Source organism: Crinia signifera, chromosome 1 (assembly GCF_055691185.1).
Source record: "Crinia signifera chromosome 1, ASM5569118v1, whole genome shotgun sequence".
NCBI classification, from domain to species: domain Eukaryota; kingdom Metazoa; phylum Chordata; class Amphibia; order Anura; family Myobatrachidae; genus Crinia; species Crinia signifera.
The window spans coordinates 18,787,554-18,859,642 of NC_139217.1; the positions used below are offsets into that span (position 1 = coordinate 18,787,554).

General features: G+C 44.5%; 1 protein-coding gene across 1 annotated transcript; it reads right to left on the reverse strand.

Annotated features, from left to right (window-relative positions):
- Window positions 1-13,731: 13,731 nt before the first annotated feature.
- Window positions 13,732-57,277, reverse strand: LOC146014438 (vomeronasal type-2 receptor 26-like). Its single transcript, XM_083151625.1, has 4 exons — window positions 57,263-57,277; window positions 53,170-53,433; window positions 32,671-32,794; window positions 13,732-14,690 (listed from the first exon to the last, which is right to left on the reverse strand). The coding sequence occupies exons 1-4, from the start codon at window positions 57,275-57,277 to the stop codon at window positions 13,936-13,938; spliced, it is 1,158 nt and encodes a 385-aa protein (XP_083007751.1). The 3' UTR covers window positions 13,732-13,935.
- Between the last annotated feature and the right edge of the window lie 14,812 nt (window positions 57,278-72,089).

A 72,089-nucleotide genomic window follows, 5' to 3' on the forward strand; every position in this document is an offset into this window, starting at 1 on the left:
TAATGGGGCGTTCCCTCATCCCCCGCTCAGTCTCCTGTGGTTACACTCCTGCATCTATCCATATCCATGTCTCACCTGGCTGCTCTGTGCCAGGTACATAATTACAGTGTTGGGACTGTAATGGGGCATTCCCTCATCCCCCGCTCAGTCCTCTGTGGTTAAACTCCTGCATCTATCCATATCCATGTCTCACCTGGCTGCTCTGTGCCAGGTACATAATTACAGTGGTGGGACTGTGATGTAATGGGGCGTTCCCTCATCCTCCGCTCAGTCTCCTGTGGTTACACTCCTGCATCTATCTATATCCATGTCTCACCTGGCTGCTCTGTGCCAGGTACATAATTACAGTGGTGGGAATGTGATGTAATGGGGCGTTCCCTCATCCCCCGCTCAGTCTCCTGTGGTTACACTCCTGCATCTATCTATTTCCATGTCTCACCTGGGTGCTCTGTGCCAGGTACATAATTACAGTGGTGGGAATGTGATGTAATGGGGCGTTCCCTCATCCCCCGCTCAGTCCCCGGTGGTTACACTCCTGCATCTATCTATACCCATGTCTCACCTGGCTGCTCTGTGCCAGGTACATAATTACAGTGGTGGGAATGTGATGTAATGGGGCGTTCCCTCATCCTCCGCTCAGTCTCCTGTGGTTACACTCCTGCATCTATCCATAACCATGTCTCACCTGGCTGCTCTGTGCCAGGTACATAATTACAGTGGTGGGAATGTGATGTAATGGGGTGTTCCCTCATCCCCTGCTCAGTCTCCTGTGGTTACACTCCTGTATCTATCCATATCCATGTCTCACCTGGCTGCTCTGTGCCAGGTACATAATTACAGTGGTGGGAATGTGATGTAATATAGTATTTCCTAATCCTCCGCTCAGTCCAGGGCCAGAATGGGACCATAAATCAGCTCTGGCATTTTGAGTACACAGGCCATCTGCAGCAGCTGGGACCCTTGGGAGGCGAAGCCTTGCAGCAAAAAGGGGGCATGGCCTCATGGAAAGGAGGTGTGGCATCATAAAAAGGAGGCATTACACATTATGGAACACACTGTATTGCCCATTACACATTATGGAACACACCATTATGCCCATTACACATTATGGAACACACCATTATGCTCATTACACATTATGCCACACAAGTAATGCCCATATGTCCCTTACACATAATTCCCCCAAGTAGTGCACCTTAAACATTGCCCACATAATAGCCCCACCAATATTATTAATATTAACAGCCACTTGTCCTATAATTACAATTTCTGGGACCCTCCCCTTATAATAATACATACATATTTGTAGATGGCAGGAGTCAGGCGATGTCAGTACATAGCAGAGGCAGCCTGCTGGCTATCAGAAGCAGCACCCTGAGCCCCTGAATCTAGAGGAGCAGGGAAAATACGCAGTCCGGGACCAGCAGCTTTATCAAAGGTAAAGCTTCTGAGACAGCGAAACACGTCAGGCCATTGCCCACACCTGTTCCTGTTAAGGTCGGGGGTGTCCTCGCCTGCCCTACCTCCGTTGTCTCAACCTGGAATTGGTGGATGCTTGCAGAGCTAGGCTTCCCCTCTAATAGCCGCGTTCGAAGGAGCCCGTTAGTCAGGCTCCGACCTCGATGCCACCAGGTCTTACGAGTGACAACGCGCCCGGCAAGGCCAGGAGAGAACAAGTGGAAAGCTAACTAAGACCCATGTGAGGAGAGGAACCCCCAGACCCTTAGAGGGCGACTATACCCAATAGTGCGGGAGTAACAATACTCAGGGATGGTAAAATACAAAACTAGTGTAACCTGACAGGTGTAACAATACACAACAGATGGAATAATATCAATGAAATATAACGGGACACTGAATCCCTGACAGATGTAACAATACACAGCAGATGGAGTAATCAATATATAAGTACAAGAAAGAATGGTGGGGAGACCCCCAACTTATCTGAGAGATGGTATACAGCAGACAAGTGAAAGCACCAGCTGCACTGGGTAGATACACCAGGATAATAGTACTGGAACACTGGGAATCCTGAGACTGCAAACCAAAAGATAGGAACAGGCACAGGAGCAACCAGGAACCGGGCACACTCTGGACAAGAAGTCAGAACTATCACCGGCGTCTGACCTGCCCGCCCAGGAAGTTTAAATACGGCAGCCGTCCAATGAGGTGCTACCGCTGCTGCTGCTTAATTGCACGTCCGTGCCTCCGAGTGTTGAGCCTCCTCCTCCCTGCAGCCGCCTGGTGTCCTCCGTCACCTAGGCAACCGCTTCGGCAAGGGAGGAGGCATCTGTACGTCACATCCCGGGCGCTGCGTGATGCCGGACAGATGTCTGGGGGTGATTATTCGGCGGCGTCTCGGCTGCGTAGCAACAGCCGGGACGCACTGCTTAAAGGCCACAGCGTGAGTACCGGAGCTACTTGCGCGGCGTCTAACAGCTCCTTGCACTTTGCACTGAACCGGACTAGCCTCAGGATACATACCCATTGGATCTACAATTTATTTTGGAAAAAACTACTCTATCTGCAACAGACTGACCAGCAATACGGTCAATAAAACTCCCTTTATCCGGACAGTGATTCAGCCTTTGGGAGGAACCAGACACATTGGGCTTCAGCTTATGTGGATGGTAATTTGTTATTCCCTTGCCATTGACTGTGCTATGGTCCCATGAGGCATGGACTTGACCTGTGTGCCTGGATGCCCACCTGTCTCTCCTACAGCACACCTAATAGACCCATTCCTGGCTTTGCAGTGAATCAGGTTCTGTTACCTGGCTGTAAAGCACTCTCTCTGAGGCTGGATGGCTCCTTTACCCTTTACAGGGAACTTGTGACCAGAGAAAAATATCACCCTCTGGTGAAACTAATCCTCTTTCACCACAATATGTGCTGGTGTGTATGTGTATATTCATGTGGTGTGTTTGCAGTGGTGTAACTATAGAGGGTGCAGGGGATGCAGCTGCTATGGGGTCTGGTGGCTTGGGGGGGGGTAGTAGGCAATCCCCTGCGTCCTCTTGATTTTATTCTCCATTTTTTAATAGTGTAGTGTGGAGAGTTGTCTCTCTACAGTCACTGTTGGAGCAAGAAAACTGGCACTGCACCAGGGGAGTTCCGAACAGTTGTGTGACAATGAGTCTGCAGACCCTGCGATGGCCTAGGGGAAGCAGCGATGACGGAGTCTGCTTACTCTCTGCATCTCCAGAGGCAGAAAGATGAACATAGCTAGCAGCAGGAGAAGCACAAACACAACTTTAAGAGCTATGTGTGCAAATGCTAGGAGCTTAGGAAATAAAATCCCAGAACTAATTGCAATAATGACAAGGGATGAACTGGATATTGTGGCTATTACAGAGACATGGTGCAATGAAAATCATGACTGGGACATAGCTATACCAGGATATACTTTATTTAGGAAGGACAGAATGGGAAAAATTGGAGGAGGGGTTGCAATATATGTGAAAAAATATATAAAGACTACCTTAATACAAAGTATTGAAGAAAAAACGGAGGCCCTTTGGGTGACCATAGAAACAGGGGAGAAGGCGATTCTTCGTATAGGGGTGATCTACAGACTACCAGGTCAGGAAGAGGAACTAGACAAGAGCCTATTGCAGGACATCAATAAAATGGCGTTAAAAGGAGAGGTGATAATCATGGGAGACTTTAATCTACCTGATGTAAACTGGGAGCTGCCTGTTGCAAGTTCCACCAGAAGTAGGGACATGCTGAATTCCTTGCAAGGAGCATCCCTCCAGCAATTGGTGAGGGAGCCCACTCGTAAGAACGCAATATTAGACTTAATACTTACCAATGGTGACAGAATATCTGACATAAATGTGAGTGAAAATCTGGGATCCAGTGACCATCAAGCAGTATGGTTCAAAATAAAGACAGAGACTGACTCATCACACACAAAAACAAAGGTGTTAGATTTTAGGAAGGCTGATTTTGTAGAGATGGAAAACTCTGTAAGGGATTCTTTGGCAGAGTGGAAGAACTTGGAAGGAGTGCAGGATAAGTGGGAAAAATTAAAAAGTGCAATTCTAAAAGCAACAGAACTTTGTGTCAAAAGCGTTAGGAAAAACACAAGAAAAAGAAAGCCATTGTGGTTTGCAAAAGAAGTAGCAAGTATTGTGAGAGCAAAAAAGTTGGCCTTTAAGAAATTTAAGCAGACGCAGAAGAATGAGGACAAAGAGGTGTATCTTGTTAGACAGAAGGAGGCTAAGAAGGTAATCAGATGTGCAAAAGCACAGGCTGAAGAGAAAATGGCCCATACAGTGGGTAAAGGGGGGAAAACTTTTTTTAGGTACATAAGTGAAAGGAGAAAAACAAAAAGTGGAATAATTAGACTGAAGACAGAGAGTGGAAGTTTTCTTGAGGGGGACAATGTAATAGCAGATAATATTAATAATTATTTCTGCTCAGTATTCACTGCTGAAAGAGAGGGGAAGGGGCCACAGTTAAGTTGCAAGTATAGTCAGAAAACTGAGGGAGAGACAAGAACATTTACAGAGGAGAAAGTCCTCACAGAACTCTCAAAGCTGAAAGTGGATAAATCAATGGGGCCAGATGGGATACATCCAAGGATACTAAAAGAGCTTAAAGGGGAGCTGGTAAAACCAATAACAGAATTATTCAACCAGTCACTAGCTACTGGAGTAATCCCAGAGTACTGGAAAACAGTGAATGTAGTCCCACTGCACAAAAGTGGAAGCAAGGAAGAGGTAAGCAACTATCGACCAGTGAGACAAGCAATGAATAAAATCAAATAAAAATAAGTAAATAAAATTTAAAGAAATACAAATGAAAAGAATAATAAAAATAATGAAAATGAGTAGAAATAAAAAATAAAATTAAATAAAAATAAAAATAAATAAAAATAAAAATAAAGATAAATTAAATTCATAAAACGTGCATAAATGTTTACACTCTTTTGTATGGTTTGAGGGAGCGACAGTCCAGTTATCAAGGTAGTTCTAACTTGCCCTAGCAATCTAACCTGTTATACAGGAGAAGACGGCAGCGTTTCTGCTGTGCAGCGTCTGTGTCAGGACCTGTTTAAGGGACACCAGGACAGCAAGGAGGACACTTGCCACCCGCTCCAAGCCTCTGCCGCAAGTCACGAACAGAAGCCGGAGAATCGGGTGACGTCACCTCCCGCCCGCAGCACACGGAAGACGCTGCACAGCAGAAACGCTGCCGTCTTCTCCTGTATAACAGGTTAGATTGCTAGGGCAAGTTAGAACTACCTTGATAACTGGACTGTCGCTCCCTCAAACCATACAAAAGAGTGTAAACATTTATGCACGTTTTATTAATTTAATTTATTTTTATTATTATTTTTATTTTTATTTATTTTTATTTCATTTTATTTTTTATTTCTACTCATTTTAATTATTTTTATTATTCTTTTCATTTGTATTTCTTTAAATTTTATTTACTTATTTTTATTTGATTTTATTCATTGCTTGTCTCATTCCTCCCATTTCTGAACTTTTATTCCGACTCTACCTACCCCCCCCAACCTTCCAACAAGCGCCTAAATACCCCCTTTGCTTATTAGCAAAAATATACCCCATTCATTAGAAATCCATTTGGGCTGCTCCAACACCAAGCGCAATATCGTTTTGGGGTATCCCCTAAATTTGCACATATCAACCAGTGAGCCTTACATCAGTAGTAGGGAAATTGATGGAAACACTCTTAAAACAAAGAGTTGTAGAATATCTCAAAACCAGCAATTTACAGGATCCAAAACAGCATGGGCTTACTGGGGGAAGATCATGTCAAACAAATCTTATTGACTTTTTTGAATGGGTGACTAAAGTAATAGATCAAGGTGGGGCTGTAGATGTAGCTTATCTAGACTTTAGTAAAGCTTTTGACACTGTCCCACATCGCAGACTGTTAAATAAACTTGAAAGCTTTTGATTGGATTCTAAGATAGTTGAATGGATAAGAGCGTGGTTGCAGGACAGAAAAAAGAGAGTTGTAGTAAACGGAGTACAGTCAAAGGAGGGAAAGGTTACAAGTGGAGTACCCCAGGGATCTGTACTTGGACCGGTGCTTTTTTAATATCTTTATTGGTGATATTGTTAATGGAATTGAGGGTAAAATGTGCCTTTTTGCAGATTATACAAAGGTATGCAACAGGGTAGACACACCAGGAGGGGTAAAACAAATGATTGAGGATCTAGGTAGATTAGAGAAATGGTCAAGAGAATGGCAACTACAGTTTAATGCCAAAAAATGCAAAATCATGCACTTGGGTCTCAGAAATCCAAAGACTCAATATAATATAAATGGTACTATAATGGAAACTACTGAGGAAGAGAGGGATCTAGATGTCACTATTTCAGGGGACTTAAAAGCAGGTAGGCAATGTAACAAAGTAATGAAGAAGGCAAGTCAGATGCTTGGTTGCATAGGGAGAGGTATCAGCAGTAGAAAGAAAGAAGTAATAATGCCACTGTATAGGTCATTGGTACGACCTCATCTAGAGTATTGTGTTCAGTTCTGGAGGCCATATCTCCAGAAGGATATAAATACATTAGAGACTGTACAAAGAAGAGCAACTAAAATGGTGCATGGCCTACATCACAAAACGTACCAGGAAAGACTAAAAGATCTTAATATGTATACTTTAGAGCAGAGAAGGGAAAGGGGGGACATGATAGAAACTTTCAAATATATCAAGGGTTTTAACAAGGTACAGGTGGGAGACATTCTTCACAGGTAGAGGAGCAACAGAACACGAGGACATGCACTGAAACTAGAGGGAGGAAGATTCAGGGGAAATGCGAGGAAGAATTTTTTCACAGAAAGAGTAGTAGATAAGTGGAATAGCGACCATCAGAGGTGGTAGAGGCAAATACAGTAGTACAATTTAAACATGCTTGGGATAAGCATATTGATTTCCTTACAAACAAATAAGGATCAAATATGGGGCCTTATTTTGGTTAATTCTTTCTGACAAAATCTTCTTAGATGGGCAAAACCATGTGCACTGCAGGTGGGGCAGATGTAACATGTGCAGAGAGAATTAGATTTGGGTGGGGTTTTACTTCAAAGTGAGATCTATATTGCAGTGTAAAAATAAAGCAGTCAGTATTTTCCCTGCACAGAAACAAAATGACTCACCCAAATCTAATTCTCTCTGCACATGTTACATCTGCCCCCCCTGCAGTGCACATGGTTTTGTCCATCTAAGAAGGATTTTGTCAGAAAGAATGAACCAAAATAAGGCCCATGGTTTGAGGTAACATGTTTAAAAAAAGGGGAAGACTAGATGGGCCAAGTGGTTCTTATCTGCCGTCAAATTCTATGTTTCTATGTGGTCCCATTGTGATGTCCCATCACATTCTACCAAGGGTGGAACCACTGGCGGTGCATTATACCGAGCCCGCGGCAATGGTCAATCCCACGTGCTCTGGAGAGTTGCTGCTGTAGCCACACTCCACCATGCCGACAGCTCTGAGGAAAAGGAGGAAGCTACGGAGGGCAGCAGGAGGAAGTGGGCCAGGAGAAGACTGATAAAAAACAGGTGCCCTGATCCTCCATGAAGAGCAAGCAGCACCAGAGGAATGCTCCTATTGAGACACACAGCAACAACTGGCAGCACCGGGACTGCCAGCCAGATCAGTGTCCAGCTTCCCTGGAGCTACCATCCTCCAACACCGGGTGCTGACTGCTCTTTTGCTGTCAGCGCCTTGGAGTCCAGGCGAGTAAGGTACAGATGGGTGGGGGGGGGGGTAACTGTTGGTTCTCTATTTTCTCCCCAGGCTGCAGCATCTCCAACTTCTTGTGCTCACCTTCTGGCAGCCTCATGACCCTCATTGTCCCACTGCTTGTATGAGAATAGCTTCATTATTTGCCACACTGGGGGTTATTCTAGTTCACTCTTTCTGACAAAATCCTTCCTAGATGGACAAAACCATGTGCACTGCAGGTGAGGCAGATGTAACATGTGCAGAGAGAATTCGATTTAGGTGGGGTTTCACTTCAAAGTGAGATCTATTTTGCAGTGTAAAAATAAAGCTGCCAGTATTTACCCTGCACAGAAACAAAATAACTCACACAAATCTAACTCTTTGCACATGTTACATCTGCCCCCCCCCCCCCCCCCCTGCAGTGCACATGGTTTTGTCCATATAAGAAGGATTTTGTCAGAAAGAGTGAACTAGAATAAGGCCCGCTGTCTTAATGGGGAATTGTATTCTTATGTGAAAGCACCTCAATTGGTTTACTGTAATTCTATTTAAAATGAAGAGCGCTATAGTTTAGAGTAGTTAATAGGCATAGAAGAAAATGTAGAATAAAAACAAAAAATATAATACAAATATGTAATAATAAAAATAAAATATAAAGAAAGTAAAATAAAAGTAAAAACAATAATAGAATGTGGCACAAATGCTTACAGACCTTTTTTGTTTAGAGATACTGCACTGGCCCAACATCTAAGTTGGCAGACTGCAGAGGCCGCTGTTGGTAGTCTATCCGGTGTGAGGCGTTGTAGAATGCAATTTTATGAAGTGGTGGCCGGCATCCGGAGAGGCAGCTAATAGCAGCCGTTAGTCCCCTCCACCCATAGTCCGCTCACTTAGAGCTAGGGCCAGTGAGGTCACTCCCTTTTTTGGAATGGTGCACGCCACATGTTTATTTTTGTGTGCATGTGTGTGTGTGTGTGTGTGGAGGGGGGGGGGTCCAGAAATGATAAAATACACTAGAATTGTTTTGGGCACTAGAGGGAGTGGTGGACCAGATTATGTATTTCCAAAGCCACTATGATGGAGGTATGCTGGCCTACAGAATCCTCTTCCAACACCTCACACTCACATACAGGGCCATCTCTACTTCCATTGCTCCATATCTCCAACCTCATCTCCATTCATACTCCTTCCTACCCTCTATGGTCGTCCAACAACTGTCGTCTCTCCTCCACCTGGATCACTGCTTCCGACGCCAGAGTTAAGGACTTTGCCTGTGATGCACCCCTTCAGTGGAACGCACTCCCTCGCTCCATTAGACTCTCCCTGACTTTGCAAAGCATCCTGCCATCAAGCCACCTCCCCAGGGACGTGCGGTGAGGTAAATGGCTCAAGAGTCCCTGGCAAGTACCAGAGCCAGATATGCAGACAATATATGAGCCCAGGGGTACATACCAGCATTACACACATGTGCAGCAGTATATACTGCTGGAGATTCACTGAGTTTTGATAAGAGATGTGCAGAAAAGGTAGCCAGGTGAGGCACTGCTGGTGAGGCACTGTAGGTGAGGCACTGCAGGTGAGGCACTGCCCCCTGCCATAGACTTTTTACTCCAGAGTTTTGACTATAAAAATGATTAGAATTATAAAAATAAGATTTTTTAAATAAATAGTTTGTATTTTTGACATACTTTATCAATTAAAAATGCCGGCATACACGCTAGTATGACAGGAAAGGCTGTGCCTCACCTGCCTCACCCCACCGCACGACACTGCACCTCCCACTCGTTTGCACCTCATGTAATCTGTCTGTCTCCCCTTCCTACTAGATTGTAAGCTCTTCAGAGCACGGCCCTCTTCCCTCCTGTTGTCAAAGCCCTCTTCTCTTCACATTTCCCTCACAGATCTCCCATACTCAAACACTCAGTGACCATCTTTGTCCGCGTACTTATCTCCACCTTTGGCCACCAGCACCTAGTAGCACATTGGTCAAGTCCTCACTACTTACATTTAAGCTGTAATGTGTATAGAATTGTGGCATTCATTCTACCTGTATTCTAGTTGGTTATTCATTTATGGTAATGTTAAGTTTGTCCCCCTGTACTGTTACTTTGTACAATGCTGTGTAACACTTGTTGTGCTTTATGAATAATAATTAATAATAATAATAATAATAATAATAATAATAATAATAATAATAATAATAATAATAATAATAATAATAGGGAGTCCTTATCACATACTGTATTGTAAGCATGTGACTTTTTCAAAAAGGCTTGTTTGGGAGAACAAGGATGGAGTGAACCCCTCACCCACCTGCAGCTACAGCATTCAGCAACCTGGTTGTGGGTACGGATACCAGCATTACAGCAGCAACAATATTGGGAGAGGTAACCACTGTGATATACTAATACTGCTTTCACATTGAAGAAATGGGTAATGACACGGTATTCTTAAATGGGACTTTAAAACGGGTCTGAGCCTTGAGACCTTTCACATTGCAGGTGAAAACCGTTTTAAAAATCATTTAATACCATTCAAACATTCAACCCGTTTAACCCCCAAGGGACACGTTTCAAGCCATTGAAATAGAGCTGTTCAAACTGCCAAAAAAACGGCTTTAAAACGTGTAGGACTCTGCTTTCTAACCGTGTTGAAATACCGATTAACTTTAACCGGTAAATCAACTCTGGCACTTTCACATTGCAGCCTTAAACGTTTTAAAATGGAAAAAAAAACGGCAATATACTGTTTTAAAAGTGCGATGTGAAAGGGGTATGACTCTATCTTAGCAAACAGCATCACTGCAGTTGGACATTTATAAAACTGAATATTGGGAGCAAAGAATGTGAAACCCAGTCCATTAAGGGGGACCGACTGATTTGTAAGTGATAATTATCGAGGCATCGAAGGTTGTTTTGAGACAATTCTATTGACATTTATTTTTTTACCTTTTTGTTTTTCTTTTTCTTCCGTTTTATTGATTTTTGAATATATTTTCGTTCGAACCACCTCTTAATAATTAATATTTATATTTACGTTGTGAACATACAGATTTATTGTAGGCTAATGGTGTCTTTCTAATAAATATATACTGAGAATAAAAATATCCGTCGCTTAATCAGAAATGGCGCCACCACTAGGCAGATCTAGGCATTTGCCTAGGGTGCCGGCCACTGGAGGGCGCCAGTGTGCAGCAGGGAGCAGAGGTGAGTGGCACCGGCGGCCTCCAATAACCCCCCCCACACACACACACACACACACACACACACCCATGTAGTTGGTAAAATGGCATTTATTTAGGCAGAGAGCTTAATGTCCTAATTAGAGATGAGCGGGTTCGGATCCCTGAGATCCGACAGATCTGAATCTCGGGATCTGGGTCAGGGTCCGAGGCGGCTCGGGAGTTCCCGCCTCAATTCCGGACCGAAAATTAGGCAAAACATCATATAAAAGACGCACGCGCGCCCCGCCATCTTCACTCCAATCTTGGAGAGGGAAGAGGGTGGTTGGGAAGCTCCGTGTGCCCTGTGCTGTGCTCCATGCCATGCTGTGCTGTGCTCCGTGACATGCCCTGTGCCCTCACTGCCCTGTGCTCCTTGCACTGTGTTGTAGACTTGTATTGAGTCAGTGACTGTTTATAGGCCTGAGCCCTGTAGTGTGATTTAACTAACTAGGTGCTGCAGTGCTCACACGCAGGGATGCAGTGTCCACTGTCCAGGGGCTGTCCTGTGGCCCGTGCCCTGTTGTGATTTATTTAGCCCTAAGCCCTGGGTTGTGAACCCTGTGTTTTTTGTGATTTAACTAACTAACTCAGTGCTGCAGTGCTCACACGCAGGGGCTGCAGTGCTGCTGAGTAGTACACTGTGTACAGGGGCTGCAGTAATACAAGGGGCTGTGTCCAGTGTGACGGCCTATATCTTATCCATTGTCCAGTGTCACGAGTCACAACATATATCCTGTGTCCTGTGTGACGACATATATCCTGTAACAAAGTATATACACCGTAACACCTTGGTGAGGTGGTGTATACAGGCGCTATGAGGTGGGTTATTTGGCAAGCTGCTCACACCATGGGGAGGTCAGCCCCCAGAGAAAAGGGAAGAAATAGAAACAAACGGGTGGTGGAGCGCTAACACAAAATTATAATTGACCAATTGGGTATCACAAATATTTTATTTACTAAAAAAGAGTATATTAAAATAATGTATGGGTTTTAAAAAGCAATTGCATTTTCCATATTACATAAAAAGGTGCACAGCCTATTCTGGGACATATAGTATGTGCATGAATACAGTTGGGGGTATCTCACTTGTTCCTAGATACGCTCTCCTGGGATAGATAAAGCCATCTCCCACATCAATTGAAACTGGTGTGGCGGGTGTCCATAAACCTGCTGGAGCGCTGGTCTCCCTTCTGCTGCAGAGCCGGACAGCCCGCACTATCAGCGGGGACAACCGTCTTTGTCCGATGCAGCTAATAGCTTCTGTCGCGCTGTCCCAGCGCGACACAGGCTGAGAGCATGATTGGGCGATGCGTCTCCATGGAGACGCATAGCTCAGCCCTGATTGGCTGAGCTATGCGTCTCCATGGAGACGCATAAGCCGAAGACGCTCTTAGCCTGTGTCGCGCTGGGACAGCGCGACAGAAGCTGTTAGCTGCATCGGAGGAAGCTGGTTCAGCCCGCTGTCAGTGCGGGCTGACCGGCTCTGCTGCAGAGAGACCAGCGCTGGATCCAGGATCGGTATGTATAGCGGTGTAAAAGTGAGGTGTGTGGATGTGTGTGTATGTAATAAAGTTTAACTTTTCTGTGTGTGCTTTATTTGAACATTCTTTTTACAGGTGGACTACAAGTCCCAACGGGCCCATTAATGCCCCGCATGCTGGGACTTTTGGTTCTCCAAGTCCAAGCATGCGGGGGAGGTCTGCTGGCACTTGTATTTCTCCTGTATTAAGCAATGTTAGGAATGTGAATTTAACCCTATCAGGCCGGCATCCAATGACCAGGGACGCCTGTGACAGCCCCGGGCTTCAGCCCTGGACGGGTGAAGCCTGGGGGGGACCCCTTTATTGGGGGGTCCCCACTCCTCCAGGTACCCCGTCCAAGGCTGACCAGCCACGGTGCTCATGGTACGGCCGGGGGACCTTGTGTAAAAAAGTGTCCCCCGGCTGTGGCATGACACTGCGGGCTGTTGGAGCCCGGTGCTGGTTTCAAAATACGGGGGACCCCCAGATTTTTTGTCCCCCGTATTTTTGGAACCAGGACCGGTCCAAGAGTCCGGGGCTGGTTTCAGAAATACAGGGGACCCCTATGCTTTTTGTCCCCCGTATTTTTGGAACCAGGTCCGGCTCAATGAGCCCGGGGCTGGTTATGTACAGGAGGGGGGACCTCACGCCAATATTTTTTTAATTTTTTTTTTTATCACAAAATCGCACATTTTAAAAAAATCACACCTTTTCATGACTAAAAAATCTCACTTTTCATCCCGAAAATCGCCCTACATCGCACTTTCTCGCACTTTTCATGCCGGAATACACACCTCATTAAATATGCGATTTCTGGGAAAAAATGCGATTTTAAAAAACGGCGATACAGGGCGATTTGAGCAAAAATCGCATTTTCGGAAAAACGGTCAACACAATAAATCTCGCCCAGTATGTCTTGTTGTTTCCACACTAGAAATATCTGCAGGATCAGACATTTTGGATACAGCAATCACACACACTCACTCACACACACACTTAATTTCTCAATTGGATAATTGAACTACTGCTAATGTTGCTGCTTAGCTCATCTTTATCTCTGACTGAAATGTTTATGCCTCCTCCATCTGCAATGTCCTGCATTGGCAAACTCTGCATTTCTTCTTTAAGCCTGCACACAGATGCCTGACCAGTCTTATCTTCCCATTACTGCTGCCTCCACTACCAAGTGTATACAACGTCACAATCCCACCACCAGGATTTCCCCTGAGCAGCTTGTACACACTGGATTTTTTTTTCCTCTGCTATCCTCATCAGACTCTCTGTATGGTCCAAAACTAAACAGATCAGTCTATCCCTTTCTCATATAGTAAGCTCTCCATGACTAAAGTGTCAGATTTGAGTATGATTGCATTATTTAATATAATAACTCTAAACAATATACACAACCCCATTAAACTATAAGATGAATTATACAGTTTTAAAGAGTAAATATGACAATATAGGATTAGTATAAGTACAATTAGAAGGAGTTTTCTATACATTTTTTTTCTATAATGAGTTTTCTGGAGTTCAGTTCAGGCTTTACAAGCAGAATATAGAGTTTTGGGAGAAATATACAGCCCAGAACCCCAGCACATGAGATCAGTATGGAGAATATCTCTACAGCCACCATGTATTTCCCTTTGGTGCTCAAATAGGCCGGGATCATTGAAATCCACACACTGCAGAACAGCAGCATGCTGAAGGTGATGTACTTGGCCTCATTAAAGCTGTCCGGTAATGTCCTCACCATGAAAGCAAGAACAAAGCTCACAGCTGCCAGGATCCCAATGTCACCCAACACAGAGTAAAACCCGATTACTGACCCTTCATTACACTGAATGATGATCATTCCCTGGTAGGTGTGATGGTCATTTTCCTGGTAGGGAGGAGACACAGACAGCCAGATACTACAGAGCAGGACTTGGATGGAGGAGCACACAATGACCACATAATGAGATAATTTGTGTGTGACCCACTTCCTCCAGGGACTGCCAGGTTTGGTGGCTTTGAAAGCTAAACAGACATTGACAGTTTTGGCCAGTACAGAAGCAACAGCTGTGGAGAAGGAGATCCCAAATGATGTCTGTCTCAGTCTGCAGGTTATGTCCACTGGCCGGCCAAGGAAAAAGAACACACAGAGGAAGCTCAGCAAGATGGAGACCAGGAGAATGATGCTCACAGCCCGATTATTGGCTTTCACAATTGGGGTGTCCCAGTAATAAGCAAAGTTCCCTATAATAAAAAATGTTATAGCAGAGAAGAATAAAGCTGTGACTGCAAAAATTAAAACCAAATTATCCTTTTCATAGGACAGAAAGTCGTACAATTTGGGAACACATCTGACTTTTCTCTTATCCGGCCACTCTTCATCGGGACACCTATGGCAAAATACACTGTCTGTAAAATGGAAATAAAAACATATTTGTTTAAGTCATGTGTTTCTATATTAATCAATACAACCCAGCATATTAATATAATGTTAATGTCATTATCTTATGTGGAATGTGTTTGTGAGTCTTTTTCATTATCAAAAATACTCTATGTTTCATTCCTTAAGTAAACCATTGAAAAGATTAAAGGTTTTGTAGAAATAAACTTAGTAATATTATAAATCCTGGAAAGCCATCAGCCATAGCAGATATTGCAGGGAATATGCCACTGCATGGGGGACCAGAAGACCATCTTTGAACTGAAAACCTTAGTCCCAAGAGGATTAAATGTGGACTTTGAATACAAATGGTTCATTTAATTACATTTTTTACAGGGTTAATTGTTTTTATTATTGATGTACTAATCCCTGTTTCTATTGTGTTTGTATGTCCACTACTTCTATTTCCCCCGGCTCTATAAATATAATGGATTTTATTATGGAGACAAAGATGTTTTTATGGTTTTTAAATTTTATATATTTTTGTACTTTTATATAATTTTGTATTTTTGTATTTTTGTACTTTTCTATTATCGGATTGTAATATACCATATTTTTTATATGTCATTATTATGTGACAAATATTTCTTAAAATATGTGCAATATTAGAGCCGGGTATAGGTATTCTGCAGGTTTATCTGTGGATTGGAGGAAAAGCATCATGTGATATGGGATTGAGCTTTAAATAGCGGTCCGGTGAAATGAGCAGCACGTCTTGACAAAGGAAATATCCGAAACGCGTTGACGTGTTAGGTCTGACGTCACCCGCCGTCAGAAGTGTATTGGACAGGTATCGGAGCGTGTCCGGAGAGAAGGCTTCCCCCTCAAGCGTCTGCAGCGCCGAGGGTTTCTAACAGCTGAGCCGACTTGAAGTGCCGCAAAGTTACCTGCGTTTGTCTGCTGTTTTTATCTGTATATGGATCCATTGTTGTGAATAAATTTTCGTGTGCCTTTACCTTGGAGTCCTGTGGATTGGATCCTCAAAGATACTGTTACGTGAACGCGTGACAGTATTCAAATGTAAGTTCTGATTTACCTACTTATACCAAGAAGTGTATGGTCTTATTGGAGTTCAAAGAAACTGCTATGTGAACGCGAGTGAGAACTTTAAAGTAAGTGTGGTATATTTAACCCACTAAAGCACAAGTTCCCAACTTCGATCCCTCCTGCTCACAAGCAAGTTTCATTTTGGACTCTGCGCTGGTTCCTTCCTAAAACCTATTGTCTGCAACTCTTCATCGGGACACCTATGGCAAAATACACTGTCTGTAAAATGGAAATAAAAACATATTTGTTTAAGTCATGTGTTTCTATATTAATCAATACAACCCAGCATATTAATATAATGTTAATGTCATTATCTTATGTGGAATGTGTTTGTGAGTCTTTTTCATTATCAAATATACTCTATGTTTCATTCCTTAAGTAAACCATTGAAAAGATTAAAGGTTTTGTAGAAATAAACTTAGTAATATTATAAATCCTGGAAAGCCATCAGCCATAGCAGATATTGCAGGGAATATGCCACTGCATGGGGGACCAGAACTGCAGGTCCTTGTAATACCCAGTGGCATAGGTAAGTTTTGGGCGCCCCCCCCCCCCCCGCCGCCGCCCCGCCAAGCACCCCCCTCCGCCCATGCAAACCCCCCCCCCCCCAATCCCCCACAGCCTTACCTATCACGCTGGTCCCGGCAGCTCCGTTCTTCTGCTGAGGACCACCACAAAATGGCCGGCCCCATACAGCAGACAGTTTCAGAGAACTACAAGGGTGGACTTTCCAAACTTCTTGAGGCGCAAACCGTCCAGATGTTTTTCTGGCCGTCAATACTTCATTCAGTCTCTCTGGTAATTTTTCCGATGTTTCTCAGGGAATAAATCAAAAGAGAAACCACCAATTAGATGTAGACCAATATGAATTAATTCTACTATCTGGAGTGAAGTAGGAGATCATAGACGGGCGTACCCAACTCACAGTGTGAATGGCACTGTATGTGCACGTAGCGGGTACTTGTTCCGTTGATTATTTCTCTATGACTTCCCTCTTGGCTCCAAATGATGTGTGTACCATAAAAAATAAAAATTAAATAACAATGTGTGACTCTGTTGGCTTCATACTGTGAATTCTTTATGGTGGGAAAAGAGTCTCATAGGCGCACCTCACTCACTTAAAACAAGGGGGAGGTACACACATAGAGGTTTCTTTTCCTGTTTGGTGTATCGAATATATATACACAAGTGTTGTGAAAAAATGGTAGGCGTACCCTACTCACGGTAGGGTACAGTATAAACCCGTAGCAGGTTCTTTGCCTTTCCTTTCAAGTGTTTACAGTGATCAAAATTCTCTCCATTCGATGTGTAAAAAATAGACAATGTGTAATCTCGTCATTACTCCCTATACCTTTTTTTTGAGATCTATGGGGTAGCAAATTTTTTACCAAAGATTATGGTGATAAATGTACATCCATACCGGGACTCACACTGAATGGTGCTTTCAACATGTGCATAAAGGTATCTTTATGTGCTCTTTAATTGTGGACAAATCCTTCACCAAGTGAAAATAAATCAGAATCTTTATACCGTCTAGGTGGAATATTCTGAATGATAGTCGTATTGGCGTACCCCGACTTACGATTGGATAAGTCTTTACACTCCCGTAACATTTTCTTTCGGCCCTGTGCTGCTGGTATTGTGCTGGGAGATCATCATCCAGACATATACCCGGTATGCATAGGGTGAAAAGGAAATAATATCTCAGAGTTCTTGCCCACAATCGGGGGAATTATTTTAAATGATTCAAGGCTGAGTGACAATCGATATTTCTTCCGTAAAAAAAATTATTTATTCTCCATTTTAAAAGTCCTCCATCCCCATGATGGTAGGATATCACAAATTCCAAAGACAAGACCCACAATGGTCATACACAGGATAAAAAAATAAAAACCAAAAAAAATGAATAACAAGTTCTTAAAAATATACATACATCCAATGTTGGGTAGAATAGATGTGATGGCTGCTCACTCTCCACACTGGCTGTCGACGCGATTCGGTGTAAAACACCTTTTTCAAGACATGCTGGTGGAGGGTGAGAGGCCATACTTTTATACCCTGAGCAGCCAATAATCTCTAGGCAGGAAGTGATGCAATCGACATTCCCAAATATTTAACAAAGGTTAAAAACTTATATTCAAGTATAACATCAACTTCAATCTGTATTCCATAGTACATTTTTATATAAGCAGCAGCTTTTTTCTTTGTTCTTAAACATAAAAATTCAATCACACTCATAATTACCGGACGGTTGCCATGACAACCGAGTATACACATCCGGTGGACATATACGCTCTCTCCAAATGCTTTGTGTAACGGAGGTTCATATGGGATTCTTCCGGTTGCTGAACCGCAACTACGGAAGCCTGGCGGGGTCAAACAGGTGATCGCGTCTTCCGACTTCCGGCTCTGTTGAACTGCATAACGCGGAAGTGTCCACTGCGTGCGCTCCGTTGTCATGGCACCACGTCTCTGCAGGACATAATACACAACTGGATTACAAAGTGTACAATTTTTAAATGGTTATCAGACAGATAATGCCGTGCAACCTATGAGGCTAAGTGGTGTCTTTTTCACCTCCATAGGAGGACCTTTCATAGGCAGCAGGTGCTTAGAAAATCTATCTAAGAAATGTTCCAATTCAGGGAACAACGGCTCTCCAACTTTGAAAAACTATTTGAGGATAATTCCGATGAGACCGAACTAATAGATGAGGATCTGGAAGGAATTATGTCAAAGTTGGAAAGCTTAATGCTAAAAGAGAGCAAAACCCTATGGGAAGTTATTACATTGGAGAAATACCTCTCACAAAAATTGATCCCAAAGGGGTTAAAAATTAATAAAACCTCAACCTTCTCCACTGCAAGGGAAGAGTTTAAAAAACAGTTGGAAACCATCATAAATAAGTGCTCCCTCTCCTTAATGGAGCTGATAATAAACGAAAGGGAGGGAGTTAGAAAAAAATAGAAGAAGAGATTAAATTATACAAGTCATTAGCTTCCCCCTATGCTAAAAGTGAAGAATTTAGGGTTTTGGAACATACGATAACCACAAATGTAAGAAAAACAGAAAGAGCTCTCATACAAAGAAAAGTAAAAAAAATTAAAAGGGATAAGGAGGACTCTAATAAGGTTTCAGATGAGATAAAACCCATACAAAAAGAACTAAAGCAGGCTGATCAAGGAAAAAAATATGGGAATCAAAGGGAAAAAAAACATACAAAGCTCACATAGATATGGACCTAATAAATCCACTGAGAGACCTTATAGACGGAATGAAGACTCATCACAATATCAGAGAGAGTCGTTCCGTATAAATAGAAACTCATCCCCCTATCGCAGACCTGATCCATATGAACGTAGGGAACCCTACCGTATACCACATTGGAAGAAGTTCACTCCAAGAGACACAACACAATACCATCAGAGTGAACATAGGAGGACTCCGGAATGGAGAATTCCCTCAAAAATCCATAGAAGATCCACAAGAGAACAACATGAGGTCCCGATAGAATATAAAAACAGATATAGTCCCCTCCTAGAAGAGATCTCTATGACCGAGGACTATGACATCTGTCAGTCTTCTTTTTTAGAGATGAGTTACACTTCCTCTCCCAACATCTAGACCAGCCCCCTAGGTATAGGGGAAAAAGGGCAGGAAGAAAAGATAAAATGAGGACTACTCCTAAGAGGTAAAAAAAAAACAGAAAAAATAAAAGGGAAAAAAGAAAAACCCGAAAGGGAGACAATAAGTCAAGGAGGGTAAGCCCTATAAAAATGACTACGAAATTTTTTAATTTAAGCTCTCATGCTCTATCCCATGAGGAAGAGAATCTTTTAAAGAAAGGCCTCAAATATGCTCCCACGAACCATATAAACAATTTTGAGCTCTATATAGATCTACAGAGATTTACAAGAAAGCTAACTTTAAAAAAATTATTTGAAAAACAAGACCACATAGTGTTGGGAATCTGGATTTATGATTCAGTCTGCTTTTGGTTTTGTGTTCAGCATTTGACTCACTGGTGGCCTCCAGTGGTAGCTATGTGCCACATCAGCTCAGTATTCTGGCAGCTAATTATTCACTAGGCTGTGAGGTAATTAGCTCATTAAGCACTAGCCTGGGAGCTCCCGGGATCTTCAGCTGTGATTAATCACCTGAGCCCTTTATAGGGCAGGCTTTCCTGCAATACTCTGCCAGTGATAGCTTCAGTTCCTGTCAGCTTCTAGCTTGCTCCTGGTCCCTGTTCCTGCGTTCTCTTTTGGATCCCTGGAACTATTCTCTGCAGTGGCCCCCAGCCATCTGGTCTGCTTCCAGCGTGCTGTTTGTCCCAGCTCTGCTCCAGTGCCGAGTCTTGATCCACAGTTATCATTACCCCGTGGGTCACGTAAGTGCTCCAGTGGAGCCTGGTTCCTTATTCTTTAGTCCTACGGGCAAGCGGCCCTTTCTCCTTAGTTATAATTATTATTATCCTGGTTCTGCTCTCCGTGGTTCGGAGAGGCCCACAACTGTGGGTTTACGTCTGTTTTGGGGTACCGTCACTTTAAGAGTACTATTTTTATGTTGGCGTGTGTTTGGTTTGGTGGCGCCCTATTGTTGCTTTGTTCTGGTGTTTGCGACTCGGTCGCGCTGTCCCGTCCTTGGCCTGGTGCCGGTTAGTCAGGGTTTTTTTCAGGTAGGCCCGTTAGTTAGATCTGCCTTTTGAGATACCCCCTGGCGATCGCTCACCCCTTGTCACCACATAACTCCTAGCTGCATCGGGGTCGGAGCAGGCTTAACCGGCTCCTTCGAACGCGGCGGCTACAGGCGAAGCCTATCACTACCGCAGGGGTATTCCATCTGCCCGGGGGACTCAACAGAGTCAGTGTAGGGTTTCGCTGTGGCCGTTCTAACCAGCGGTCCCGGCTCCGGGCTCACGCCTGATTTCCAGCTTCCGGTAGTTACATCCAGTGTCCAGGCAGCATCCGTAACATTATCACTGGCCCTACCGATATATGCAGGTGATCACAGTAGTCATAGGGATACATGCATATATACAATTTTGTTTCATGATATTTTGGATGTTGTGCTTGATTACTGGACCTATAGATTTACCCATATTAAGATTTTTTTTTCTCCCTTACGTTCCAGTAATTGTCCGGTTCAGGTTTTTCAGCTTGCCCAGCTGGTCTGTCTGTCTGTTTTGGGTGGTTGTTAATTTCTGCCCGGAGTTAAAGATGCAGGCCTTGCAAGCCTCCTTGATTGCCTTAAATACGGCATTTACTGCCTTAAGACCTGAGCGAGTTAAGGGTTTGCAGCAGTCATTCCTGCAATTGCAAGACCTTTTAACTCAAATTTTCCTGGACCTGTCTGAGGTTCTAGGGGCTGAATCAGCTCCTAAGGAAACCCTGACTAAAGAGGGGTTAGTCAGTAACACTTCGGTTCAGGAGGTTCAGAGGGGACATGGAAGTTTTCCACGACTAAGGCTCTCACCTGAGGAGCGGTTAAGGCGTAGAAACTTCAAATTATGTCTCTACTGTGGGGGTTCAGGCCACTTCCTGCTTAATTGCGAATTACGCAGCCCTGGCGGTGGTGCTGGGAAGTATTTTCCTCAACCCAAGTGGATTCAGGAGGTTACATCTGTGCCTGACCTCACATCCCCTGCACTTAGCACTCCGGCTTACAACTGGGGTCCTAAGACTAGGGCGCCCCTGGTTATGTCACGGAATCTGAAAGGGACGGGGAATCCTCCCGCTAGGATTCTGGAAAGAAAGACGTTGGTTGCTAGTATCCCAGTCAGGGAAATCAATGTTCTTTCAATGCTGGACTTGCTAGACCCAGTAGGGGAATCTCAGGTGGTTCACTCGGAGGGGGTCTCAAGCGGCATAACCCCAGAGGGGGTCTTAGATGCCGTGATCTCTGAGAGGGTCTTAAGGGGCACAATCCCACAGGAAGTCATGGATGCCATTGCTCCCAATAGCGTCCGGAGGGACACGACTCAAAAGAGGAAGTCTCAGGCAATAGTCTGTAGTGACATCATCCCCGAAGTTGAGATTCCCGGGGTTGCCTCCGAGACTGTAGGTCTAGGAGTAATACATAATGACCCAATTCCTATGGGCGAATCCGATGCCGTGAGTCCGTCAAGTGAGAGTGGGGCTTGGGGCTTGTTGGGCAACTCTGTAGCTCGAGGTCAGCTGAGCAAGTTCGATGCCCAAGGCCCGTCAGACGAGTCCGATAATACTCCTGACGCTCCATATTTCAACGGAGATTTTACCCAGCTGTGCTCTATTGCTCGTAAATTCCTCTCAAAAATGGACTTCACACCTGATATGAAGATAACCCCTACTTCTGCTGTCCATTATCTCCTGTCACGCTTTAGAGGAAGAGCTTTGGATTGGGTTAAACCTCTCATAGAGGCTGACGATCCCATCCTAAGGGATCTTCCGTCTTTTCTAAAAACCGTGCGGAAAATGTTCGGCCCAAAGGCCATAGCCCCAAGGAGGGCCTTAAAGGCCGTAGCCCCGAGTGGGGGCCCAAAGGTCGTAGCCCTGAGTGGGGGCCCAAAGGCCGTAGCCCCGAGTGGGGGCCCAAAAGTCTGTTTCGCCCCAGAAGGTGGGCAAGTCTGTTTCGCCCCAGAAGGTGGGCAAGTCTGTTTCGCCCCAGAAGGTGGGCAAGTCTGTTTCACCCCAGAAGGTGGGCAAGTCTGTTTCGCCCCGGAAGGTGGGCAAGTCTGTTTCGCCCCGGAAGTTGGGCAAGTCTGTTTCGCCCCGGAAGGTGGGCAAGTCTGTTTCGCCCCGGAAGGTGGGCAAGTCTGTTTCGCCCCGGAAGGTGGGCAAGTCTGTTTCGCCCCGGAAGGGGACTCTGTCTGTCCGGTCCCGGAAGGGGACTCTGTCTGTCCGGTCCCGGAAGGGGACTCTGTCTGTCCGGTCCCTGAGGGGGGCTCAGTCCATCTAGCCTCAAGTGGTATTATAGAAGCTGTATCCCCGGAAGGGGTGGCCATATCCTTGTCTGAGGTCCCAAAGACCACAGCCTCAGCAAGGGTCTTGAGGGCCAAAAACCCAGTGAGCATTTCTGTCTTGCCAGCTTCTCGGGAGGCTTCAGAAATCTTAGACCCAAAGGTTGTTGTTCCCATAGAGAATTCCAGTTCTGAGGTCCCAGAGGTGGATGTCCCTACGTCCATCGTTTTTGATGGAGATCTTGCCCATTTTATTGCCCTGGTTAAACACTATACTTCCCTTTTTGAATCAGGACCATCTTCAGGGGTCACTTGGACTAATATTATATACCTCCTCATTTCGGCCTTTAGGGGTAGACCTCAGACATGGACCTACGAGCGGATCAATTCTGGTGACCCTTGTATTCGAGATCTATCTTCTTTCTGTGATGCAGTTATTAAGAAGTTCAGTCCCAAAAAGAAGGATGGGGTTCCACCAGCTCCTGGAAATGTGGTGTCCAGCATAAGCCAGGGGCTTAAGGACCTGGCTTCTGGAGACTCACAGTCTCTGTTTGTTCATTCTTCTGCCTCATCGCTTGGTCCGGAATCCAGGAGTTTAGCTATTGGTTTTGTCTCACTGACTCCTGACAAAATTTTTTTGGACACATCTGGTACCTGTAATTCTGGGTCTGGGGAATCCAATAAGAGTTCTGCCTATGGCCAATTAAGACATTCTTCCCTTTCTGAGATTCAATCTGTTAAAAAGACTCTCATGATCTCCTCAGATCAAGACTTCAACTCTGTTTCTAATTTGGTAACCCATAGCTGTGATTTGATAGAAGTTACCATCAGATCTGATAATGTGTGGGGCCTTAAACTGCTGATTCCATCAAAATCTAGGAAAAAGAAAAAGAAGAAGCATTAATCTTTTTCCGCTTTCCTGGATCATCTTGTTTGTCTTTTTGGTTGTGCCCTGTGGTCACCCTCTAGGGGGGGGGCACTGAGACAAGCCGTGGTTTTGGCTTGTGTTTGGTTTTTGTTCATCCCTTCTCCAAAATCCAGATGATCGTTTTTCTTGGATGTCTGGAATTTTGGGGTCTGTTGACCCCTCCTCAAGGGGGGGGGGGGTACTGTTGGGAATCTGGATTTATGGTTCAGTCTGCTTTTGGTTTTGTGTTCAGCATTTGACTCACTGGTGGCCTCCAGTGGTAGCTATGTGCCACATCAGCTCAGTATTCTGGCAGCTAATTATTCACTAGGCTGTGAGGTAATTAGCTCATTAAGCACTAGCCTGGGAGCTCCCGGGATCTTCAGCTGTGATTAATCACCTGAGCCCTTTATAGGGCAGGCTCTCCTGCAATACTCTGCCAGTGATAGCTTCAGTTCCTGTCAGCTTCTAGCTTGCTCCTGGTCCCTGTTCCTGCGTTCTCTTTTGGATCCCTGGAACTATTCTCTGCAGTGGCCCCCAGCCATCTGGTCTGCTTCTAGCGTGCTGTTTGTCCCAGCTCTGCTCCAGTGCCGAGTCTTGATCCACAGTTATCATTACCCCATGGGTCACGTAAGTGCTCCAGTGGAGCCTGGTTCCTTATTCTTTAGTCCTACGGGCAAGCGGCCCTTTCTCCTTAGTTATAATCATTATTATCCTGGTTCTGCTCTCCGTGGTTTGGAGAGGCCCACAACTGTGGGTTTACGTCTGTTTTGGGGTACCGTCACTTTAAGAGTACTATTTTTATGTTGGCGTGTGTTTGGTTTGGTGGCGCCCTATTGTTGCTTTGTTCTGGTGTTTGCGACTCGGTCGCACTGTCCCGTCCTTGGCCTGGTGCCGGTTAGTCAGGGTTTTTTTCAGGTAGGCCCGTTAGTTAGATCTGCCTTTTGAGATACCCACTGGTGATCGCTCACCCCTTGTCACCACATAACTCCTGGCTGCATCGGGGTCGGAGCAGGCTTAACCGGCTCCTTCGAACGCGGCGGCAACAGGTGAAGCCTAGCACTACCGCAGGGGTATTCCATCTGCCCGGGGGACTCAATAGAGTCAGTGTAGGGTTTCGCTGTGGCCGTTCTAACCAGCGGTCCCGGCTACAGGCTCACGCCTGATTTCCAGCTTCCGGTAGTTACATCCAGTGTCCAGGCAGCATCCGTAACACATAGTGGAAGAAAGGAATAATGAAGAGGTACACACCTCATTCAAGCCCAAATCGATTTTTTACCCCCAACACTGTAAGGGCCCCTTTCTGGAGACATTTTCCACCCTTGTCTTCGAGGATATAAAGTCCATTAAGATAGACAAAAAGTAATCTAATCTGACCCTCAAAGAAAAAACTGCCATGAAAAATCTTAAGGAAAACAAAAAAATCCTAGTAAAACCTGCTGATAAAGGGGGGGGATCGTAATTATGAACGTGGTTAAATATGAGGCTGAAGTTATGAGACAATTGGGGGATGTATCAACCTATAAGAGATTAAGGGGGGATCCCACCCAGAATACTCTCCAAAAATTGGAAGTACTCTTAAAAACCGCCCTGGGAAAAAATGTAATATCTCCGGGAGAATACAAGTTTCTTCTAAATGAAAAACCTACTACTCCCGTTATATACATACTGCCCAAGGTACATAAAAGCCTGGTGGACCCCCCTGGAAGACCTATCATCTCCGGGGTGGATTCCATTACCAGCAATTTGTCTATGTATATAGACTACCACCTCCAACCCCTGGTGTCACTAAACAAATCACATCTGAAGGATACGAGTGACTTTTTAAAACTTATTGGTTCCATTAAATGGAAAAAAGAATACCTACTGGTCACTGCAGACGTAAGTTCTTTGTACACCATTATCCAGCATGAGATTGGTATTCAGAGTTCAAAACAGTTTCTAGCCACGTCTGAGAAATCACAGGACCTCCAAAATTTTATTCTGGAGGGCATATCCTTTATTTAAAAAAACTATTTATTTTTGTTTGACGACAACTTTTACATCCAGCGTACAGGGACCGCGATGGGCACCAGATTCGCCCCGAGCTATGCCAACTTGTTTATGGGGGCATGGGAGCTTAATACTATCTGGGCAAACAACCCATTCGGGGCGAGTCTGGTGTCCTACGCGAGGTACATAGATGATATTTTTTTGGTTTAGGAGGGTGACAGGGAGACCCTTGACTCCTTTTGCAAATACTTAAATACTGTAGCAACAACTATAATATCAAATTGTCCTTTGAAATAGCGGAAAAAAGCATAAATTTCCTAGACATTACAGTTTATGTGGAAGAAGATGTCCTTAAATACAAACATTTCTGTAAACCCACAGACTCCGGGACCTATATCCCATCATCCAGTTGCCACCATAAAAATTGGCTTGGTTCCATCCCAAAGGGGCAGTTCAAACGACTTAGAAGGAACTGCTCTGATGATATTTCATTCTCTGAGCAGGCAAATGAGATGAAAAATAAATTTAGAGGATGTGGTTATGAGAATTCCATACTGGAAAAGGAAATTGACACTCTGAAAATTAATACTTTAGTACCATTGGGATAAACAGCAGAAAAATGAAAATTATGCCTATTCGTTCATCACTACATACACGGATGAACATAAGGCGGTAGAGAAAATATTCCGAAAGCTTTGGAAGATTTTACAGAGTGATCTTATCCTCAAAAAAATCATACCAGACCGTCCTAAACACATATATCGGAAAGCACCTAATATACGTGATAGTCTGGTAAAAAGCAGTTTTTCTTCTAAACCCCCAATGTCCAAGATTACATCTATGGGCTTCTTTAGATGCGGCAGCTGCATCGGATGCAAAAATATTAAAAGTAATGGTACTAACAAAATCTCTGAATACACCATTAATGGCCACAAGATGGTGATTAAAGATGTCATCACCTGTAACACAAAAAATGTGGTATATACAATTGAATGCAGCTGCAAAAAACATTATATTGGCAGAACAACTAGGCCTCTAAAAATTAGATTGGGGGAACATTTGAGAAATGTTAAAAATGGTATGGAATCACACTCTCTATCTTCTCATTTCAAAAATGTACACAAATGTTCTACACAAGAAATTGTATCCTTTTGCAGCCTTAGAATTGCCAGAGGGAATATTAGACAGAAAGATGATATTACTCCATTGGCTAAATTGGAGATGAACCTTATATTTAATTGCAATACACTGATACCAGGAGGCCTAAACGGTGACTTCAAGCTTAAGTGGTTCCTCTGAGGGATGGGACCACTTGGGGCTATACCTAATCATCTTAAATAATGAGGGGTTTCTTTAGCCCAATTTCTGTCGCATATTCCATCCAAATAGGTTCCCCACAATGGATATATATCGTTGGAACCATTGCATTATGATAGATAGGCTTAAAATGTAAAGTGGTCCCTTTAAGGGATACAATCATTAGAATACCCCTATAACTATGTATAAATTAGTCACCACTAAGCCTCATAGGTTGCACGGCATTATCTGTCTGATAACCATTTGAAAATTGTACACTTTGTAATCCAGTTGTGTATTATGTCCTGCAGAGACGTGGTGCCATGACAACGGAGCGCACGCAGTGGACACTTCCGCGTTATGCGGTTCAACAGAGCCGGAATTCGGAAGACGCGATCACCTGTTTGACCCCGCCAGGCTTCCGTAGTTGTGGTCCAGCAACCGGAAGAGGCGAGAGGCCAAAACAGAGTAGCGTCCTCCTAACGGGGAACACTGATCGCGACAATAACCGCAGCGATCACAAGGAATCTTAACATAGCAAAAGGGAGACATCGCCCATGAGGATAAAAGAATCCAATATGAACCTCCGTTACACAAAGCATTTGGAGAGAGCGTATCTGTCCACCGGATGTGTATACTCGGTTGTCATGGCAACCGTCCGGCAATTATGAGTGTGATTGTATTTTTGTTTAAGAACAAAGAAAAAAGCTGCTGCTTATATAAAAATGCCTAGAGATTATTGGCTGCTCAGGGTATAAAAGAATGGCCTCTCACCCTCCACCAGCATGTCTTGAAAAAGGTGTTTTACACCGAAACGCGTCGACAGCCAGTGTGGAGAGTGAGCAGCCATCACATCTATTCTACCCAACATTGGATGTATGTATATTTTTAAGAACTTGATATTCATTTTTTTGGTTTTTATTTTTTTATCCTGTGTATGACCATTGTGGTTCTTGTCTTTGGAATTTGTGATATCCTACCATCATGGGGATGGAGGACTTTTAAAATGGAGAATAAATATTTTTTTTACGGAAGAAATATCGATTGTCACTCAGCCTTGAATCATTTAAAAGAATTCCCCCGATTGTGGGCAAGAACTCTGAGATATCATTTCCTTTTCACCCTATGCATACCGGGTATATGTCTGGATGAGGATCTCCCAGCACAATACCAGCAGCACAGGGCCAAAAGAAAACATTACGGGAGTGTAAAGACTTATCCAATCGTAAGTCGGGGTACGCCAATACGACTAACATTCAGAATATTCCACCTAGACGGTATAAAGATTCTGATTTATTTTCACCTGGTGAAGGATTTGTCCACAATTAAAGAGCACATAAAGATACCTTTATGCACATGTTGAAAGCACCATTCAGTGTGAGTCCCGGTACGGATGTACATTTATCACCATAATCTTTGGTAAAAAATTCACTACCCCATAGATCTCAAAAAAAGATATAGGGAGTAGTGACGAGACTACACATCGTCTATTTTTTTCTGTTCAATTTATATACACATCGGATGGAGAGAATTTTGATCACTGTGAACACTTGAAAGGAAAGGCAAAGAACCTGCTACGGGTTTATACTGTTCCATACTTACCGTGAGTAGGGTACGCCTACCATTTTTTCACAACACTTGTGTATATATATTCGATACACCAAACAGGAAAAAAAACCTCTATGTGTGTACCTCCCCCTTGTTTTAAGTGAGTGTGGTGCGCCTATGAGACTCTTTTTCCACCATAAAGAATTCACAGTATGAAGCCAACAGAGTCACACATTGTTATTTAATTTTTATTTTTTATGGTACACACATCATTTGGAGCCAAGAGGGAAGTCATAGAGAAATAATCAACGGAACAAGTACCCGCTACGTGCACATACAGTGCCATTCACACTGTGAGTTGGGTACGCCCGTCTATGATCTCCTACTTCACTCCAGATAGTAGAATTAATTCATATTGGTCTACATCTAATTGGTGGTTTCTCTTTTGATTTATTCCCTGAGAAACATCGGAAAAATTACCAGAGAGACTGAATGAAGTATTGACGGCCAGAAAAACATCTGGACGGTTTGCTCCTCAGGAAGTTTGGAAAGTCCACCCTTGTATTTCTTGTATTATTGTTTTGGTTATTTGGTGATAACTAGGGACAAGTACGAACTAGGGCAGCATTGCGCCAAGGAAGGGTCATATCCTATAACTTGTTTTTGCATAGTTTCAGAGAACTGTGTGCTATATGGGGTTGGCCATTTTGTGGTGGTCCTCAGCAGAAGAACGGAGCCGCCGGGACCAGCGAGATAGGTAAGTCTGCGGGGGATTGGGGTGGGGGTGTAACTATAGCACTGCAGCCCCCGGCGCCCCCACATGCACAGCGCCCCCCCCCCCCCCCCCGTGCGGTTGCGGGGGCTGCGGTGCTATAGTTACGCCGCTGGTAATACCCCATTTACAACAAGAAGTAAATTACCGGGTCAAAGCTTTTCAAGCCAGTAATTTGTTGAAGACATAGGTTTTTCAGTGGTGTCAACACGGGTCCTAAATCCCGACACTCCGACCCTGCTCTTGACCAGGTTTTTTCCATCAAATTACCGGTTGAAATGCTTCAACATGGTAATTTGCTTCTTGGTGTGAATGGGGTATTACTAGGTGGTGTGAATAGGGTCCGGCTGCACCAGCCAACATGACCCGGCACTCAAAAATGACGGATAATTGCCAGGTGGCCAGTGTGAAAGGGGTATTAGTGAACACCGGCCTCCTGTGCGCTGTGAATTTACATTCACATTATAGGGGTGAGCCCTAAACACCCCTCAAAATGGGAAATTTCCCTATTCGTGGAAAGTTTCAGTAGAATTTTCTGAAGGCGCGTGAATATCTTTAGCTTTGACCCAATAACTTTCTTTAGGACTATGGGGTCTATTCTAATTGACTCGCTAAGCAGCCAAAATTCACTGCTTAGTGATCCATGCAACTTCACCCACCACCTGCATTAACACCCACCCCCACCACAATATCCCCTTGCAACCATGTGAGGGAATGTGTAATGAATACATAGTCCCTTGCATGGTGCCACTCAGTGATTTCATGGTCATTTCTCCTGCCTTTGCAAATATGTCAGTCTCAAGTGACTTAAATTGGAAGCCAGTGGGAGGAAGACAGGGACTGTCCATCATTTTCATGGGGACATCCACATAACAATGGAAGTTCCATTGGCCCAGCACTGCCACCACCCCTGTCAGCCCCTGTCCCTCGCTCCCCTTTGCAAACTGCCTGGCGAGTGAGCAACTTGCCACAGCCTTCCACAGTCAGAAATGCGCATGTAGAAATGTTAGTTAACACATTGTGAGGTGAAATAGTAAAAATAAGCTGTATATAAATTGCACTGAATGAAGGTATTAAAATCTCCTGCTGTTAAGTTCTCATTGCATAATGGGCGTTGTGGTAATTGCCGCACAGGGGGTGGTGGGGTAGTGGCACAGACAGGGAGAGGAAAGTCTAGGCTGATGGTATCACAGGCTGGTGGTGCGGGTGGCTGGCGTCCCGCCTGCAGTACACCTCTAACCTGCGAAGTGTGGTGTGTCCGATCTCTCCTCCGGTCGCATATCATGCCGCGGCTGAGGTTGGCACCTGGACCGCACAACCTGCCGGACTTCACAGAGCATGCAATGGACGAGACTTCCGGGTGTCGATATCGCGAGATATCTCAGTCCCCGCGCGCTCCGTGTGCTCTACTCCCGGCCGGGAGGAGAGTAGGTGGCTGTGTTGTATATATGCTGTAGTGTACTCCAACGCGATGCGACCCTACTTGGGTCTTCTTCAGGGAGTTTTGCTTGGGGTATGTCCTGACAGGGTTTATATCCCTGTGTGGATGGGAGTCTCCGTACTCATTGATATTTCACATTCCTCTCTGACACACATTGAGCATAGGCCTCACAACCCCCCATCTTGAATAACCTAAGGTAGACTACAGTGTGCAACTGGCACAGGACCACTGCAGCGGATGGTGCACACTAGCGTGACTGTACTGTAGAGTTTAGTGTATCAGTACAGGGTAGTGGACCACAATGGCTGATGTGTAGTGTAGCATCACTGATAGCATATAATAACACACACAGAACACATAGAGATGGAATGTAGGAGTAACTGCAAAAGTAAATAAGTACTGGTATCACACTGTCAGACAAGCAAACTGACTAATTGATCTGCATAAGAGTAGACACTTAAATGACACAGACAGAAAACAACGAGGCTAGACTGAGGAGCAGTACCGGTTACAGACAGGACATGGGTATAACAGAACACAAACAGAAACTCCAATAGAGCAAGTATCAGCTGGGTTACCTGACACTGCACAAGGCACAAGAAGGGAGATGGCAAGCTCTGGGAAACAGGATCCAGACAGGTTATAGTAGCACTTGACAGGATCTGTTTAGGATAAAACAGGCTTCCTCAGGAAATGCACACTAGGCAGTATCTGGGTTGTCAGGATAAGTCAGGGTTGTTCAAGGTATAACCAGCAATGACTCTAGGGCATGCTGGGTAATACCCACAGAGGCACTTATGTATTATATAGCTTTTCTTCTGGACTTGAAACTTGGGGGGACTGCTATGCTATTACTGGTGCCTGTCCTTGTGTTTCCCTCCTATGTCCCTATAGATTGTAAGCTTTCAGCAGGGCCCTCTTACCTCCAAGTCTGTCTGTTGCTACCCAGTTTGTTTTATCACTGTCTACAATTGTAAAGCACAATGGAATCTGCTGTGCTGTAAAATAAACTGTAAATAAATAATTCATGAAGAAATATCCAATCAGGACAGCCAAAATGGACAAGCCTCCTGATACCTACATGGCTTCACTAGAGCTGGGCAGCCAGACACAAGGTAATGGCCTAATTATGGGGAAGGTGAGACTGCACAAACCACACATGCAGGCATCAGGTTGCAGTTACATGGACCAGCTAGGGGCAGCTCGTAACAGCATGATAATTGGAGATGAATGTTAAAACACTAACACACTGTTCTCTGAAATTAGGTATAGATTTTTTGTTAAAGTATGGCCTCCAGTGTCTATCATACGCCTCTATCACATATACATTACAAGATGTGTCTGAAAAGCCACCTTCCATTCATCCTCCAGGAATGCCCAATATAATTCCAATACATTTCAGGAAGTGGTGTATATATAATGGGTGCAATGTGTGTAGTGCACACAGGCCCCAGAGTCCCAGGAGGGCCCACACTGGATGCAATTCACCCATTTTTTTTATACTCCCCTCATGATAAAGGCAGTTGTCGGAATCACCAGAAAAATGCAGCAGCGCCATTTTATTCTGAGTTCTGTGCCCTGTGCACTAGTGTCATGCTGTGGCAGCTGCCGGGAGGGAGGAGGGGGCCTGAACTGAGGAGGCTGCACACGGGCCTCCTCCTCTCTTATAGCGCCTCTGATTTCATGCCATGTTGTGTAATTGGTCCTATGACTCTGTACTGTGTGTACACTATGGGATACTTGGTCTTTGTGGTTTTTCAGTGTTTTAGATGCATATTCGAATACAGAACAATAACAACTATTCCCCACTCACAATCCCACTGGTGCTGACTATAACATATGTGTACCTGTGACATTGGATATTTCTCCCTCAGAACATACAGCACAGGTGTAGCAGCAGGCGTGGATCCCATCTTTAGGAGTTTTTCTATATCCAGGAGCACATTTCTCATTACACCGGGATTGGGGGAGCTTTTGAAATAAAATAGAGGATACATATAAAATTAGTGAAAGTTACACTGACCAGCTGATACCACTACATAATGGGCCTGATTCAGGTCTGATTGCTGCTGGATGAATTTGCAGAGCCCTGCAATCAGATAGCCATCACCCAGACAGAGTGCAATCCTGCTCCGTACAAATCTGTGAATGGCTAGCAAAACTATTGATGATTAGCAGCCAGCTGCAAATCCATTCACAACTTGCTCATAATCAAATGATGTTCTAAATCTGTGCAAACATACATAACTCTGACCCTCCCACAGCTGTGCAACAGAGGCCAGCGCTGACATCACAACCCCTCCCTTTTCAGGCTGACACTGAGAACTATAGAGCTTGGAAATTGACCTTTGAAGCTGTAATCCATGATCTTAACTTCACCGCCAAGGAAGAACTTGACCTGCTTGTCAGCTGGTTAGGCCCAGAATCTGCAGAACGCATCAAGACATTAAGAGCAGTTCATACCGGCCACTCAGAGGAAGGTCTTGCTGCAGCATGGGAGAGACTTGAACAGACTTATGGCAGTTCTGAAGCTATAGAAAGTGCCTTATTCAAAAGACTTCAAGCATTCCCAAAGATAACTAGCAAAGACAACCACAAGCTCCAGGATCTAAGCGACCTATTAAAAGAATTAGAACTAGCCAAGTTAGATCCTCGTCTGACAGGACTGAGTTACCTTGACACTGCTCATGGCGTGAATCCAGTGGTGTCCAAACTACCTTACGGCATGCAGGAAAAATGGGCAGACCAGAGTTCCAGGTACAAAAGAGAACACAAAGTGTCCTTTCCCCCTTTCTCTTACTTTTCCAGATTCATCAGTGACCAAGCTCGGAAGAAGAATGATCCCAGCTTTGACTTCACTGAACCTATTCCAGCAGCTTCATCGTCATCCTCAAGGTATGATAACACTGCTACCAAACATAGAGACTTAAGGAGAACAGTATCTGTCAGAAAGACTAACGTCCCACGTACTGCGCCCTCCTACACCAAGCAAGATGCTCCTGCTCTTAAACAAAGGGACTCCAGTCGTGTGTGCCCTACCCACAAAAGGCCTCATCCACTAAAGGAATGTCATGGGCTTAGGGCTAAGACTTTGCAAGAGCGCAAAGATACTTTAAGAGAGCTTGCAGTGTGTCACAAGTGTTGTGCCTCTTCAGACCACATTGCAAAAGACTGTAAAGCTACCGTCAAGTGCACCGATGCAATAGCGATAGACATGTTACAGCCATGCATCCCACTCTACCTCCAGAGAACATACAACTTTCAACAGCACCTAACACCATTGCAAAACATCGTGGGGAGCTACAACCTCAAGACTCAACTACACCCACAGATTCCTCATCATGCAGGGAAGTATGTGGGGAAGAGAACAATCCCAAATGCTGTGCTAAGGTTTGTCTGGTCAAGGTCTACCCAGAAGGGCAATCTGAGGAAGCCACCAGAATGTACGCCATTATAGATGAACAAAGCAACAGGTCTTTAGCAAAACCTAAATTCTTTGAGATCTTCGGTATAAAGGGACAAGCAACGCCGTATTCCATTGACACCTGCTCCGGTCATACAGAGACTTTCGGCAGAAGGGCCACTGGCTATGTTATCTCCTCAATCAAGGGGAATACCCACATACCCTTACTAACATTAATTGAATGTGACCAGATACCTGACGAAAGAGAAAAAATTCCTACTCTGATGATGAAGCTGTACTTCATCATCCTCGCCTAAAACACCTTGCTAAAGAAATTCCTCCGATGGACATGAATGCTGACATTCTGCTACTACTGGGAAGAGACATTCTGAGGGCCCATAAGGTACGCCAATATTGCAATGGTCCAGACGACGCCCCATATGCACAAAGACTCGATTTAGGCTGGGTAATTGTGGGCAATGTGTGCCTGGGCAAGAGCCATAAACCTTCTCAAGTTAACTCGTTTAAAACTTATGTGCTCAGAAACGGTCGCACAACTCACTACAAGCCATGCTCACATCACTATGAAGTGAGAGAAAAGTTCTCTGACCTCATCCAGGTGCCAGAAGTAATTCCTACACCTTATGATAATTTAGGAAGATCATTGTTTTGCACAACGCAAGATGACAACAGAATAGCCTTGTCCATAGAAGACAAAGAGTTTATTAAGATAAAGGACAGTGGATTCTGCAAGGATGAATCTAACCACTGGGTTGCACCTTTACCCTTTCGGAATGTTAGAACACGACTGCCAAACAACCGAGAACAGGCTTTATCCAGATTCATGTCATTGCAACGTACATTAAAAAGCAAGCCTGAAATGAAAGATCACTTTGTGACCTTTATTAATAAGATACTTCAAAATGACCATGCAGAGCTAGCTCCACCCTTGCAAGAGCATGAAGAATGCTGGTATCTTCCCTCCTTCGGAGTATATCACCCACGTAAACTCAAGCAAATCAGGGTGGTATTCGATTCAAGTGCCAAGCATTGTGGCGTATCTCTGAATGACGTTCTCCTCACTGGTCCGAACCTAACCAACAATCTGGTAGGAGTGCTTATGAGAGTCAGAAAGGAGCCAGTTGCCATTACCGCAGACATTGAACAAATGTTCTATTGTTTTATTGTACAACAAGATCACAGGAATTACCTTAGGTTTCTATGGCACCGAGACAATGATACCAGCCAGGAAATGGTTGAATACCGCAAGAAGGTGCATGTGTTTGGCAACAGTCCTTCACCCGCAGTTGCTACATATGGCCTATATAGGACTGCCTCTGATGGCGAATCAGAGTTTGGAAAAGATGCCCGACACTTCATTGAAAGAGACTTCTACATGGATGATGCACTTAAATCTTTACCTACAGCAGAGGAAGCTATAGATCTGCTTAAAAGAACCCAAGGTATGCTTTCTAAGGCTCATCTAAGGTTACATAAAATTGCTTCCAATAGTGCTGCTGTCATGAAAGCTTTTCAACCCAGCGATTATGCCACAGAATTTAGATACTTGGATCTCGGCCAAGGCAATCCACCAGTACAGAGAAGTCTGGGTTTGCAGTGGGACTTGTTGCATGATTCCTTCGGCTTTCAAGTAAGTTGTGCAGATAAGCCATTTACCAAGCGGGGAGTCCTCTCAGTGGTGAACAGCCTATATGATCCACTCAGAGTCTATTGAGGACTGGAATGCTCCACTGCCTACAGACAAACAGCGAAGCTGGGAGTCTTGGAAGGAATCTCTACAAGCCTTAGATGGGATTCATGTACAACAATGTTACACTCCAATGTCAGAAAAAGGAATCCACATATTCTCAGATGCATCTACTGATGCCATAGCAGCTGTCGCCTATTTGAAGGTAATAGACTCTTGTAATGAAACTCATGTTGGAATTTTATTTGGGAAGGATAAATTACTGTAGCTCCTAGGCCTGAACATACCATTCCTAGGCTCGAACTTTGTGCAACTGTACTGGCTGTAGAGATTGCAGACTTTATACAGCGAGAGTTGGATATTCACATAGATGATGTTCAGTTTTACACAGATAGCAAGGTCGTTCTGGGTTATATAAGCAACCAGAAGAAACGCTTCTATGTTTATGTCAGTAACCGCATTGAAAGGATCAGGAAATCCTCTAAACCTGAACAATGGCACTATGTTCCAACGCATCTCAATCCTGCAGATTGTGCCACCAGACCAGCGTCTTATAGTGCCTCTAAAAATTCTTCTTGGTTGACGGGCCCAGAGTTCTTGCAGAACCAGCCTGAAGAAACTTCCCTACAAGATGTCTTCAGTCTCCAAGACCCTGACATCGACCCAGAGATTCATCCTGAAATAAGTACTCTTATCACAATGTTCAAAGAGAAGGTTTGCTTGGGCTGTCATCGATTTGAACGCTTCTCCAGATGGCTAAATCTTGTACGCACCATCACAAGGTTAGTTCACATTGTACAGTGCTATTGTGCTAAGAACACTAACGCTGATTGTCATGGTTGGCATGTGTGTCAGAAGCCTCTCTCTGCAGAGGAAATTACTCTAATTGAGTTGATGGTGATACGAAATGTACAGCAGAGTGCCTTTGATATAGAACTGAAATGTATTCGTGACAACAGAGACATTCCTAAGAACAGCCGTATAGTCAACTTGAAACCAGTAATTGACGATCAGGGTATGCTGAGGGTAGGTGGTCGTTTAACCAGGGCCAACTTGGAGACGTCAGAAATGAATCCTCTCATTATTCCTGGCCATCACCATGTCACCACCCTGCTGATACAGCATTATCACAAAAAGGTAAAGCACCAAGGCAGACATTTCACTGAAGGTGCTTTAAGGGCTGCAGGCCTTTGGATAGTAGGAGCAAAAAGACTGATTGCCCACATAATTCATCATTAAGGGGTAATTTGCAACAACAGCAGATGTCTGATTTGAAAGCTGATAGGACAAGTACCAAACCACCATTTACCTATGTTGGTCTGGATGTCTTTGGACCATGGACGGTCAGTGCACGTAGGACCAGAGGTGGTCATGTAGATAGCAAATGATGGGCAGTGTTATTTACTTGCATGAGTGTATGTGCTATACACATAGAAGTAATAGAATCCATGGACGTTTCTAGCTTCATCAATGCTTTAAGACGATTTCTTGCCATCAGAGGACCAGTAAAGCAGTTGAGATCTGACTGTGGAACCAACTTCACAGGTGCCTGTCGAGAATTACAAATTAACTCTAAACCAGTTCAAGACTACTTGGCTGACAATGGTTGCAGATGGATCTTCAACCCTCCTCATGCATCTCATATGGACGGTTCATGGGAAAGGATGATAGGCATCTCTCGTAAAATTCTAGACTCTATGATTATGAATTCCAACTTCTCTAGGCTTACCCATGAGACTCTAACCACATTTTTAGCTGAAGTGACTGCTATCATCAATTCAAGACCTCTTGTTCCTGTATCCACGGATCCAGAGACCCCTGTTATTCTCACTCCAGCAACTCTTCTCACTCAAAAACTTGGAACTGTTCCTAGTCCACCTGAAAACCTTACATCTGGTAATCTATATCAGAAGAAATGGAAACATGTTCAACATCTTGCCAACTGTTTCTGGAACAGATGGAAAAGGAAATACCTCACTCTTCTTCAAGGACAAAGAAAATGGCAGCAGGTAAAGCCAAACCTACAAGTAGGAGATCTTGTTTTAATGAAGGATCAGAAAGTAGAAAGAAATGCTTGGCCTATGGGACTCATCTCTAAAGTCTTTCCCAGCGAGGACGGCAAGGTTCGTAAGGTGGGAGTGACCATCTCAAGGCAAGGTGACTCCAAATCTTTTATCAGGCCTACATCTGAGGTTGTCTTGCTTTTACCTGTTGACAAGTAATTTGCTGTCAAGCTTAAAGGGATCTTCAAGAACTTTGTTTAATTTGTTTCATCATTTGATACGTGTTTGAAAGACATGTTCACTGGACTACTCCATATACACATTCCAGTATTGTTGTGTTTTGCATTCTTGTATTTTGTCTTTCAGGTCAGAACCATCGTTGATTATATCATGGACATTAATCCATAATGTCAAATGGTAAAGTGAAATCCTAGGATTTCAGATGGGGAGTGTGCTGCCCTAGTTAGGGTTTCTCAAGTTGAATCCACCATTTTGTATGGATGTTATATGATGTATTGTTATGTATTTGTTATCCTTTGCTGCCATCTACTGGCCAATGTTATATTTACCTCTGTAAGTTAATGTAATTACCATATGTATGTGTCATGTGACTACTCCTGTTCTGTGAGCTCACTTCCAGTTCCCATGTCAGTCTCATGTGTAGCAGTCATGTTTTCCTGAGCTGCAGAAAGGATTTTGCTTTGACCTCTGTGTGTCATCTCTCAAGGTCTATCTGTGCATCATCTCAAGGTACAGCAATAAACTAGCTAAAGCATTACCATTGTATCTTCCTCACTGGATCTTTACATGCAACTGGTATTGTTAAGGGAATAAACATAGAGAGTTCACTATCTTCCACTGTTTGCATAAGGGTTGCCACTCACAACTGTCAGAGACTTCCTTCACGTGCATCTGTGGCAGAATATACAGTATTAAGTAAACTATATAATTATCTGACTTCTCATTGGCCATTGAAATATACATACAATAGTCCATTTTGCTTTTTATTTGTTAAGGAGACTGATAAAACCTTGTTGACCATCGGGACTGACATATACGCATCCTAAGATGGTTCTCTTAACCACAGCTCAGATCGACCTATCCGGGGCTTCAACTGTCTTGTTATATTATTTGTACTTTCCCAATACAATACTAGAAGTAAGCCAAGGGCATAACTAGATATCTGTAGACCCCATAACAAAAGTATGTAATCATCCATTTATACCACCCAATGGTGATAATTGTCTACAACACATGGAATTTACACAAGGAAGGTGGGCGTCACTCAGCTCTGAGCCCCATAGCAGCTATGGACCTTTGCCCAACTGTGATAATCTATAGAGCCTACTGAACTTTATACAGTATGAAACCAATCTTACTGTGCCTTGTTTCCAGATGATATTTTTGGAGAAAAGTAAGTACAATTGGTTGTCCTCTAGTAGATTACCAAAAATTCCCACAGCGTTGCTTTTAAAAAATTTACCACTGCCATTCGGATAAACAAACCAGTTTATTAAGAAAATGTTAGATGGAAGTTCTCCCTTGTCATTAAAGAAAATATCATTTTGGCCATCCGTGCAAGACACTGTCCTCACATAATGGTGCAGCTTTAAAAGGAAAAGAAAATAGGTCAAACGCAATACTGACATTGTAAGTAAATAGCGCTGAAATCTGCGGCCTAATGTAATATCCTCTAAGTTCGACGGCTGTGCAAGATGCAGGCCAAACTCGGGGCAGTCACTTACAGTACAATGCAAAACCATGCCTTGTAAGTGATTGCCACTGTAACAAAAAGTCTGACTTCAGCCAGCATCCTGCATTTCCGCAGGACCTGGGTGGCATTACATCCGGCCCCTACTCTTAGAATTATACAATGGGAGTTATTTAATAACAGCAGGCAAACTTGGAAATCTATAGTCACCTACAGGAAATGTTACACTTCCTCTCTGAGGACCCGATTTGGACCTGAGCACAGGGGCCCAACTATAGCACCGCAGCCCCCGTGGTCGTGGGGGGGGGTGCTTTGCATGTGGGGGTGCCGGGGGGCTGTGGTGCCATAGTAATGCCCCCGTCCCCCATCCCCCACAGGCTTACCTGTCTGCGCGTCCCGCCTCCCCTCCTGGCTTCAATCAATTCTATGGAGACGGACCACGATAAAATGGCGCCCCATAAAGCAGACTTTTCTCTGAAACTGTCTGCGGTATGGGGGCAGCCATTTTCTCATGGTCCGTCTGCATAGAATTAATTGAAGCCAGGAGGGGAGCCGGGATGCGCAGACAGGTAAGCCTGCGGTGATGGGGGGGGGGGGGGCATGGGCAGCCGGGGGGGGAGGCGCCCCCCCATTAACGGCGGGTGGGTGCCCCAAACCAAGCTACGCCACTGCCTGAGCACATGGCTGCAAATTCACAAGATGGGTGACTACCGATACAGTGTGCATGCCCGATGCCATCCTACAACAAAGTCCTGCAACTTTTTCTAAATGCACGGTGGTTGCAAGGTGATTGACAGGAAGTAGGCGTGTGGGGGTGGAAACTGGCTATTTTGTGGAGTGTTAAGAACAATGCTGGAAGTGGGGGGGAACACTTAACGTGCTTGAGTGTTTTAGGGGAATGTTTGTGACCTCAGCTCCAGGCCGGATATGCCTTTATCCATGCCGAGTAAGTCTTGAGTAATGCTGCGCCTGCGATGAGTGGTGCCCAGTGTAAAAATAATTTGATAGTTGGTCTATTTTGATGATTTTTGGACATTTTGGAACAAATATATCCCCTGAGCAACAGAGGAGAGTTTGGGCGCTAATTGACCATCCAAATTAAATAATTGAAAAATGAAGAATGAAATTTTGTATATATATGTATATGAAGCTGCAGTTCTCTAAAAATGCACTAGTGTTAGCGCAAATATAAATGTACACACCCACACGTCAGACTAATAAGCCTCTGGCTGTGGGAATATACAAAAAATGACACCTGTTTCCAAACGGAATGGGAGACTGCACTAATTTAATTATAATGATAGTAAACTCTCTTATGCCATGGATGAGTTCAAATAATCAGAGACAATGGAGACTGTTTGTATTTCAAAAGTAAAAAATATTTTTTGCAATTTATTAAATAGAATATAACATTAATATTTATAATAGGCGGCCACCTATAGCAGTATATGTACTAGTACAATTGTATCAATATGTGTACAATAACACAATAAAAAAAAATTATATATAGATAAATACACACAATGAAAAATAAGTAAAATATATATATATATATATATATATATATATATATATATATATATATATATATATATATATATATATATATATATATATATATATATATATATATACAGGTCGAGTATCCCGTATCCGAATATCCGTTATCCGAATTATTCCGAAATACGGACATTCCAGAAAGTGAAAAAAAAAAATTTTTTTTGCTAAAAACTCACTGGGGACATTTGTAACAGCATCACTGGGGACGTGATATGTAACTGGCACTATATATGTGCAAGACAATGATTGCTTGGCATTCAAATTCAGTGCTGAGATAGTACACACATTTTGTTTCACGTTTTGAAACCTTGTTTTTTGAACAATTAAAATATATTTGTGTGTATTTTATGTGGTAATAAAATATATTTGTGTGTATATTATGTGTTTATACAGCATACATGCAAGATACTTCAAAATACATCATTGAAATATTAAAATATTCCGAAATACGGAATAATCCGTTATCCAAAATTCTCCTGGTCCCGAGCATTTTGGATACGGGATACTCAACCTGTGTATATATATATATATATATATATATATATATATATATATATATATAGGGTTGGTCACGGCTGCTGGCGGCACTCCGATGAGGGACTTGGCAACGTTCAGAAATGAAAACTGGAGCCGTGTACAGTTAGGTCTAACAGTTTCGGAAGATTTATTTCCTTCGTCAGAAAACAAATGACGAAGGAAATAAATCTTCCGAAACTGTTAGACCTAACTGTACACGGCTCCAGTTTTCATTTCTGAACGTTGCCAAGTCCCTCATGGGAGTGCCGCCAGCAGCCGTGACCAACCCTATATACCCTCCTTTGGAAGGCACCAGGGGCAACTGTTGTTTGCTGTTTGGAGTGCCGGATACCAACATTTGCTATATATATATATATATATATATATATATATATATATATATATATATATATATATAGAAGAAAGGGTTTTTGACTCTGAGTTGCGCTGGGTTGTGTGTGCAGCACCACCAAAATTCCTCCTGTTAGTGAGGAACGGTGTAGTAATCAGGGAAGTGGGGGGTGATTGGGGTGCGCTACCTAGTATAGAAACTGTACCTCCCAATAAAACATTACAATTTCAAAACAGAATACACATTTCTGAAATAGTGTTCTTGTATTTGAGGATGTTCCCAATGAATAAGCTCAGTCCATCTCTGGGTAAATAGTTCTTTTATTGGTGAAGAAACCCGACGCGTTTCGTCTCTAAGACTTCATCAGGGGTAAGAACCAATGGGTGAGTGGATTTTGTGTGGCTGGTCCTATTTGAAATTTCTGCTGATCACAGCTGATGCAAATAAAATAAATATCACCAAGTCCTTCTTGATGGGGCTCAATTAAATGGAAATTTCTCAGTTGAGAGTCTAGTGTAGGTTCTTATCAAGAACAATATCAGGACGCTCTCTCTGCAGTATCCTCCTCGCTCTGCATTCAAAATGGGAACATCCTCAAATACAAGAACACTATTTCAGAAATGTGTATTCTGTTTTGAAATTGTAATGTTTTTATTGGGAGGTACAGTTTCTATACTAGGTAGCGCACCCCAATCACCCCCCACTTCCCTGATATATATATATATATATATATATATATATACACACGTACTCACACTGCCGAGGCAGAGAAGGCAGTACACAGTGGTAGTAGAAATAAATCCAACAGGGGTTTCTGCAACGTTTCGATTTATTTATAAATCGTCATCAGGCATCTATATATATATATAAAAAATAAAAAACACAATAAAAAGCACACACTTTGGCCTTTGAAATATTTGTGGAAGGCCACGTAACTTCCAGTAGGTATTTGTATATTCCTCTAATAAGTAATTTGTGTAATATCAGATATGTGATCATATCTATATAACTTATCTGTATGCCCTGGTCTGGAGATGTACTCTATATATTGAATAAAATACCATTCAACAACAAAGACCGGTATAGCACAGTGGGTAGCTAAGTGGACTCTAGTGCAGGGAACCTAGGGTTCGATTCCAATAGAGACTGTTTTTATATATATGTATATTTTTTAATATATTTTTGGGTATTTTTATGTTTATGGTCTAAGTATATTATTATTTATATATGATGAAAACATGTGCGGTAAAAAGAAGTACAAATGAATATGGCCAAATGAAATAAAATAAAAACAAAATTTCTTTTTTATCTGTGAAAGTCGCTGAGGGGTAAACTGAAAGCCACACCTGAATACCTTTACAATTACACAGGGAACACACCTGTGCAATCAATGAAAGCCAATGGGAATTCATGAACCTGGGCATAAATAAGCAACAGAGAGAAACAAAAATCATTCTTTGAAAAAGCCCCCGTGTTGGGCGAAACGCGTTAGTTTGGACCCAGGGAATTCTTTGGAAGTGCCGATACAGCATGATCACTTTGTTACATCTGTGGACACATCCATCCAGGCCGCGGTATCCACGACCACTTCCCACTTCAATACGCTGCCTTCAAGCCGCAGCACTCAGCTTCTGGAGAACGTAGAGACAAGGCTTACTGCCGTCAGCGTCTGTCCATCAGCAAGCTGCAGCGGGTGTGAGAGACCCTTCTGCCGCCACCATCGCCTGGACCTACACGCTGCTCTCCCCCTCTCTCCTCCCAGCGGGACACTCCACGCCAACCACCAGTGAGATAATCCAACGCCGTTACCACCATCGGAACACTAAGGGTGAGATCCATGTGCTAAATGCACACAATTATACACAACCCTGTAATAAAGTGACTTTTCCTTTGGCAAGGGCTGAATCCCCTATAATCTAATTGCCTGTGGGCATCTGACTGTCTTTCACAATTAGTGGGCTAAAGTCGGCTCCTCTGATATTACACAAATTACTTATTAGAGGAATATACAAATACCTACTGGAAGTTACGTGACCTTCCACAAATATTTCAAAGGCCAAAGTGTGTGCTTTTTATTGTGTTTTATTTTTTATATATATATTTTTACTTATTTTTCATTGTGTGTATTTATCTATATATAATTATTTTTTTATTTTGTTATTGTACACATATTGATACAAATGTACTAGTACATATACTGCTATATGTGGCCGCATATTATAAATATTAATGTTATATTCTATTTAATAAATTGCAAAAATATTTTTTTTTTTACTTTTGAAATACAAACAGTCTCCATTGTCTCTGATTATTTGAACTCATCCATGGCATAAAAGAGTTTAGAATCATTATAATTAAATTAGTGCAGTCTCCCATTCCGTTTGGAAACAGGTGACATTTTGTAACAGCTGTGAATGGTCTGGTTCGGTCTACATCAATGAATGTTAATTGCTGATTTATTGTAATGCATCTCTTGACATTTGCATTTCATGAGTACATTGGTAGATCTAGAATCACTAACAGTTCCATCTTTGGTGATCAGTGATAGCTACTTACTAACTTATAAAGGAACCCAGCATTCATGGTCATCAAGGTCCACTAACTGCTGGCCCAATGGATCCCTTTCCCCTTCACTCCTCTGTCCTGCCCTCTCCCACCACCACTCCTCCTCTCCATGCTCTGCACTCCCCTGCCCAATTGTCTGCCCTGTCCACTTATCCACCCTGTCCCATCATGCTGTCTGCTATGTCAAGTCCATTCCATGGTTGCATATACAGTATGTGATAAGTAGCATCTGATTGGATGTTATTGGTAACTACTCCAATCCATATGTAGTAAGCACATTATAAGACCCCACCTTTCATTCTCAGTTTTACAATATAACTAGGGTGATGGGGCTACCAGCATGTGCAGACAAGTTGACCTATCTCTGTATTTTTATGGCTTATTCCAACAGCCCAAAAGCATACTCATGTGATAGGGAGGGCAGTACAGGGGGTTATGTTGCCCAGGGTATGATGATGACATTTGGGCAGGACAGTCCCTGCCCCAGGAAACCATGATAATCCACCAGTGCAACCAGAATTCCCAGGCACCCTGTACCCTGTACAATGCATTACACACTAGAAACATAACTGGCCCTGGCTATCACTGGCAAGGGCTACCTCTGCAAGAGGTCTAAACTGGATGGAGGTATAATCCAGCCAATCAGCTCATAGCGGTCATTCTTCAAGCACCGGCTGAAACATGGCAGATATGATGTGATTGACTGGCACTATATCTCTCCCCAAAGCTTAGTACATCTCCCCAAGGGAGAAGTCATCTAAAGAAAGATCTAGCTGCCACGTCCAGCTACAGCCATCTTAAAAAATTAGAAAGAAAATTAATATTTTATTCTTAAAGGAGGTAATGATTTTATAATAGAGGTGGTAGACTTGTGATGGACATAGACTATATAAGGTGGATGGGGGTCATACAATCAGTGATAGGGAGTTACAGATATAAAATATATAATGTGGAGTGATAGGCCTCAATGTATGTGACCTCACATACAAGGGTCATGTTCTTATGCACACGGCACATGACCTCATGTGCAGGGGGTTTGCCCTCATGTGCAGAGTGAATGGTCATTTTCAGTGCAACCATTATTCCCAGGCACCCTGTACCATGTATAATGCATTATACACTAGCAACATAACTGGCCCTGGCTATCACTGGCAAGGGATCCCTCTGCAATTCTGGTTGCACATCTACCTATATCTATCTCTCCTTTCTAATCTTCTTAGCTGGTGACATATCACCAAACCCAGGCCCCAACCACCTGTCCCACTCAGATGTCATTGCTTCTAAGCCTAGAAATTCAGTTAACCTCATTAATATCACATGCCTCCCACCACATACCAAACAACTTACATGTGCCCTATTGAATGCACGCTCTGTTTGCAATAAATTAACATCCATCCATGACCTCTTCATCTCTCACAACTTCAACCTGATGGCCATTACAGAAACCTGGCTCAATCAGACACGGCCTCGCCTGCAGCTCTGTCACATGGTGGTTTCCACTTCACTCACTCCACCAGGCCTGGTAACTCTAAAAGGAGGTGGGGTTGGTATATTACTGTCACAAGCCTTCACATACTTAGTTCTACCACCAGTTCCTTCACTCACATTTACATCATTTGAAGTTCACTCTATTAGGGCTTTTTACCCCTTTCTCTCTGCGTGTTGCTGCACCTGGGCTTCCCAAAACTCGATTTCTAGAAGATTTTTCTGCCTGGCTTCCCCATTTCTAATCCTCTGACATCTCCACTATCATCCTGAGTGACTTCAATATTGCTATTGACAGTCCACCATCTTTGCATGCTTCCAAACTCCTCTCTCTAACCTCCTCTCTCAGCCTCTCCCATTGGTCCGACGCCTCTACTCATGAGGAAGGCCACTGCCTTGCCCCTGTTTTCAACAGGCAGTGCTCAGTCTCTCTCCCTCTCTCTGATCACAAGCTCATTACCCTCTCGCTCTCCTCCATTACCCCAAGCTCACTGACACTGAAATCATGCAAGCCTACTCTAACCCGCAAAAATACTAATGCTATTAATTTTCCACAACTTTCCACCTCCCTGCAACAACAGCTCTCCATAATTTCTACAATTACCTCTCCTGAACCGTGGCACTCCAAAACAACAAGACAACTACAAAATCAGTCATGTAAAGTAGAATGCCAATGGCATAAATCTCATAATATGACTGATTTCCTCACATATAAGACTAGCTACCACACCTACTGCAATGCTTTGGACACTGCCAAGCAAATATACTACCAATCTCTCATCTCTTTTCATGACACCAACCCTAAGCGACTTTTTAACACATTTAAGTCTCTTCTGTACCCTCCCCCTCCTCCACCACCGGCTACCATCAATGCAGAAGAACTTGCCTCCTACTTTAAGGACAAGATTGATAACATCCGAGATGAAATGGTATGCTCCACAACTGCTAACCCACTTTCTTCCCCACCTGAACCCTCTGGCACGGTCTCTTCATTTGAGCCTACAAATGAAAAGGTAGTATCCGCACTCTTCTTACCCTGCTACTCTACTACCTCTACTCTTGATCCTATACCTGAACAAGTCATTAAAAATCTATCTCCTGTGCTTATGCCAACCTTAACTAAAATCTGCAATCTCTCTCTTGCTACTGGTACTTTTCCTTATCTGCTCAAACATGCAGGGATTACTCCCATTCTGAAAAAAAAAAAAACACAATTCTGACCCTAACTCTCTCTCTAACTATCGCCCTATCTCTCAGCTCCCATGCCTCTCCAAGATACTGGAGAGACTTGTCTACTCTCACCTCACAAACTTTCTTAACTCTAACCCCCTTTTAGACCCGCTTCAGTCAGGATTTCGCTCTCAACACTCCACTGAGTCTGCACTGACTAAAGTGGTGAATGATCTGGTAACTGCTAAGTCTAAAGGCCATTACTCACTACTTATTCTTTATTTATTTCTTAGATCTTTCTGCTGCATTTGACACTGTGGATCACACTCTTCTCTTACAAACACTACACTTCCTAGGTCTTAATGATACAGCCCTTTCCTGGTTAATATCTTAACTATCTGATCGCTCTTTCAGTGTTCGCTTCTCTGACTCTACTTCCTCTTCATTACCTCTGTCAGTCGGAGTTCCGCAAGGCTCAGTCTTAGGTCCTCTGCTTTTCTCAATCTATACTTCCCCTCTTGGCAAACTCATCAGCTCTTTCGGATTTCAGTATCACTTGCATGCAGATGATACTCAAATCTATCTATTAACCCCAGAGTTGTCACCATAGGTTTTGGGCTGAGTCTCTGAATGTCTCATCTTGGATGTCTTCTCGCCAACTCAATCTCAATATTTCCAAAATGGAGTTATATTCCTGCCAACTAAGTACAGTTACCATCTTGATATCTCCATCTCTTTTGACAAGTCAACAATCTACCCTACCCCACAAGCTCGTTGCTTAGGTCATCCTCGACTCTGAACTGTCCTTTGTTCCCCACATTCAATCTGTCTCCAAATCATGTTACATGCATCTAAAAAACACATCCAAAATATGACTGTATCTCACACAGGACACTACCAAATCTCTTATCCATGCACATTATATCCCGCATTGATTATTGCAATATTCTCCTATTCTTCAGAAGAACAGACTCTCACTACTGCAATCCTTTTAAATGCTGCTAGGCTGATCTTCCTTGCAAGATGCTCATCATCTGCTGATCTGCTCTGCCAGTCCCTCCATTGGTTGCCTGTATATTACCGTATTCAATATAAAACACTTCTACTCGCATATAAAGCTATTAACCATTCTGCACCAGCATAAATCTTTTTACTTATCACGAAATATATCCCATCTCGACCACTCTGCTCTGCGTCTCTCTTCTGCATGGATCACTAGCTCCCATTCACTATTACAGGACTTTCATCGGGCTGCTCCCATCCTATGGAATGCCCTTCCACGCACATTAAGACTCTCCACTAGCCTCTAAACTTTCAAGCGTTCCCTGAAAACTCACCTCTTCAGGCAAGCCTATCATATTTAAGTTCTACATGCATAATCCTCTGAGGCGCTTATGTATTATATAGCTTCCCTTCTGGACTTGTAACTTTGTGGGACTGCTATGCTATTACTGGTGCCTGTCCTTGTGTTTCCCTCCTATATCCCTGTAGATTGTAAGCTTGCAGCAGGACCCTCTAACCTCCAAGTCTGTCTGTTGTTACCCAGTTTGTTTTATCACTGTCTACTATTGTAAAGCGCAACGTAATCTGCTGCGCTATATAAGACACTGTAACGGAATCTGCTGCGCTATATAAGAACCTGTAACTGAATCTGCTGCGCTATATAAGAACCTGTAACTGAATCTGCTGCGCTATATAAGACACTGTAAATAAATAAATAAATCATTGGAAACATGCTTGACTGTATTGCCAGCTCCTACACTTTTACATGAGCTGAGTATAGTACACAATGTCACATCGCAGAAACCAGCTCCCTATTACTGTGGAGTAGCCAGAAATGTTAGTGTTACCCTTTTAAAGGTGACACCCAGGTGCAATACCCCCCACCCCCCCTCCACCCTCCAAGTGACACCACTGGTATTATATAAATACACTTGAACAAGAGGTACTTTGATTTAGTCCACAGTATTACATTATTAGAGGCACAGAATAGACATTACTTACTTTCTTCATCAATGTATGTGCTCCCCAATTTTTCATATCCAGATTCATATTGTGTAATGCATGTGCCAGGGCGTACACTGCGGTGTAGACTTGGTAGTGTCTGGGCTCACAAACATAACGCAATGTCTTATTAGGCTCATTTGAACAATTGACAGCAGATATTTCGAATGTAGTCTGGAGGAGAACGTTTTTACGTGGGTTTGTAGACAGACAGTGAAATCTCTGAAGCCAGATGTCTTCCAGTATGGGGTCATTTGGGCGATTTAATGGGTTCACACTCTCCACAAATTGGCTTATGCCAGGAATATGCTGTTTTTGCAATGTAAACATCAAGCTACAATTCACCAATGTAAAGAACTTCTCCTCCATGCTAGTTACTACAGTCCATGAGTCATGGAGGATCAGGGTGATATTTTCATTCAGAACCCTAGAGGTATGAAGAAATTCAATGTAGCTGGTAGAAAACTGGCCACACATGATGACGACCCTGGCGGTGGATTTCTCAATAACACTCATTCTCTCTTTATTCAGTTTTGGGTCTTCAGTTATTTTAATAACAAATTCGATGCATATCCCATGTCTAGCCATCATTGTACTCAGTTCCTGTAATTCCATATCCCCGCTGCCATCACTGGGTGTAACCATTCCAACCCAGTTCCAACCAAAGTGCCTAAAGCAAATTAAAATAGCCTCATAGCGAAGCCGATCATTTTGAACAGTCCGGAATAAGGTTGGATACATTTTTCTGTCACTTAGGAGAGGATCTGTGACTCCAAAATTGATCTAGAAATAGAACATACAGATGTAGTGCCGCTCATCCAGTGCCGGGGCTCGACAAACCACCCCCACTGGTGAGCGGTGCTACATCTTACGGGGATGCGCAAGCATCCCACACGCACACGCCTCCCAGTTTCCCCATCAGTGGGGGGGATGAGAACCCTGCCTGTCTCCAATTCAGGGAGATGGCCAGGGCTAGGGGGGATCGGGGAGGAGGGGGACTGCGGCAGGGACCAGCGGCAAGGCAGCGGGGACCCGGTGGGAGCCCCGCTGTAATACGCATCTCCTTCCAGCAGCTGGCGGGTGCTGGTGCGTGGCGAATCCACCACTAGCCCCTCTAAAGATAAGCGGCGCTACATCTGTAATAAGTAACTACTGTATGTTTAAAAATGCTGTCCCAACACCATCATGGGTGTCTATGAGGGAAACAATCCATAGATGCCCATGTTAAACTTTAACATGGGCTTCTATGGAGCCTCAAACAGCCAATCAGCCGTGGAGCTATCCAGAGCCCATACCTGATTGGTTGGGGGAGGACCTGGTGTAGGACATCAAGTGCTAACACACCTGTGACTGCTCAGTCCGTATGGTGTCTACACCCTGGATGCCTACTTGAACTGAAGAGGATCTACACTATTGGATGCTGAGTATAATTTCCATTCACAGGTACACCTATGGATTACAACTGGAAAAGAAAACTTGCCTATGGTGGAACCTACATGTACAAGTATGTACTGTGTGGATGATGGTAGTGTGTATTAAAGTTTTTTGTTGTCTGTGTGTGTTATTTGACTATGGTTAAGTTGTAGCACAAGACCCAGTGGGCCCTTTAATTCCCTGCATGCTGGAACTTTTGGTTCTCCAAGTGCCTGCAGGCAGGGTAGGCTTGCTGGGACTTGTAGTTCCACAACCTAACCCAATAGTTTATCATTCTAATTTTTACACAATAATATCTGCCCTGTGCCCACAGCCCAGGGGCACCAGGGACTGCCCCGGTCTTCAGTCTGGGCAGGGGGCACCATGAAGGTGGGGTCCCCTAGTTTTAGGGGTCCCCACTCCACCAGAGTCCCAGCCTGGGATGACCAGTCAGAGGTCAATGCTTTGGTTGGGGGAGCTTATATAAAAAGTTCTCCCTGGCTGTGGCATTAACATGCTGGCTGTTTTGGCCTGATGCTGGTTTTCAAAAAAGGGGAAAACCAGTTTTTTGTCCCCCTGTATTTCTACAAACAGGACTTTCTCAATGAGCCCGGGGCTGGTTACAGAATGGGGACCCCATGCCGTTTTTTTTAATTATTATTATTTATTTAATGTCCTATTTTTGTTACACTGCCCAACATCACAAGGATTTGATAGATCTGTACAATGCTGGTGGCTCAGATGGGCCATATTTACAGCGCCCAAATACAAATGGCTATGATATCGGTGAATACGAATGTGGAGATTACGGCAGTTTGAAAATTTGTGGTATTCTCCATTTATATTGACCGCTATATATGGTCGATCCCATAAGTACTCATCCAGATGGAGATCTGCCGTATATCACCGGCCTTAGTAAATTTACCCCAGAATATCTGACATAAAAGTAGGTAAAAACCTGGGATCCAGTGATCCTTAAGCAGTACGGTTCAGAATAAATACAGTGATCGACCCATCCTATACAAACACAAATGTTGTTAAATTTTAGGAAAGATCATTTTGAAGGGATGGAAAAATGTGTAAGCGATGCTTTGGTAGAGTGGATGAATTTGGAAGAGTGCTGACAAGGTGGAAAAAATTGCAAGGTGCAATACTAAAGACAACAGAACTTTGGGTACTTATGAGTTATCTGGGCGCCCGATTTCTAAATCGGGTCGGATCGGGCACATCGCATCGCATTGCATGCGACCATCGGATGCGATGCGATGCGATGACCCGATTTTTCCATAGGAATCAATGTTAAAATGGACTGAGTCCATTTTAACATGGAATTCAATGGGAAAAGGGGTCCTTTTCATACCCCTACTATCCAAGTGGGCATGGAGTTGGATATAAACCTGTGGCGAGCGTAGCGAGCCACCGAGCCCGAAGCGTGGCGAGCGTAGCGAGCCCCGCGAGGGGACACAGAATACCGTCCCCTCGCGGGGCTCGCTTCGCTCGCCACGCTTCGGGCTCGGTGGCTCGCTACGCTCGCCACAGGTTTATATCCAACTCCATGCCCACTTGGATAGTAGGGGTATGAAAAGGACCCCTTTTCCCATTGAATTCCATGTTAAAATGGACTCAGTCCATTTTAACATTGAATCCTATGGAAAAATCGGGTCATCGCATCGCATCGCATCGCATGGTCGTATGCGATGCGATGCGATATCGCATCGCATCGCATCTGATTGTATGCCTTAACTTAAGGCATACAATCAAAAAATCGGCAGCCCAGATACTACATAAGTACCAAATAAAGCAGTCAGCATTTTTCCTGCACAGAAACAAAATAACTCAACCAAATCTTATTCTCTCTGCACATTTTACATCTGCCCCCCGGCAGTGCACATGGTTTTGTCCATCTAAGAAGGATTTTGTCAGAAAGAGTGAACTAGAATAAGGCCCACTGTGAAATAAATAAAAAGTCTGAAGGTATTAGTGCTGCACAGGAAATGGGGACTCACCAGGCATCGCTCGCTGCACGGAATATTAAGGCTTGTTTACGAGGGCACCACTGTAGCTATTGTATAAAATGTACTTTTAATGATGTGTTGGAAATTTAACAAAGACAATTTTTAATATTGTGGATTTTTAAGTTGTTTTTTTTCTTTCAGAGCTGTTGAAAATACAAGACCTGTGAAACTATGTAGAATTTTAGGTGTAACCTTTGTCATATTCTAGGTGTATAAAGCCACGATCTCTCCAAACCAGTAAGAGTCCTATATGTACAGATTGAGTCTCATGTATTTAGAAAAATTCCCTCGACACTCAAAGGGTTAATAAAATACTATTAACCGTCTCATACAGATAACACTTTATAGCAAACCTGCCCATTTCTACTGGATCCATTACAGAATTCTAGACCACAGAGGTATTTCCCATACTGTATACAGCATAAAGCAGGATATACGTACATGTGGGTACCTGTACAGACTGAGTAACTGCGCCATTGCTTGGGTTGTTTGAAAACCACTATCGCCAACAAAACCAGCTACTTCTCCATGTGTCATGCAGTTATAATTCGCTGCTTCCATTGTGTTACCAGATAATATCCGTAGGACGTACATGATTGTTTTCTTTGCATCTGTGCAAGTGTTATACACATGATATCCCAGAGTGAGATTGGGCAGAATATTGGGGTCCTCGTTAATCTCATCAATAGCAAAGAGAAACTGAAACTGAAATTTAAATTGCAGTGTAAAAATAATACAGCCAGTATTTACCCTGTAGAGAAACAAAATAACACCCAAATCGAACTCTTTCTATACATCTGCCCCACCTAAAGTTCACATGGTTTGCCCATTGGCCCTTATTCAGATCTGATCGCAGTACAAATTTGTTTGGAAAATGGGCAAAACCATGTGCACTACAGGTGGGGCAGATGTAACATGTGCAGAGAGAGTTAGATTTGGGTGAGTTATTTTGTTTCTGTGCAGGGTTAATACTGGCTGCATTATTTTTACACTGCAATTTAGATTTTAGTTTCATCAGACCCCAAGAAAATCTAACTCTCTCTGCACATGTTACATCTGCCCCACCTGCAGTGCACATGGGTTTGCCCATTTTCCAAACAAAATTGTACTGTGATCAGATCTGATGAGGGCCATTGTGAAAACAAATTTGTACTGTGATCAGATCTGATAAGTGCCATTGTAAGAACAATTTTGTACTGCGAGCAGATCTGAACAAAGGCCTTACATCATCTAAATGATGGAAATATGGGTGTGGAATGTTCACAATGGTTAAACATCCTAGCATCTGATGTGTGTGACCTCTAGCATGTGTATACATCACATTTCAAAACTTACAAACTAAACCTGAAATAAAGACTCGGAGACTTAGGTTTGGCAGAAATTGTTATCTTATTTTTTTTTAGCACTTTTAAGCTAGATTAATTTATTAATAATTAATTAATGGTGGCCCAGAAAGAACGGATAATTAACTAAGCTCCACCCACACAATCTGCATACGTAATCAAGCCTACCCTAACAAGCGGTATCCGCTCGACCTACTGCATTGACTACCCACCCATCTGATGAGTTCGCTGCCCCCCCGAGCGGGAGATCGAGCGAAGGCCTAAACCAATGAGAGGCGAGCGCACCGAAAAGCAAACATATACGTAGCCTCATAATTTGTATAAGAACTAATTCTATTCACCTGCCGTTCTTTCCCACCAAAGCAGGGACTCTGAGCCCAGAATCCCCGCCCGGCCACCAACCTAACGCACTGAGCTACAACCAGAGATAGATCCTCCAAAATTAATGAACCAACCCTAACCAAATGCACCCCGTTAGGCAGGAAGACCTGATGGCACCAAAACCTAATCCTCTCCTGTGGGTCAACAGCACCTCTGGCAGCTAGAACCCACTGTGCCACCGCCGATATAGCTGCTTCCGAGCCTCATTTGAAGCCTTACCATTTCTAACATCTCTCAAAACGGAGTCGGGGAAACAATTGGAGACCAACCAAGGTGCAGAAAAACCAAGCTGTATTAATGGCTGCAAGATCACTCAAGATCAAGGCCAACAGCTTCAATCGGGACATTTTCCCAAATTGTTGCCTCCAGCTGAAGTACCAAAGACCTCAGACACTGGCGGACGTTCACCTCAAGGAACGCCTCTAAACTCAAGCCAGTACGGCCCTCGAACTCCAAGCCACCAGACTAACAGAGAATTAGCAACCGGCCTACCCCCAGATGAGGCCCAGCCGGCTGCCCAATACACAAATGAATGTTCAACTATGCACACTCTGAGCCTATCCTTCCCCATACCTCTAAAGGAGAAGCTATAAGAGGAGACTAGTAGTATTTATATTAAAGGGTTGACTTAAGTATAATAGGAGGATCTGCCAAAAATGAAAATAAATTTGTTCTGTTGAAGCACAATTTTAGGTGCTTAAGACATGCTCCAATACCAATTGAAGCCATACCAGGAAACAAAGATGGAAAGAGACAAACAGGGGGAGGGCAAGGTAATGGAAGGGTATAAGGAAAAAAACGGGTGTACTCGGCCGGAGAAAAAACGACTGGACCTGCTGAAGGACTCTTAATTGAGACTATAGCTGAATCAGAGTGATCAAATTCAGTCCGTCGGTTCAGGCAAAAAGCGAGAAAACTCCGGACGCTGGCCCAACAGCAGAGCGTAGCTAATCCCCGAGTAGGATGGACAAGGATGGGGGAATAAACAAATGACCTCAATCAAACACATACATACAAAGCGCAAGGACCTACAGCGCAGTAGGTGAGGCCTAATGTACTATTTAAATTGCGGAGCGCCATCTTCCTAGCGATTTAAAGCTCGACAAGGCCAATTGAGCGGCTATAGCCGACGTGGCAGCCCCAAGGCAGTGCGAATAGATTCCAAATTCCCAATGGAAACTCGCTGGACAACGCCACCTCGACCCAGCAAACTGACATCAGGTCATCAGAGAGCCACCAAACTGCAGGAGCCAGAGCCTGCAAAGGAAAGCCTGACCAGTGTATAAATGTTTGCCAAGGCCACTGGGAGGATGACCTAGGGCACCACAGGAACCAAGGACACACTTCCGCCCCCAGCCGTCAGATCCATCGTGGCCGCCTAATCTTAAACCCCCGAACCCCGGGGACTAGTCGGATATCTGATGGCAGCAAAAAACGCAGCGCGGGTCCTAGAAAGCACTACCAGATAAGACACCCGAGGGGCACCATGCAGCTGTAGCAAAACAGCAAGGATAGACTCCTCCCGGACAATAGCGTATCGTAAGCAGAGTCTGCGCAACCCTAAACCAGCAGCAAGCAAAAGGTGATGGGGAGGGGAGGGCATTTTTTTGAAAAATCTAAAAGAAAATACCCATTAGGTAATGCGCCAGTACCACCCTGAAGTTCCCGGCACTAAACATCTCCTAGAATAGACAACATTAACCCCAACCCCCGCCAACCTGACTGCGCAGATCAGCCAACCCAACGCCCAGAACATACGTTCCCTAAATAGAATTGCGAAGTGCAAACATTGCAGGGCGAGCTGCCCCTAGCCCACGTAACCAAGGAGACCCGGCCTACTGGGTAGATGGCTGCAGCCCTGCATTGACAACTACTAGAGCCAGCCGGATCCCATCCTGCCCAATTATGGTAGACAAGCGAACCAGATGATGGGATCTGGCCACGCCCGCAGCGGCCCTTATTAGTGAGCGGCAGACAAGTGACCCATGGGTACAAATGACTTCAGGTAACAGAGGTCATACACAGCGGCAATCTGGATTCCCAGAAAGGACAGGTAAGTAACCGCTCCTCCATTCCAACCTCAGCAATTAGCACATCGAAATGTCCGAATAGCGAATGGAAACCACCCAGGAGCCTAGCGCAGCGTTCAGAATAAGCAGGGCCAACAAAAAGCAATTCCTAAAGGTAGTGAGAGATCCAGCCCTGACACGGGGACACTTCAACGCCCCAGTGTAAAGGTGTGTAACCCCTTAAATTATGCGCAAGAAATGGAACACCCCATTGGCAACACTTGACGATGAAGTATTCCTCGCCTCTCCACAGCAGATCCGTTCGCTAAGGCTAGTGAATAACAGGCTAAAGGTGTTATAATCCTGATTTATTTATTCATGGCATTGCTGCTATTTAATTGGTAGTGGTGATGTACATTGTTCCCATACTACGTAGTGCGTTACAGGGGACGTATGCACCCATAGATTGCTGCCTTGAACTTACTGTAAAGTCTATATTTTAATTCACCTGGACACGTATGCCCACCAAAACTCATTTCGTTCTTGGCATCCAATAAATTTTAGGAATATTATTATCGAAAATAATGATTATTACTTCAATGCTAGAGATTTTGCCTTTCTTTATTTTGCTGCTTGTGACACATTCGAGAAGCAAATATTTTGATTTGAAGGACCCCTAATCCAGAAATGCGTCCGTAGCATAGCCTGGAGCGCTGACATTTTTAGAAGGGAATATTACTGTGCGAGAACACAGCGTTGCCCATGCGCTTACCTGATGTGTTCTGCCGCCAATCATGTCACCTTTTCCTCACTCATCGTAATTTTAGCATTGCAAAGCAAATGACAGGTCTTGTACCTTAGAATACAGCTAATCCAAGCTTTAGAGGCTGATGCTCCTTAATAACTCATTAGCTGGTACTGCGCTTCCACCGCCATGTTATGTATAGTAATCTATTTATTCTGCAGTAATAATCACACCCTTCTGGAGAAATACCCTGGAGAAGGATGAACTACTTTATTAGGAACGCTGTATCTGGGGCAGGGGTTCCCCATCTTTTTCTAATTGCGACACCCTAGAGTATCAGAATTTTTCCAAGGCACCCCCAGGACCCAAAAATATATCAAATCAAGTAGATTCTGTTGATATATTTTTCTTAGGGTCAGTTATGTGGTAAAGGGCAGGATTTGCTTCCGATTGTACACATTTTATGATTGGCAGCCACCAGCACTGGTTTTGTCCAGAAATAATTGAACGTAAATAGTTTGAATTGGTCCCGGACCACCAACCCGAGGCACCCCTGCCTGTGTCCTGAGGCACCCCAGGGAGCCTAGGCCCATAGTTTGGGAACCACTGATCTAGGGGTTGAGGCTGATGTAATTGAGACATAGGAACACCGAGCCTGGGAGGCTTACTTGGACTCGTCGGTTAGGCTGAACAAGTACATAAAGTCATCCTTCTAAATTTACCCCCTACGGCTCTCACTTAATGCCTCGATACATGAAGGACTGCTGTGCATTCGCAGAGCCCAACCAATGTCAACCCCCCCCCCCCCCCAGAAGGGAAAAAAAATATATAAAAAAAAAAAGGGGGGGGGGGGCGACGACGAGTGAGAAATGCCAGATAAGCCGCCTGACACAGGCTCAGCCCCCTCACCTGAAAATCCAGGCCGCGCCGCCCATGTACCAACATCAGCATCACTATCCATGCCCGCTTCCATAGCCGACTCCACTGCCCGAAAATCCGTGGGGACTTGACGTCTGAAGATTCAGGCTGAGCAGCCCATGTGTCATCATCTGCATCCTCCTCCCCGACTTCGCCAGCAGCGAACGAATCCTCTTCGCTGTAATCCAGCTGTGCCTCAACATCTGTGGGAACATGCAAAAGGGGGGGTCCCCGAGGACTGTAGGCCTCGGTCACGTATGCGGCTCTGTGCAGAACCATCACCTCAGAGTGTCTCCCTCTCCATCATGGCAACAGCTGACCCCATATCCCTGAAAGCCTGCAAGAATTCTGAGCACCCTGGAATGGGCCTCCTTTGTGCCCCCTGAGACCAATCCTCTAACTGTCTGGGACCCCACCGTCTCCCGGGGCAGAGTATTAACAATGGGCACCAGCAACCAGCAACGGAGGACACTGCTGCGGACAGCAGAGAGGTGTCAAAGGAGGTAGTGGAGACTCCAGCCGTGGTTGCACCCCCAGACCCTGCCACGGATCCAGAGCGCACCCCACCGGTGGAAGCCTGCCATCCCCCCTGACTCCACCCCCCAGAAGCCTGTGCAGTAGTATGTCCCCTAGGTGGCAGCGCCTCACAGCGGGCCGATGAGGGCATGTAAATGCTGCCCGCACTAACCTGGCCCACGCTGCCCGACCCCTAATGTTCGCAGCTACTGTAGCGCTCACCTACAACACCGGGCCTTGCTGCCCCACGGCGTCCCACCCCTTGGCTCTAGCCGCCCCGGGGCCTGAGGCCAGAAGCAGTGCGCAGCGCAGGAGCCTCCAAGGCTTCACCTGCAGCCGGGCGTCTACCACAAGCCCATCCGCGAACGGGGACCAGAGACAGAGATGATGCCACATCGTCTGTTCATACCTCCTTGACTTCTACTCAGCATCGCAGAGGGGTGGGGGGGCCTAATCGCGGCTAATTAGCATATGCCGTGACCTAATTAGCATATGATGTGACCTAATTAGCATATACTGCGACCTAATTAGCATACACTGCAACCTAATAAGCATAGGCCACGCCCCTTGCGGGCGCTGTGAGAGTCCCTATTTGCAATCTTCAGAAATTGGGAGGTATGCATGGCATGGTAATAGTCAGGGAAAGCACTACTGAGGCAGCAAAGCAATGTATCAGCACTCAACTGAATACAGTTATACACTAACTGGGGAGCTCAGGGGCACAGGTCCACTCACCAGAGAAATACTCCTCCCTTTCCTGCCCTTATATCCCAGCTAACACTACCCTTCCCTAAGTCCTTATTGGACCACCGAGTCACATGCTTCCCTAGGTCACACAACAGTCTTGGATGTTTAACCCACTCCATGCCTATTGCAGACATTACGTTATTCGTAACTGATTAACCCAAGTAGGTAAGAACCCCACGCCTAGGAGATTTGCATGCAAAGGCCTCCACACAATGGGAAAACAAGACAGACCATGTGGAGAAGACTTACTGTATATAAATCTGGTGGTATTACATATGTGACATACACAGTAGAAAATTATCCACGGATTATAATTTTTTGTTTCTTATTGGACCCTTTAGATGTAAACAGAAAGCAGTAATATAAAAAATAGAGATGTGCACCAGCCTTTTTTTGCATTTTGGGTTCTGATTACCTTCAGTTTTTGGGTTCTAATGGGTTTGGCCAAAACACCCTCATTGGCATACCTCCCAACATGACCCTCTCCAGAAGGGACACAATGCTTTGCTGCTAGACTTCCCTCTTAATGTATGATTGCCATCACCTGTGCTGAAACACCTTTCTCATCAATCTGTTTAACCCCTTCCCGCCGCAGCCTGTTTTTGCCTTCCTGACAGAGCCCTTTTTTTCAAATCTGACATGTATCACTTAAGTGGGGATAACTTTTTTTTGCTTTTACTTATCCCAGTGATTTTGAGATTGTTTTCTCGTGACACATTGTACTTCAAGTTAGTGGTAAATTTGGGTCGATACAGTCTGTGTTTTTTTGTGAAAAATACCAAAATGTCGTAAAAAAATGGAAAATTTAGCAATTTTCAAAATGTTAAATTTTCTGCTTGTGAGACAAATAATCATACCACTCAAAATAGTTAATAACTAACAAAGACCATATGTCTACTTTATGTTGCCATCATTATTTCAACCTCCTTTTAATTTTTTTGGACACTAGGAGGCTTAAAATATGAATAGCAAATTCTCAAATTTTCAAGAAAATTTCAAACACTGATTTTTTTAGGGACCAGTTCAGTTCTGATGTGACTTTGAGGGACTTGTTTGTGAGACACCCCCATAAATGATGCCATTTCAAAAACTGCACCCCTCACAGTATTCAAAACAGCATTTTGGAAGTTTGTTAACCCTTTAGGTGTTTCACAGGAATTAAAACAAAGTGTAGGTGAAATTTCATTTTTTTTGCTGATTTTCAATTTTAATAAATTTTTCTAAGGAACACAGTAGATTTTACTAGAGAAATGTGACTTAAAATTGATTCCCCCAATTCTTTTGTTTTCATAAATATCCTATATGTGGCCCTAGTGTGCACGTTGACCAAACCACAGGCTTCATAATAGAAGGAGCACCTACTTGATTTTGGAGCCTCCTTTTTATGAGATTATTTTTTAGGCACCATGTAGGTTTCTAGGCACCATAAGATGCTAAAAGTTAGGAACCCCCCCCCCACAAGTGACCCCATTTTGCAAACTACACCCCCTCAGGGAATTCATCTAGGGGTATAGTGTACATTTCAAACCCCCAGGGGTTTCACCAATTGTGGTACAACTGGGCTGTGAAAATGAAAAAATTAAATTTTTTACACAAAAATGCAGTTCTGGCTCAAAATTTTTCATTTTCACAAGGAATGAAGGAGACAAAGCACCTCAAAATCTGTGCCGCAATTTCTCCCGAGTACGGCAATGCCTCACATGTGACCAAAAAATACCATTTGGGTGCATGGCAGGACTCAGAAGGGAAGGAGTGATATTTGGATTTTGCAGCACAGATTCTGGTGGTATGTTGGTGGGTGCTATGTCGCATTAGCAAGACCCCCAAAGCACCAATACAGTGGAACCCCCCCACAAGTGACCCCATTTTGCAAACTACACCCCTCAGGGAATTCAACTAGGGGTATAGTGTACATTTCAAACCCCCAGGGGTTTCACCAATTGTGGTACAACTGGGCAGTGAAAATGAAAAATTAAATTTTTTACACAAAAATGCAGTTCTGGCTCAAAATTTTTCATTTTTACAAGGAATGAAGGTAACAAAGCACCCCAAAATCTGTGCCCCAATTTCTCCCGAGTACGGCAATGCCTCACATGTGACCAAAAAATACCATTTGGGTGCATGGCAGGACTCAGAAGGGAAGGAGTGATATTTGGATTTTGCAGCACAGATTCTGGTGGAATGTTGGTGGGTGCTATGTCGCATTAGCAAGACCCCCGAAGCACCAATACAGTGGAACCCCCCACAAGTGACCCCATTTTGCAAACTACACCCCTCAGGGAATTCAACTAGGGGTATAGTGTACATTTCAAACCCCCAGGGGTTTCACCAATTGTGGTACAACTGGGCAGTGAAAATGAAAAATTAAATTTTTTACACAAAAATGCAGTTCTGGCTCAAAGTTTTTCATTTTCACAAGGAATGAAGGAGACAAAGCACCCCAAAATCTGTGCCCCAATTTCTCCCGAGTACGGCAATGCCTCACATGTGACCAAAAAATACCATTTGGGTGCATGGCAGGACTCAGAAGGGAAGGAGTGATATTTGGATTTTGCAGCACAGATTCTGGTGGAATGTTGGTGGGTGCTATGTCGCATTAGCAAGACCCCCAAAGCACCAATACAGTGGAACCCCCCCACAAGTGACCCCATTTTGCAAACTACACCCCTCAGGGAATTCAACTAGGCGTATAGTGTACATTTCAAACCCCCAGGGGTTTCACCAATTGTGGTACAACTGGGCAGTGAAAATGAAAAATTAAATTTTTTACACAAAAATGCAGTTCTGGCTCAAAATTTTTCATTTTCACAAGGAATGAAGGAGACAAAGCACCCCAAAATCTGTGCCCCATTTTTTCTCGAGTACGGAAATGCCTCACATGTGACCAAAAAATACCATTTGGGTGCATGGCAGGACTCAGAAGGGAAGGAGTGATATTTGGATTTTGCAGCACAGATTCTGGTGGAATGTTGGTGGGTGCTATGTCGCATTTGCAAGACCCCCGAAGCACCAATACAGTGGAACCCCCCCACAAGTGACCCCATTTTGCAAACTACACCCCTCAGGGAATTCAACTAGGGGTATAGTGTACATTTCAAACCCCCAGGGGTTTCACCAATTGTGGTACAACTGGGCAGTGAAAATGAAAAATTAATTTTTTTACACAAAAATGTAGTTCTGGCTCAAAATTTTTCATTTTCACAAGGAATGAAGGAGACAAAGCACCCCAAAATCTGTGCCCCAATTTCTCCCGAGTACGGCAATGCCTCATGTGTGACCAAAAAATGGCAGGACTCAGAAGGGAAGGAGTGATATTTGGATTTTGCAGCACAGATTCTGGTGGAATGTTGGTGGGTGCTATGTCGCATTAGCAAGACCCCCAAAGCTCCAATACAGTGGAACCCCCCCACAAGTGACCCCATTTTGCAAACTACACCCCTCAGGGAATTCATCTAGGGGTATAGTGTACATTTCAAACCCCCAGGGGTTTCACCAATTTTGATACAACTGGGCTGTGCAAATGAAAAATTACATTTTTTTACACAAAAATGCAGTTCTGGCTCAAAATTTTTCATTTTCATAAGGTATGAAGGAGAAAAAGCACCCCAAAATCTGTGCCCCAATTTCTCCCGAGTATGGCAATGCCTCATATGTGACCAAAAAATACCAGTCGGGTGCATGACAGGACTCAGAAGGGAAGGAGTGATTTTTGGATTTTGCAGCTCAGATTCTGGTGGAATGAATGGTGGGTGCTATGTGGCATTAGCAAGACCCCCGAAGCACGGTGAAATGATGAACCTAATAATCCATAGATGTGTGGTATATTTTAAAACACTCCTTTATACATAGGCCGGGTTTGTCGGGGCAAGTTTCACAGTGGAAAATAGTATCCTTTCTTATTCCCTTTTTATAGCAAACTTTGCACCTTTTTTGTGTCCTGCCCTTTTTTGCAGTGGAGGGGATTTCGTTAGGAAAATGCTGCCCTGGTACAATATGGGGGCCAGTACTAGAAGTACTGGGGCCCTCTGCCTGCTGGTTCCCAAATATTAGGCCCTTTATGACTTCCTCTTGAAAGTGCATAAATGTCCCCCTCTGGCTGGTAGAACGGAATAGCACGTAAGCGTTATACAGTGCCATCTGGATGATATACACGGCCAGCTTCTTGTACCAGATTTTTGTTTTCCGCAGGGCACTGTACGGCTTCAGTACCTGATCTGAAAGATCCACTCCGCCCATGTACTTATTGTAATTTAGGATACAATTAGGTTTTGAGGTGTGGGTACTGGTACCTCGTACTGGGACGGAGGTGGTACTGTCTCCATGAATTGTTGTCAGTATAAGGACATCCCTCTTGTCCTTATATTTGACCAACAACATATTTTCGGTGGATTGTGCCCTGCTTTCACCCCTTCTCAGTACTTGGGCAATGTGCGTTTTTGGGAGGCCTCTTTGGTTCTTGCGCACAGTACCGCAAGCTGCTGTACCTCTTGAACCAAGGGCCTTAAAAGTGTAAAAGTTATCCACATAGAGGTGATAACCTTTATCCAGGAAGGGGTGCACTAAATCCCAGACAATTTTTCCACTAACACCTACGAGGGAGGGGGGGCATTCTGGCGGTTCAATTCTTGAATCCTTCCCTTCGTATACCCTAAACCTGTGGGTGTACCCTGAGGTGCTTTCACACAGTTTATACATTTTTATGCCATACCTTGCCCTCTTACTGGGAAGGTACTGGCGGAATTTAACCCTTCCTTTAAAATGTATAAGGGACTCGTCGATACAAATAAATTTTTCAGGGATGTACATCTCTGCAAATTTGGCACTGAAATGATCAATGACCGGCCTGACTTTGAATAGCCGGTCAAAGGTGGGATCATCTCTGGGTGGGCACTGTGCATTATTGGTGTAATGTAAAAATTTAAGGATTGTCTCAAAACGAGTCCGAGCCATGACCATACGGTAAAGTGGGGTGCTGTACAGAACATCTGTACTCCAATATTGCCTAATTTCTGGCTTTTTTACTATGCCCATATGTAACACCAGACCCCAAAACGTCATCATCTCTACTGCATCTACAGGGGTCCACCTAGCAAATGATGACGTGGGGTTTTGAGCAATAAACTGCTGGGCATATAAATTACTTTGGTCCACCATTAAATTTATAAAATCATCAGAGAAAAATAATTTGAAAAAGTCAATTTCTCTGAGACCTGTTGAATCAAATTGGATTCCTGGGATGGCCAAAAACTCAGGAACCTGGGGCTCAAAATTGTCTGGTGGTGGGGTCCATACGGGATCAATCATTTGGGGGGGGGGGTCTCAGCTGCTCTACGGGGGCGTCTTTGAGGGGGTCCCTCATCACTAGAGGAGGAAGATGAGGTTAAGACGAATCCTTCAAATTCCCCGCTTGCATCACTGGCAAGGAGGCAAGCATGGCATATGCCTCCTCCGCTGAATACATTCTTCTGGATGACTGATATGACATTTGGGATGACATTTGGGATGCCATTTTTATTTTTGTGTTTCTGTAAGTGTAATGTTTCAACACGTGTATAGTGTAGGGGGGTTACAAACTTTATTTCAACACGGGGGGTATGTAGTGTGTAGTGTGTATGTAGTGCAGAAAAAAAATACTTTATACAGGAATTTGATCCCAATAAAAAAGATCAACCCTGTGCCAAAAATGCTGATCAGTTATGTACGTCACTGATCAGCGCTCAGCGGCCACAGGACACCCACAAAAGCAACGTGGGTGTAAAAACAATTTAAAAAAAATAAACCACAGCACTCTCCCAAAAAAAAACAATTAAAAAAAACTGCAGAAAAAAAATTATATCAACCCTGTGCCAAAAATGCTGTTCAGTGATGTACGTCACTGATCAGCGCTCAGCGGCCACAGGACACCCACAAAAGCAATGTGGGTGTAAAAACAATTTAAAAAAAATAAACCACAGCACTCTCCAAAAAAAAAAAAACTATTTAAAAAAACTGCAGAAAAAAAATTATATCAACCCTGTGCCAAAAATGCTGTTCAGTGATGTACGTCACTGATCAGCGCTCAGCGGCCACAGGACACCCACAAAAGCAACGTGGGTGTAAAAACAAAACCCCACTGCACTCTCCAAAAAAAAAAAACCTGCAGATCAGTGATGCAGTGATGCAACACTGATTAGCAGTGAGGGGCAGCAGGCACACAACTGTGGGTGCAACCTGACAGGGTATATATATAAAAAAAAAACCTGCACCCCCAAAAAGTTGCTGATCAGTTAATTTATACTGATCAGCACAAAAGGGGGGGCAGCAGTCAGTTGCACAGGCAGCACAACCTTTGGTGCAACTGACAGGTATATATATAAAAAAAAAAACCCTGCACCCCCAAAAAGTTGCTGATCAGCACAGATATACTGATCAGCACAAAAGGGGGGGCAGCAGACACAAAATATAGCACTCTCTATCACTCTCTGTCACTATCTCTCACTATCTCTCACTATCTCTCACTATCTGTCACTATCTGTCACTCTCTGTCACTCTATGACACTGCAGCAGCAGCACACAGAAAGTCACAAGATCTAGCTGCTGGCAGCACGCTACCAGCGGTGATCAGGTAAGTATCAGGCAAGGATCAGGTCAGTATATCACGACAGATTGGCACGGTGACCGCTCTGCACGCAATTCCAGACCGGAATGGCATCTGCAGCGCAGTCACCGTTAGTTTAAATCACGCGCCATGGCTGTGATTGGTCCGTCGGTCCGACGGACCAATCACAGCCTTGGGGGCAGGTGGGGTGAGGTGGGGTGAGGTGTGGTCATCACCGGTGACCCCCTCACGCCCCCTCACACCCGGCGGTGATTGATCCCTGTGTTACCGAGCGTCTGATTCGCCGGTAACACAGGAAAACGCTGCGATTGGCTGTTCACATTGAACAGCCAATCGCAACGATCGCCGACGGGGGGGAGGCATCGCCGCCCCCCCCCGGGCATGCTGGGACATGTCTGCTGTCAGGGACAGCAGACATCGTCCCTCTGTCACCGCGTCCCTAGACACGGTGACAGTTTAAAGTCATGACGTATATATACGTCATGTGTCGGGAAGTACATCCCGGCCATGACGTATATATACGTCAAATGTCGGGAAGGGGTTAAACACAGATTATCGCAATCATACAATAAGAGGGAAGTCTAGAAACAGAGAATTGTGTCCCACATGGAGAGGGTCTTGTTGGGAGGTATGCCCTTTGGGTTTTGGGTTCTGATTTAAAAAAATAAAAAAAAATAAAGGGCCAGTTCTCTAAGCTTCAAAAGTGATAAAATAGAGAGTGATAAACAGCCAGCCAATCAGCTACTGCCTGTCATTTTTCAAACACAGTCTGTGACATGACAGGTAGGAGCTGGCTGGCTGTTTACCACTCTCCATTTTATCACTTTTGAAGCTTAGATAATCTGGCCCCTAAAATGCTAAAAATCACATTTATTTTTAATTTTTTTTTGCTCCTACTCTATTATTAACCTCAATAGAATTCATCTCCAATCATTTACAGCAGGCTTTCCCAACCACGGTCCTCAAGGCACACCAACAGTGCAGGTTTTAGTGATATCCAGGCTTCAGCACAGATGGTTTAATCAGAATCAGTCAGGTACTAATTAAGTCACCTGTGCTCAAGCCTGGATATCACTAAAACCTGCACTGTTGGTTTGCCTTGAGGACCGTAGTTGGGAAAGCCTGATTTACAGTCTATTCCTTAACACCTCACAATATTGCAGGGTTGCCTACCTGACCCTCTCCATGAAGGAGAAAATGCTCTGCTCCTGGACTTCCCTGGTAATGTATGATTGCCAGCACCTGTGGTGACACCTTTCTTATCAGTTACCTAGCTCCCCACAGGTGCTGGCAATCATACATTATCCATACCTCCCAGCATGCCCCTCTCCAGGAGGACACAATGCTCTGTTTCTGGGCTTCCCTGGTAATGTATGAATGCCAGCACCTGTGGTGACACCTTTCTTATCAGTTACCTAGCTCCCCACAGGTGCTGGCAATCATACATTATCCATACCCCCCAGCATGCCCCTCTCCAAGAGGACACGATGCTCTGTTCCTGGGCTTCCCTGGTAATGTATGATTGCCAGCACCTGTGGTGACACCTTTCTTATCAGTTACCTAGCTCCCCACAGGTGCTGGCAATCATATATTATCCATACCTCCCAGCATGCCCCTCTCCAGGAGGACACAATGCTCTGTTCCTGGGCTTCCCTGGTAATGTAGGATTGCCAGCACCTGTGGTGACACCTTTCTTATCAGTTACCTAGCTCCCCACAGGTGCTGGCAATCCTACATTATCCATACCTCCCAGCATGCCCCTCTCCAGGAGGACACAATGCTCTGTTCCTGGGCTTCACTGGTAATGTAGGATTGCCAGCACCTGTGGTGACACCTTTCTTATCAGTTACCTAGCTCCCCACAGGTGCTGGCAATCCTACATTATCCATACCTCCCAGCATGCCCCTCTCCAGGAGGACACAATGCTCTGTTCCTGGACTTCCCTGGTAATGTATGATTGCCAGCACCTGTGGTGACACCTTTCTTATCTATTACCCAGCTCCCCACAGGTGCTGGCAATCATACATTATCCATACCTCCCAGCATGCCCCTCTCCAGGAGGACACAATGCTCTGTTTCTGGGCTTCCCTGGTAATGTATGAATGCCAGCACCTGTGGTGACACCTTTCTTATCAGTTACCTAGCTCCCCACAGGTGCTGGCAATCATACATTATCCATACCCCCCAGCATGCCCCTCTCCAGGAGGACACAATGCTCTGTTCCTGGGCTTCCCTGGTAATGTATGATTACCAGCACCTGTGGTGACACCTCTCTTATCAGTTACCTAGCTCCCCACAGGTGCTGGCAATCATACATTATCCATACCTCCCAGCATGCCCCTCTCCAGGAGGACACAGTGCTTTGTTCCTGGGCTTCCCTGGTAATGTATGATTGCCAGCACCGGTGGTGAAACACCTTTCCTATCAATTATCTAGCTCCCCACAGGTGATGGCAATAATACATTATCCATACTTCCCAGCATGCCCCTCTCCAGGAGGACAGAATGCTCTGCTCCTGGGCTTCCCTGGTAATATATGACTGCCAGCACCTGTGGTGACACCTTTCTTATCAGTTACCTAGCTCCCCACAGGTGCTGGCAATCATACATTATCCATACCCCCCAGCATGCCCCTCTCCAGGAGGACACGATGCTCTGTTCCTGGGCTTCCCTTGTAATGTATGATTGCCAGCACCTGTGGTGACACCTTTCTTATCAGTTACCTAGCTCCCCACAGGTGCTGGCAATCATACATTATCCATACCTCACAGCATGCCCCTCTCCAGGAGGACACAATGCTCTGTTCCTGGGCTTCCCTGGTAATGTAGGATTGCCAGCACCTGTGGTGACACCTTTCTTATCAGTTACCTAGCTCCCCACAGGTGCTGACAATCATAATTATCCATACCTCCCAGCATGCCCCTCTCCAGGAGGACACAATGCTCTGTTCCTGGGCTTCCCTGGTAATGTAGGATTGCCAGCACCTGTGGTGACACCTTTCTTATCAGTTACCTAGCTCCCCACAGGTGCTGGCAATCCTACATTATCCATACCTCCCAGCATGCCCCTCTCCAGGAGGACACAATGCTCTGTTCCTGGACTTCCCTGGTAATGTATGATTGCCAGCACCTGTGGTGACACCTTTCTTATCTATTACCCAGCTCCCCACAGGTGCTGGCAATCATACATTATCCATACCTCCCAGCATGCCCCTCTCCAGGAGGACACAATGCTCTGTTTCTGGGCTTCCCTGGTAATGTATGAATGCCAGCACCTGTGGTGACACCTTTCTTATCGGTTACCTAGCTCCCCACAGGTGCTGGCAATCATACATTATCCATACCCCCCAGCATGCCCCTCTCCAGGAGGACACGATGCTCTGTTCCTGGGCTTCCCTGGTAATGTATGATTACCAGCACCTGTGGTGACACCTCTCTTATCAGTTACCTAGCTCCCCACAGGTGCTGGCAATCATACATTATCCATACCTCCCAGCATGCCCCTCTCCAGGAGGACACAGTGCTTTGTTCCTGGGCTTCCCTGGTAATGTATGATTGCCAGCACCGGTGGTGAAACACCTTTCCTATCAATTATCTAGCTCCCCACAGGTGATGGCAATAATACATTATCCATACTTCCCAGCATGCCCCTCTCCAGGAGGACAGAATGCTCTGCTCCTGGGCTTCCCTGGTAATATATGACTGCCAGCACCTGTGGTGATATGCTGTGTAAACACGGGGTAATATGATTGCTGGGGATATATTGTTAGCAATATATCCCCAGCAATCATATTGCTCAGTGTCTCCTTTTCAGATGAAAAGGAGACACTGCTACGAGGCGGAGGGGGAGAGCAGCAGCAGCAGACGCTGCTGCTGTCACTTTGATGGGAGGAGGGAGGGAGCAGCGGCACGGGGCTGGGGAGATCAACGCTGATCTCCCCGGCGCTGACCTCCCGGCACAGCGATCGCCGGGGAAAGCCGCTGGTCACAGGAGCATGCTCCTCCGACCAGCGACCATTAGGCAGTGCACACGGGAGCGCGCAGCTGGCGATTTATCCAAATCATTTATCCAAATCACTGGCAATATGGTCGCTCAGCGACCATATTCCCAGTGATTTTACATGAAATTGCACCCGTGTGTACTCACCTATACCTTTCTTATCAGTTACCTAGCTCACCACAGGTGCTGGCAATCATACATTATCCATACCTCCCAGCATGCCCCTCTCCAGGAGGACACAATGCTCTGTTCCTGGGCTTCCCTGGTAATGTATGATTGCCAGCACCGGTGGTGAAACACCTTTCCTATCAATTATCTAGCTCCCCACAGGTGATGGCAATAATACATTATCCATACTTCCCAGCATGCCCCTCTCCAGGAGGACAGAATGCTCTGCTCCTGGGCTTCCCTGGTAATATATGACTGCCAGCACCTGTGGTGACACCTTTCTTATCAGTTACCTAGCTCCCCACAGGTGCTGGCAATCATACATTATCCATACCCCCCAGCATGCCCCTCTCCAGGAGGACACGATGCTCTGTTCCTGGGCTTCCCTGGTAATGTATGATTGCCAGCACCTGTGGTGACACCTTTCTTATCAGTTACCTAGCTCCCCACAGGTGCTGGCAATCATACATTATCCATACCTCCCAGCATGCCCCTCTCCAGGAGGACACAATGCTCTGTTCCTGGGCTTCCCTGGTAATGTAGGATTGCCAGCACCTGTGGTGACACCTTTCTTATCAGTTACCTAGCTCCCCACAGGTGCTGACAATCATAATTATCCATACCTCCCAGCATGCCCCTCTCCAGGAGGACACAATGCTCTGTTCCTGGGCTTCCCTGGTAATGTAGGATTGCCAGCACCTGTGGTGACACCTTTCTTATCAGTTACCTAGCTCCCCACAGGTGCTGGCAATCCTACATTATCCATACCTCCCAGCATGCCCCTCTCCAGGAGGACACAATGCTCTGTTCCTGGACTTCCCTGGTAATGTATGATTGCCAGCACCTGTGGTGACACCTTTCTTATCTATTACCCAGCTCCCCACAGGTGCTGGCAATCATACATTATCCATACCTCCCAGCATGCCCCTCTCCAGGAGGACACAATGCTCTGTTTCTGGGCTTCCCTGGTAATGTATGAATGCCAGCACCTGTGGTGACACCTTTCTTATCAGTTACCTAGCTCCCCACAGGTGCTGGCAATCATACATTATCCATACCCCCCAGCATGCCCCTCTCCAGGAGGACACGATGCTCTGTTCCTGGGCTTCCCTGGTAATGTATGATTACCAGCACCTGTGGTGACACCTCTCTTATCAGTTACCTAGCTCCCCACAGGTGCTGGCAATCATACATTATCCATACCTCCCAGCATGCCCCTCTCCAGGAGGACACAGTGCTTTGTTCCTGGGCTTCCCTGGTAATGTATGATTGCCAGCACCGGTGGTGAAACACCTTTCCTATCAATTATCTAGCTCCCCACAGGTGATGGCAATAATACATTATCCATACTTCCCAGCATGCCCCTCTCCAGGAGGACAGAATGCTCTGCTCCTGGGCTTCCCTGGTAATATATGACTGCCAGCACCTGTGGTGATATGCTGTGTAAACACGGGGTAATATGATTGCTGGGGATATATTGTTAGCAATATATCCCCAGCAATCATATTGCTTAGTGTCTCCTTTTCAGATGAAAAGGAGACACTGCTACGAGGCGGAGGGGGAGAGCAGCAGCAGCAGACGCTGCTGCTGTCACTTTGATGGGAGGAGGGAGGGAGCAGCGGCACGGGGCTGGGGAGATCAACGCTGATCTCCCCGGCGCTGACCTCCCGGCACAGCGATCGCCGGGGAAAGCCGCTGGTCACAGGAGCATGCTCCTCCGACCAGCGACCATTAGGCAGTGCACACGGGAGCGCGCAGCTGGCGATTTATCCAAATCATTTATCCAAATCACTGGCAATATGGTCGCTCAGCGACCATATTCCCAGTGATTTTACATGAAATTGCACCCGTGTGTACTCACCTATACCTTTCTTATCAGTTACCTAGCTCACCACAGGTGCTGGCAATCATACATTATCCATACCTCCCAGCATGCCC

What these genes read in the sequence shown, in the direction of transcription:
- LOC146014438 (XM_083151625.1), bottom strand. An exon ending in GTCTGTACAGGTACCCACAT is followed by an intron (nt 32,795 to 53,169) that starts GTACGTATATCC and finishes TTATTTCAAAAG; the next exon opens with CTCCCCCAATCCCGGTGTAA. An exon ending in AGAAATATCCAATGTCACAG is followed by an intron (nt 14,691 to 32,670) that starts GTACACATATGT and finishes TTTTTATTATAG; the next exon opens with GGAACTTTGCTTATTACTGG.